The sequence below is a fragment of the Callorhinus ursinus genome, unplaced genomic scaffold (genome assembly GCF_003265705.2).
Source record: "Callorhinus ursinus isolate GAN/ISIS: 27379988/994484 unplaced genomic scaffold, GSC_fseal_2.0 scaffold2, whole genome shotgun sequence".
Taxonomy (NCBI): Eukaryota; Metazoa; Chordata; class Mammalia; order Carnivora; family Otariidae; genus Callorhinus; species Callorhinus ursinus.
This window is the reverse complement of record NW_027397064.1, coordinates 77,855,247-77,927,335: the sequence shown is the minus strand read 5'-3', so window position 1 is coordinate 77,927,335 and position 72,089 is coordinate 77,855,247. Positions and strand designations below refer to the sequence as shown.

The window sequence follows — 72,089 nt, the reverse complement described above, 5'->3', positions numbered from 1 at the left end:
AACAAATTGAGGGTTGCTGGAGGGGAGTGGATGGAGGAATGGGGTAACTGGGTGCTAGATATTAAGGAGGGCATGTGATGTAATGAGCAGCGGGTGTTATATAAGACTGATGAATCACTGAACTCTACCTCTGAAACCAATAATACATTATATGTTAATTAATTGAATTTAAATAAAAACAAAATTTTAAAAAACTACTAGGGCAAGGTTTGGGGGGAGATAGTAGTGATTTTTAATTACTGATTCTATTTGTTAAATGGTTATAAGTCTATTAAGTTTTTCTATTTATTATTGAGTTAGCAATATTAAGTTACAGTTTTCCAGGTAGTTTTGTATTTTTTCTGAATTTTCTAATTTTTTAGCAGAAAATTTTTCATAGCCTTCCCTTTGTGATTTGAAAAATCTTTATCTGTTATTATCCTCCCTCTTTTATTCCAAACACTGATGTCTCTTTTATCTTTTATTCTTAATTAATCTTGCCAAAGGATTTATCTATTTTATTATTCTTGGATATGGCAACCCCCAAAGAACCTATTCGTATGATTAAGAACCTTCTTAGATATGATGAGCTGAGACTTGACTTTAACCTCCAAAAGAGTCATAACCTCTTTGCCTATTCACATTTTTAGGAAGTTCACAAACCTAGAGCCCCTGGAATGAAGAAGTGAGATAGTGTAAACATCATAAGGAGTGTGGCAGATCTCCCAACCCAAATTCTCTTTCACAATGTGACCTCCCCCATCAAGGGAATGCTCCTTCATGAGGAAAGGGAATTTATTTCTTGAGTCCCTTGAAGCCGGGTGAGCTCTGTGACTGCTTTGACCAATAGAATATGGTAGAAATGTCCCTGTACCAGTTCCAGGTATAGCTCTTAACTGGCTTACAAGGTTGTTCTTTGCCTCTTTGAAGCTAGCCACCATGTAAGAAATGTGACTATCCTGAGACTGCTATGATATAAAAACCAAGCAACATGAAGAGAGAGAGAAAGGCCAACAAGCACACAGGTGCCAGGTCTGTGAATGGGAAAGCCATGTGGATGGCCAACCAAGTCAAGCTTTTAGATGCTTCTGATTCTAGTCCTATCTAATTATAATGCATGGGAGACTCTGAGTAAGAGCTACCCATTGAAGCCCATTCAAACTACAGAAGTACCTACCATTTGCATTGACATGGATGAAACTAGAGGGTATTATGCTAGGTGAAATAAGCCAAACAGATAAAGACAATTATCATGTGGTTTCACTCATATGTGGAATATTAGGAATAACGCAGAGAACCATAGGGGAAAGGAGGGAAAACTGAATGGGAAGAAATCAGAGACGAAGACAAACCATGGGAGACTCTGGACTCCAGGAAACAAACTAAGGGTTACAGAATGAAAGGGAGTGGGGGGATGGGGTAATTGGGTAATATGTGTTGTGATGAGCACTGTGTGTTATATACAACTAATGAATCGTTGAACTACATCAAAAACTAATGATGTACTATATGTTGGCTAATTGAACATTAAAATAATAAAAAAACTACAAAAATTTGATCCATAATAATAATTTGTTCTTTTAAGCTCCTAAATTTAGAGTTGTTCGATATGCAGCTATAGATACCTAGAACAAGTAGCTATTGTGAAAAATCCTCCCCCTCAGCCTTCTTCCAATGAAAAATGTCTTTAACAGGATAAATATATGTAAGATGAACAGATGCCCAAATCATTAAGAGATGATTGGATGCCAGCTCTGAAGTGACACTACTCCCCAAAATACCCAGAATGCCACTGTGATACCCCACTCAAAATGGGGTCATATGGACATTGGGTGATAAATGGAGGGCTGACTCAAGTCCACATAACAGTGGGCCCAGTGAGTCTGAAATTACTGCACAGATATTTTCTGAGTTTCTTTTGTATCAGAGGTCAATGGTGTATTATTTAAAGCTGATAAATCAAATAGTAGATGTAAATATATAATTCTATAAAAATGTATTACTTAAAGGTATGAAGAATATAATATATATATAATAATATAACCAAGATCAAAGAGAAAAGAGGACAGTTACCAAGAAATAGAAAGATAAGAATCTTTTCATCATTTGCAGTAGTAAGTAACTGTTTATTAGAGAACTATATTAAGCTAGTTATATGTTGTTAGATTAAAATTAGAAGCTAATACTCATGTAGTACTTACCTGGCTCTGCTATAAGTGGTTTAATCTTCACAACGATCCTTTGATGTAGGTATTATTACTTACCTTATTTATTAGATGAAGAAACTGAGTCAGAGAAAGGTCAAATATAACTAGCCCAAAGTCACACAGCAAGGATACAAATAGTTATAATGGTACCTGTTACAAGAATCCAAAAACAGACAACAAATCTGGTTGGCAGTCATGGTCTGCAGAGTTATTCTTCCTTTCCTGATAATTTGGAGTTGACATCCCAGGCACACTGCACAGATTCTTGTTCATTTCTTACAGGAGGGCATGTTTCTGTGTTCATTTTCAGACTGCCCTGTGTTGTGGGTGGGGACTGACTTTGGACTGAGGGGTGGGAGTCCTGATATCCATTTTGGGAGAGAAGACAGAAGTAGCAGCTCCTTTGATGTGTGAGTCAGAAAAACAAAGCCATGGTGACATTGAATAATGTTGAGTTTGTGGCTACACCTTCATTGCTGTTCTGTCTACAGAGGGGGATTTTTCCCTTTCCTCTCAGAGCTTGAAAAAGCTTTATAGTCACAGTGAAGTAAACTCTTTGCTCCATACCCCTGACATTAAAATAGGAAATAATAATATACTCAGGTGCTAATCCTAGGGTTGATCTTTTAAATGTCTCTCTAATTGAAGTAAGAAGGATATTAATCCTGGGGAACATGTCATGGGTAACAAAACATTCTTGGCTTTGCAGATCACAGGATGAGTTGGTACCAGTTATAGCTTTTTTTTTCCTAATAGCATTCAGTGTAACAGAAGCCAAGGAATCTACTAACTCAATATGCTATTTCAACACATTCAGTCAGCCAGTAGACTTAATTTCAAGTTCATTTTTGCATGGATCATTTACAGTGTTAATTTGTGAGTTTGCATGGTGACTGCTTTTTTTTGTCTCTTTTGCATTGCAGTTATTGGTCACAGAGCGAGTTAATTAATTTTGTCACTTAATTGTTGCTCTACTTCTCTCTCTCTCTTTTTTCCCCTAAAGCAATGTCTGTTTTTTGTCATCACTTGCTGGACTAGATCAGGTCCTTCTCTTTGATTTTTTAAAGATCTTTGTGCATATAGCTGCTTTGGCAAGTCAGGAATCAAACTGACAGCCCTTTGGAAAGGCATACACTGTCACAAGTCTAAAGAGGCACAGAGTGGCAGTTCCCAAGCTCAAGTGCAAAGGCTTGACTCTCAGGTCTTCTTCGGCTGACTAGGTTCTTGGCTGTTGTAGGGTACTGATACCAGATAGTAGAGGGCCTGAAGTAACAAAAACAAGGCTCAGTGAGGTAATTTGGGACTAAAAGAATGTTTGCCTATTCCACAGACTTCTTTGCCAAATTTAATATAGCCTGTGAGAACCTGGGCACAGACACATTTTGCCTTTTCCTAGTTGATTTCTCAAACTTTCATCATTATTATTTTTTTTGCTATAGGCTTCTCGGGATTAGTGATCTGAAGAGTGGCATGAAAGTCATTTTTTTTTCTCTTGTGTTATAACTCATCATGGCTCATCAAAGCAGGAAACACAGCTAGAAATCCAAACTCAGTGAGAGCTGAAGAAGTGAGAGTACCATTGGGTAACTTATTGGGTATCTTTCTGGGTATCACAAACACAGCTGCTGACCTTCAGAATGGTGAGGGGAGATATGGCATCAGCCTGGCAATTAGATATCTATGCAGAAAGGTAGCTGTATAGACTTGTCCTTGCCTTTCTTTACTTCTTCCTTGTAAAGAAGGAACTCCAAAAGTTCATTTGGTTTAGCAGTCTGATAGTCATGGCCAACAGGACAGTCTGAGCCCCATCCAAATCCCAGGGACTGACTCTTGTTAAGTCTATTTCTGTCATGATGAGTCTGTGCACCTTGACAGTGATTAGTTTAGGAGTGGGATATGTGATATAATTGTGGCCAATTGGTATACTTCCGTTGGAAGGGGCTGGGGAGAAAGATGTTTTGGTCTTTAGAAAAGATGCGGGAGAAAGTTCAGTTGCTTTTCTGTCTCTGGTTAAATCTGGGTGAGGAGGTGATGCTGGATCCCCTGCATCTGTCCTATAATTACAAGAGGAGCTAGTTAAAGGACTAGGTGGCATGTTGAAGATAGCAGAGTAGACAAACAGAAAGAAGCTGATACCTTGAGGATGTCACCAAAGAGCCAAAATAAACATCCCCATAACCGTTCTTCTTCCCAGCTTCTTGAGACATCAGATTATAAATTCCCTGATTTTTAAAAACTGACTTTTAATTGGAGTCTTTTTATCTCTTAGTCAAAAATGATGCAGTACCATTGTAGATAAATTATTTATTCCATTCTTAGAATCAAATCAGAAACTTACATATGGAATCACTGGTCTGTTTTCTTGCTGTTTAACCCACTGGACAGTGGTCTAGAGATCTTCCAGTCATGGATTCCTCAATAAATGGTTGTTGAGCCTTTACTATGAGCCAAACGCTAAAGATGGCACCAGGAACCAAGATGGTTCCTCCTTTCATGTAATTTATAATCTAACGGGAAGCAGAGATCCTGAACATGTGTAGTTGGAGTAAAATACCTGTGGATTCAATAATGACTTTACCTGCAGCATCAGCCTCTGTTTTTTCAGAATGTGCTTAGCCAAGGTGCTCACAGCCACAGCTGGAGGCCATGAGAATCTGGTCTCACTGTGATCAGATTGCTGTGGTTGCTGGGCTTTGTGGAAAGGATAATAAGAGGAGACTGGCCCACAGGCACTCAGGGCTCTACATTTTCTCCTGGCCATTTTAATAAGTTACAGTACTTCCCCTCATGTTCTGCTCTTGCCTTTTGGATTTGTTCATTGGTAGTAAGAAAATTAAAATTAGAAGATATTAATAAAAACATATAAATGCAGTTCCTAGCAAACAGTATATAAATATAGGAATATTTACCTCTAGTTATTCATAGTTAACATTTAGGAAAGACTGTGAGTCAGATTTTAAGGAGGTAGTGTCTTTCATTAGTCAAGCTTTTCTTTCTGAAATTTTCTCACTAATGGCCTCTTTTCTTCCACTCAGCAAATATTTATTGAGTCTTTGCTGTGCCCTGGGGATGCAATGAATAAACCAGGGTGCAATCATAAGGGTCTCCATTTCATTCTTGAAGAGCTTTATTATAAGTGAAGAGTCCCAGTTTGGGGGGCAGACAGCAGGTCTTGAATTTTGGCTCTGTCACTTATTAATTGTGAGACCTTGAGTAAGTTGAGAGATCTGTTTGACTTCAGACTCTGTAAACAAAATTGTCAATAATTATAGTACTCATGACATAAGCATTTATGAGATAATGCAAGTAAAGCATTTAGCTAAGTGTCTGGCACATGGCATTGCTCAATAAATGGTAACCACACTCAGAGATCAGGCATGTGCATTAGCAGCTACAACACAAGCTAGCAAGCAGTAAGCCCAGAAGGGCTAGAGGAAGAATGCTGCCTGAATTTATTTTTTTATTTTTATTTATTTATTTATTTATTTATTTATTTATTTATTTATTTGACAGAGAGAGAGAGAGAGAGACAGCAAGAGAGGGAACACAAGCAGGGGCAGTGGGAGAGGGAGAAGCAGGCTTCCCACGGAGCAGGGAGCCCAATGCAGGGCTCGATCCCAGGACCCTGGGATCATGACCTGAGCCAAAGGCAGATGCTTAACGACTGAGCCACCCAGGCACCCCAGAATGCTGCCTGAATTTAGAGGAAGGAGTCTCTGGGAAGATGATTGGGAGACACTTAAAGGGGGAGGTGCCATTTGACCCTGGTTTTCTCAGCTTTGACTTAAAATTTGGCTTCTTTTTCTGTTTTAGTTAACTGTCAGTTAGAGCCAGTACTCTCACTTTTCAGAGGTAGATTCCATGTTGATGAGGGCCAGTAGCTCTCCTTTATCCCCTGAAAGCACCACTGACTCCAACCAGTCAACTCCTTGAAAGCAGGCTTGATCACTGAGCAGAGATGGAATGAGATAGGGCATCTATCCCCACTACTAGAAATATATCCCATGTTTTTAACTTAGATTGCTGTGCTGATAGTAGGAGATCAAAAATCCTATGATTTAGAAGAGACTTGTGACATTGAAAACAGATATTTTTCTTTCCCAGACATTAATTCACTGATATTTAAAAAGAGACAGTTGGGTTATGCAATATATAGGAGATCATATGGCAAGGGCTAAATGGGATATGGGACATACATACTCAACACAGTGCTTCTAACAGAGGGGACACTCAAAAGCATCATTTAAATATTTATAATCACAGATCCTGTAATTTTTATTATATTAGTTTGCTATTGTTTCCATAAAAATTACCGCAAATGTGGCACCTTAAACAATACGAATTTATTATTTTCTTATGTTTTTGTGGTTAGAGGTCCAACACAGTTTTCACCAGAATAAAATCACAGTGTTGACAGGCTACTGTGTTCCTTTTTGGAGATACTAGAGGATGATCTGTTCTTTGCTTATTTGAGTTATCAGCAGAATTCAGTCCCTTCTGGTTTTAGGAGTGAAATCTCCTTTTCCTTTGGGTTTCCAGTTGAGGGCCATTCCCAGCTTCTAGAAGCTACTCCACATTCTTTGGCTCTTGACTTGCTTCCTCCATCTTTACAGCCAGCAGTTTTGGGTCAACTCCTTCTCTTGCTTGGAATCGCTCTTCCTAATGTCTGTCTCTCTAACATAGCCTACATAAATCCTCTGCTTTGGAGGGCTGATAGGATTGGATTGGGTCCACCCAGGTAATCCCGGATTATCTCCCTACTTCAAGGTCTGTACCCTTAATGACATGCACAATGCCCCTTTGCCACATATTAATGGGTTCTGAGTATTTAGGGAGTGGATATCTTTGGGGGGCATTATTCTGCCTTTAGCACTTACCTTTTCACATTAAGGAAAGCATGTTATGAACAGATCTTTTAATTTTTTATCTTGGAGTTCCCATTCTCTACTGGATTTTCCATCCGCAGCACACCCAACATTTCAATGGATCTTTGTTTCCATGCAACAATCTTTATAGCATTCTCTCGCTTCATGCATGAATACTTTTCCTTCTCTATTTCAATTTTTTCTCTCCTCTCCCTTCAAACCCATAATTTTTAGACTTACCCAATCTGTTATTACAGCTATCATTCTCAAATCTGTTATATTTAGCTTTTGTTCCTACTTTTCTATGAATTTTCTCTATTTTTATCAGTGTATAGCTTCTGCATTCTGCATTCTTAGAATTGTTATTTTAAGACTTTAGAGAAGTGGGTTAAGAGAAAGAAGAGAATGCAATAATTTGAGAAATCTGCTTTCTAGCAATATATTTTATTTTATTTTATTTTTTTATTTTAATTTTTTATGTTAATCACCATATTCATTATAATTTTTATTAGATTTTTAATTACAAAATTAATGCATACCAATTCTAACAACTGATGCAATATTAAATGAATAGTAAATAATAACTACTCCTTAACCCCAGCTAATCTCACACCTGGTTAATGAAATTCACAATTTATGTATCTTGTGTATCTTTCTATTCCTTTCTCTATGCTCATATAATGGTATGCAAATACACAGAGCCTTTTCATTCTCATTTGTTATAATGGGTTGAATGGTATCCCTTCAAAATTCTTATGTTGAAGTCCTAACCCCCAGTAACTCAGAATCTGACCTTATTTGGAAATAGAGTCATTGCAGATGTAATTAGTTAAGAGGAGATCACTAGAGTTAAGAGGAGATCACTACTGGACACTAGAGGTGTCCAGTATGACTGGTGTCTTTATAAAAAGCAGAAATTTGGGCACAGAGACATGAGCACAGGGAGAATACTATATGAAGGGGAAGGCAGAGATTAGGGTGATGCTTCTATAAGCCAAGAAATACCAAAGATGGCAGCAAACAACCAGAAGCTAGGCAAGAGTCATGGAACAGTTTCTCTCACAGCACTCAGAAGGAATCAAACGTGCCAACGCCTTGGTCTTGGACTTCCAGTATCCAGAATTAGGAGACAATAAATTTCTGTTGTTTAAGTCACTCAGTTTGTGCTACTTTGTTACAGCAGCCCTAGCAAACTAATACATCTGCTTCACAAATGTGGGATTATATTGTACAAATTATTTTATGACATGCTTTGTTTACTTAACATGTCCAGAACATCTCTTTAGGTAGTGTATTTTAAATAAGAGTGTTTTCATGCTGTGGACAGCATGTGGAATATAAGACTGCAGCTGCTCAAGGCCCCTTTCTTCTGGTCAGGATTGGGTCTGGGAAACAGTAGAAGTCATGTAATAGCTCCAGTTACAAGGAATGGACAACGTGGCTGCTGGCGTGGCAGGCAGGAACTCAGAGTAGTCCCTTAGAGTTTTATTCATGCAGTCCCTTGATGCACCAGTGCAGAATTTGACTTAATGAGGGAAAAAAAAAAAAAACCCTTTACACAACATGTGCATGTGTTATACCACAACGTAAGCACTGGCTGAACTGGTAGGTCCCTATTATATTTTTAAGGAAAAACAAAATCAAACAAATAACCAAACACATGTGAAGACTTTAGTAGCTTTGATATTCTAGGAATTCCCCTGACTTTTGACCACTTCAATTAAACCCAGCCCACCACGGTGAGAATGCGATGCACCAGAAGGAGAAGGTGCAATAAATAGTCTCTTCAGCAGAGGGATTTTTGACTTGGGGGTGCTAAAACTTGATCCAAGTGGCTGAGGCATTTATACTCGTGAATATTTTCAGGATAGGTGTGGGTGTGCAGGGATTAGAGGTGGGGGGATATGGTGTACTCCCAGGGGAAATGATAATATCTGTGATTGGTAACTTCCATGGTGTCTAAATAATGGTCAAATTTTGAATGAATTCTAGGCCACAACACATAGAACACTGCTCTCAGGGCATTTATATGCATTCTAGGTCCAGCCTTCCAGAAGTTTTAAGAGTTCATACAACAAGTTTACATGCCAGGAATTCTCTACATATCCATGCCATTCTTGGAGTGATTTATCCATGAAACGAAGCAGCAATGGAAAACTCGGCAGATACTGCTTCCTTTTAAGGTCACTGGTGCAAAGCAGAGTACACTGTGTGTTAAGATTGAAATAGGAAGGTTTATTTAGGGAGGAAACATTATGGTTATTTTGCTAGTCTATCAGGTAATATTTTGTTTTGCCCAAAAATGGTAGGAATTTGGTTCTATTGAATTATCAGCAAAATAGGAGTATATCTAAGAATATTTGCAGTATGAGTTATATTCTTAAGTTGACTGTTCAATTATTTTGACATTTATGCCAACTCTATGTCCTTTTCAGCTTTAAGTTTATTTTATCTTTTAGATTTTTCTGAGTATAGCTTTAGACCACAATAATCACTTCATGAACAGAATGGGCCCATTACTAGTCAATATTCTGTTTAAAATATTTAAGGATATCTTCTAAATAGTGGTATATAACTCCTGTGATGATATATACTTGGCCACATGACAGAATAAAATGAAATTAGGTGATTGTATTTAATTAAATCAAGCTATATGTTCGAAATAAAACAAAACAAAAGGTGATACTTTTATTTCTTTTTTTATTTCTTCAGGGTATTGTGTGTAGGAGATAATTTATTATATGTGCCTTCAGACTGATGCTTGTGGCTTCTGAACTATATATAGATCTGGTTTTCTGTAGGGAAAGGGAGAAGGGTGATTGCCTTAATAGGAGAATAGTGCCAAGAGGTTAAAGGAACATGGGTGTGTCTATGCCTGAGCCAAACTCTATCTTTTTCTGATCTAAAGGTTTTCAAAACCTAGGTTTATATTAGTTTTCTTTCTTTTCTTTCTTTCATCATCAACTTATAACAATGGGAAAACAGAAGATAAGTAATAATTTGCTCAATGTTAGAGTAATCCTTATTTTGTTTCCAAAATTATCTAACTGTATAATTTTTATTTCTTAGCTCACTTAACCCATGGAGATATTATTTCATGAACAGCTTTAAGGAAATTTAAGGAAGGTTTTAGAGTGAGTATAATTTCAAGGAACCATTTTAAGCATTTTGCATAGTGTGTAGGGTTTGAGAATGGCACATGAACCACAAATTCAGACTTTGGACTTACTAAATATTTGCTGTGACATAGGACAAACCCTGAAAGAAAATTCTTTCTATAATTAAATATAGATAAAGGCACTATGAAAGCAAGTGTATGAGTGCAATTGTGTGAAAGAAACTGAAGGACTCCTGTTTTGCCTTAGAAGGTAATGAGAGAACCCACTGATATAAATCTGTAGTCAGAAAATTTAAGACTGCCTCATTATTCAAAAAAAAAACTGCCACATTATTCAACCTTCCATTTTCCTAGAATATTTTATTCCCTTTACCTGATCTGTAAATGTGGAATGAAGATGGAGTAGGGGCAAGTGCCAAGGAGGAGAGGTACTTGGGTTTCATTATTTCTAAGATTAATGATATTCTCTACTTTTGCTCTATACTAAATATATTACATCCTTTTTTAAAAAAAGAATATTTGGGGGAATGTAACATCCTAGTAAATAAGAGCTTTCTCTTCCTACATCCATGTGTACTAGTTAATATAGGCTAATGTCTATAACAAACAGCCCTGATGTTTGGATGATTTAATATAATAGAGGCTCGTCTTTCTTTTGTTTCACAGTCCAGTGTAGATCAATGTAGGGCTTTGCACTTGGGGACACTCGGGGACCCAGGCTCATTCCCTTATGTGGTTTTACCATCTTGTTCTTCTCTTCTTTCAGTTGCACATATGGGAAAGTTAGAGAACGTGGAGAAGGCATATCTCTACCTTTAACTACGTTGTCCCAGAGGTGATGCATATCACTTCTATTTATATTTCATTGGCTGGAACTCAGTTCATTGATTCTGTCTAACCACAGGGTGGCTAGAAACTTTAGTCTGGTGGTGAGGCCAGAAGAAGAAATCTCTGTGCCACAATGTGCAATAATTTTCAAATAAATGTGAAGAAATAAAATGGGTTTAATGCTAAAAACAATATAAAATATATTTAATATTTGGATTCTTACAGTGCTTATTGTTATGAACACCAAGTCTGTCCATACCATAGATTCATTCATTTATTTATTCAACAAATATTTATGGAGTGCCCACTATGTGCCATTTTGCTAGACACTGGTATACAGTGGTGAGCCAGATAATCATAGTCCCTGCATTCATCAAGTTAACAGTTCAGTGGTAAAATTAATGATGATATACTAGTAGATGATTGTCATTCCCTAAGGGCATGGGGTGTTGTTTTTATTCAGAGTTGGGTTTCAGCAAAGTCCATCATTTTATACCCTTTGATATATTTTTAAAATGAAGATGCTTTTATTCCATTCCTTTTATACTCCTACCAGGAAGATAGAAAAAAATGTTCTTATTTTGCAATTTGGGTCTCTCCTCCCACAAAACTACCTCCATGGTGAGTAGCTCAAACTGTTGGGGCAGCCTAATAGAGGTTCTGGCAGAGAAGTGGTGAGAACAAAGCCTGTTTGGGAATGGACAGGTTGGCCTCTCACCTGGATAGGCTCTCAGAAACCTCATGTGGCCGGATCTGCCCTGGATACACGCAGCCACAAATTCTTTGGTGAGATCTTCTCAGCGAATGCCCCAGCATGAGAAAGGATTCAAGGGCATTTTTTTCCCCATAGCCTGTGACTGTGGTATATGATTTCACTGTCAGCACATGAAAGGCTATATATCAGGCCAGTTAAATACACAAGTTTGGAAGTATCCTAGTGATTCAAGTTATCTGGTGCTTTTTCTTTTTGGAGGCACACAGATATGAGAAGGCATCCTCATGGAATTAGTCATAAGGAAAAGATTGCCATTTCTCATAGACTCTGGCTCCCTGGAGCTGAGGAGATTGAGGGTGAAGGTGGGGACACCTGTCATCTTGAGTTCAAAATTAATCCAAGAGCTATAGCTCTCATTTGCTGCTACTTGATCTCTCTAGAGGTCTTAGCAGCCTTGGGGGCAAAATTGAAATCTGTGGAGATTGCTAGAGGATATTCTCCCCAGGACCAAATGAGAATCTAAATTTATAGTAATCCTTTAAAATAAAAAATAATCCCAAGGGACTTTGATCTCTCTCTCTCTCTCTCTCTCTCTCTCTCTCTCTCTCTCCCTCTCTCCCTCTCTCCCTCCCTCCCTCCCTGTACAATTGTAGCCACCTTGAAATTTAAAAATCTTGAATATTTCTTGAATATTAAGAATTCAATAACCCCAAATTTAGCTGATGTTCACAGCTAACACTGAGTTCAAGCAAAATAACCAAACCTTAGGGGGAAAAAAACGCCTCTGCACAAATGACCTCAGAATGGTTGCTGATTCCCCTTTTTTCTAGAAGAGAAGCCAGAAGTGATTGAAACTGTCGTCAAACTATTAACATTTCATCATGAGCTTTGTCTTCCCTGACATGGGAAATATCATTTATGAAAAGAAGCCAGTCTCTAAGGAATGGGATAGACTGTCTGTGAAATATTAAAGATGATAAGACTATGTCTGATATTAATTGAAACATTTTTGAGATACATCTCATCTCAAGAGAAATAATTTCTTTGTCACTTCTAGAGTTGCAGCTCACTTTTATTACACTTATGGATACACAGACACACACACACACACACACACCCCATATTTATTTAAGTGGTGGAAATGGAAAACTCAGTACCTGGGGTATTTGAAAGATGTTTCCAGTGAAAAATTTAAATGTCTTAGATATTTCTTAGGTATTTTAGGGAAAATTAATCATGTGATAAAGTGTTTCATACTGTAATAATATAATGGTTGTCAACTTGAAACTACTTCTGTCAGAAATTAAATGATAAAACTTTTCCACTGGAATTTTTCTTTTGCCACAAGGGATTCCCCATTTTATATTTGTGAAGAGCAGCTCTTTTTTTAAAAATATATTTTATTTTATTATGTTATGTTAGTCACCATACATTACATCATTAGTTTTTGATGTAGTGTTCCATGGTTCATTGTTTGCGTATAACACCCAGTGCTCCATCCAGTACGTGTAGAGCAGCTTTTTTTTGAAATTTAAAGTCAAATTCAGAATAAAGCCCTTCTGAGAGTGAACAGACTAAATGTTATTTGGGATAAATATAGTTGCTGTTCTTGTTCAAACATAAAATATTAAAATGTATGTTTTCCCAATATTTCTGGGCTCCTGAAGTTGTGAGTCTTACTCAGATGATATAGACCATCATCATCATCATCAATTGGGCAATAAAAGAAAAAAAATAGAGGAGGGCAGTGAGAGGGCTTGTTATTTTTTGTGTTCTTAACTTTTTCTTTAGCAAAATTGACTCCTCTTTGGCTTCTTGAATGGTGTCTCATTTTTGGAGGCGCTCATTTTATTATTTTAAGCTCATTTACAAAATTTTGTTACTTAGATAGCTTTTAGGGAGTTGTTTGTTATAATTATTCTTATTAGATAAGTATTTTTTGTGCCTCTTTAGAACATAATTCATAGAGAAAGAATTCTGATATGTTCTGTGGTGTATGTATATATGTACGTAGTGTGTGTGTGTATTCATGATATCATGTGTGGGTAATTTCCATGGGTTAAAATCTAGAAGTGGAAAATTTAACTTTATTTATTGATGTTTAATATCTGCCAGGTGGATAACTAAATCTTCTGAATTTTAACTTTTCTATGTAAGTTAAAAGTATTTATCAAAGATGATAGAACTTTTTCTCAAATGTTCCAATATGCAAGCTTTCTGCTTAGCTGGTTAGTCATCTGAAAATATACTCAGGCATCTATAATAAACCCTGCTGGTAGGCCTGAATATGAAAGTTGTCCTTCCATGTGGCACCCTTGTGCCCTCAGATTCAGATAGGATTATCCATTTCCCTCTTGAAGGAGGCAATGCAGTGGGGCCTGGAAATAATGGTGAAGACTTGGTTTTGAGAATTGCATCAATAATTTTAGAAAATTCATTTATTATCTTGATTTTTGGTCATTTAATCTATTTTTAGTCTTCTCATAAACCATGGTTAATGATAACCCACTTTTCTCAGGAAAAAATGAAAATAAAGGTGGTAAAACTACTTTCTTATAAAGTTCTCAAGAGATGCTAGGTGTTATTTTTTGTTTTGGAATTTAAAATCACATGTTCCATTTGCCCTGTTCTTCAGTTCCTATTTATTCACTCAGCAGAGATATATTGATACAAGTGTCGGATCCTGAGCAGGTACTGGGGTATGGTGGTGACTTCCTACTTAGAGATAATAGTCCAGTGGGAAATCTGACTTTAAAGAGAATACTAATAAGTATATAATCATGCCTGGTCATAAACGCTGGAGTAGAAGAGTACTTGTTTTTAAGAGAGGGTATAGTGGAGATTTAATTTGGATTGTAGGCCGGGGAATGCCTGTTTGAAGAATTGATAACCCATTTGATATTAGATTATAAGGAAAATCTGGGCAGGTAAAGAGCAGGTTAATAGGTCTTCGAGAAGAGGGAATAGCATGTGCTGTTACTGTAGGTAGAAAGAAGTCTAGCATCCTGAAGGAATTGAGTGATGGCCAGTATGGCTGTAGGGTAGTGAATTGGGGGTGGGGTGGGGCTGAATGATGGAGGATAAGGCTGGAAGGGCAGGCATGGACTAGACCACAATAATGTTTTGGGATTTATTTTAAATTTGGATGGTAGGCCATGAAATTGTCTGGAGTCAGTGAGTGGCATGAGCTGATTTGATTAAAGAGTGTAAACCCAAAATAATAAGCCATCTCATTAGCCACGCATGTAATACCTTTATCCAATAATTCTTATAATAATGTAGGTAGTCATCTTCATAAACATTGAAACAATTTATAAAAATACACAAAGGAAGGCAAAATTCATCGTGGATCCCATCATTCAGAGAAGATCACTCTTAACATTTAGACAAACTTTCTTTCACACCATATGCACACATGTTTACAGTTTTTTGTTCAGATAAACTATATTGTTTTTTTCTCCATTGATTTTAATAAACACTCAATATATTGTGGTCATTTTTCTATACCAGCAGTAATGTGCATCAATATGCTTGATGGATGCTTAGTTGTCCATTCTGGTGAATTATACTAATTGGCTTAATCAATTCCCTATTGATGAGTTTTAACTGTTTCTGATTTTTTTGCTAACATACTGATGTGGTAGAGCAATCCTTATTCATCTTCATATGTAGATATATTTCTTGTATGTGATTATCTCATTAAATTAAATGTTGTAAAGGGAAAATGCTAGGTTAAAGAATTTGTACATTTTATGTTTTTGTGTATATTGCCAGTCATCTGCAGTTTACCTTAGAGAATCATGTAAGAAGAATCAGAATTTTTTTCCCTAAATCAATAGCCAGTTGTCTTATTCACTGAAAAAATAGGATGGGCAACACGAACACCAGTTTTACTCTTTGCAAACTTAAGATTGGTTTTTCTCACTCTATCTATGTAACTGTCCATTTCTCTTAATGGACTATAAACTCCTTTTAATGGTAGTAATGTCTGCTTTGGGCCATGCCAACTTCCTGTCCCAGTTTGCCTATTTACTAGCTTCAAGACCAAAGGCAATAAACAGTTACAGTGGCTGTAATTTGTCTGTAAAATACTTTAGGAAGGACAATAAATGTGTGAGTGTAAATTAGTTTTAATCCATGCCTAGTTAACATTGAAGTATCCTAATCCAGATTACATACCTGGAGGGTGCTTCGTTAGCATTTGAAAGACTCTAATCAGGACTTCACTTTCTGAAGGCTGTGGGTACAAACCTTCAGCTACTGCCATCTCAATCTTTATTTGAGGGTTTTCAATGAACATAACTGCTGGAAATTATATTTCATTGGTGAAATGTGCAATGTACCAGATATGCAATTTATTTGTACCAAACAGTACACACTTGCTTTCTTTGTATCATACAGTAACCTAGAATGAGATCATGGGGGAGAAGTCCCACAGTCGTTCAGATATTTACTAGGGAGAATCTGCCAGTTGTACAAGCCAGTTCCTACTAGGAATGCTTTGTAGGTCACATTTTTTCACTCTTTTTGTTCAGCCAGGGGACTTCTAGTGGCTTATAACTACTGGGCCCCTTTGGGCAGCCTCTGGGCTGCATTGAGGTTAGTCACAAAACTTTGACCATGCCCCTACTCTTCTCAAAATACTAAACTCACACCAAAAATAATAGCAGGTAGTGAAAATATTACTACGGTTTTTCGTGGGGAGATGCAGAGATTGCCAGATCACAAAGCTTAAGAAACTTAACTTTATACTTCTTTGTTCTCTCTCCCCATTCTCATCCTATCACCCCTCAAGTTTTCCATTTACTATTTCTTTTCTTTCAATTTTCCCACTTTTATAAGGCTTTTAAAGTCCCATTTATTTATAGCCCACACCCTTGCAGCACAACAAAATTATTGCTCATATATGCCCCTTGGCACTATAGAGCTTTTCTTGTTATAGAGGGGGAGATTGGATCCATTCCATTTATAAACTCTGAGGATGGTGCATTCCTCACCCAGCGCGTGTTTTCCCTAGAATTCTGCTTCGTGACTGCTTGGCCCACCACAATGCTCACTTATGTTGCCTCCACATATCTCTGAGCAACTAAAAAGCCTTTTAGCAGTGTTGAAACAGAGTAAGGCTTTTTACCCCTGTACTGCAGGGGTGAGTCCCAGGGATAGGAAGTATTTCCCAGAGCATATCTGAGTCCGCATTTCATTTCCTTTAGAGTGGTGTCGGCAAATAATACCAAGTGTGAAAAAGACATTCTGGATCATGTTTACAGGGCCCTTGGATGTACTTACTGTTTTAGAAGTCTAAGCTTAACTATTGTTAAAATCTTTTGATTAGCACGCAGAGGCCATGCCATGTTAGGCCTGCCCTAGTGCTGGTCTATAAAGAGCTGACCGAGAGCTCCGAATGTTCCCTCTGTGACTCCTGTTGTATGCTTTAACACTTCAGCTTCCACGTTTCACATGCATACTGTTCACAGTAAGTTTTCAGTGCTTCTCATACAGTGCCTTATGGTTTGCATTTTAATTATGATCACTACATTTTTTGACCACTTCGGTTATTTTTGATCCTCTTAATCCTTCAAGGTGAATAGTACATAACATGAAGAGGCAGTATTGTCTAGTGGTAAGGCTATAGGGAGAGATAACTGATTTGATCACTAGCCAACTCTGTACCTTTTGGTAATTACAGACCCCTTCTAGATCTTAGTTGCCTCACTTGCAAAATGAGTACAACAACAATACTTATAGGATGGCTGTGAAATACAGATGAGAGAATATATATGAATGTCTGGTAAGTAATTTAATAAATATTAGTTATCCTTCTCATCGTCCAAGATTATAGAGTTTGAAAGCGGAGAACCTGGGATTCAAAACTAGACTTAACTTTAAAGTTTATGAATGATTATGTTTTTTTCTTTAATTTTTTTATTGTTATGTTAATCACCATACATTACATCATTAGTTTTTGATGTAGTGTTCCATGAGTCATTGTGCATAACACCCAGTGCTCCATGCAGAACATGCCCTCTTTAATACCCATCACCAGGCTCACCCATCCCCCCAACCCCTCCCCTCTAGAACCCTCAGTTTGTTTTTCAGAGTCCATCCTCTCTCATGGTTCATCTCCCCCCCGATTTACTCCCCTTCATTCTTCCCCTCCTGCTATCTTCTTTTTTTTTCTTAACATATATTGCATTATTTGTTTCAGAGGTACAGATCTGTGATTCAACAGTCTTGCACAGTTCATAGCGTTCACCCTAGCACATACCCTCCCCAATGTCTATCACCCAGACACCCCCTCCCTCCTACCCCCCACCACTCCAGCAACCCTCAGTTTGTTTCCTGAGATTAAGAATTCCTCGTATCAGTGAGGTCATATGATACATGTCTTTCTCTGATTGACTTATTTCACTCAGCATAACACCCTCCAGTTCCATCCACGTCATTGCAAATGGCAAGATCTCATTCCTTTTGATGGCTACGTAATATTCCATTGTGTATATATACCACATCTTCTTTATCCATTCATCTGTCGATGGACATCTTGGCTCTTTCCACAGTTTGGCTATTTTGGACATTGCTGCTATAAACATTGGGGTGCACATACCTCTTCGGATCCCTACATTTGTATCCACTATCACCACTGCTATTCAACATAGTATTAGAAGTCCTAGCCACAGCAGTCAGACAACAAAAAGACATCAAAGGCATCCAGATCGGCAAAGAGGAAGTCAAACTCTCACTCTTTGCAGATGATATGATACTGTATGTGGAAAACCCAAAAGACTCCACCCCAAAACTGCTAGAACTCATACAGGAATTCAGTAAAGTGGCAGGATATAAAATCAGTGCACAGAAATCAGTGGCATTCCTATATACCAACAACAAGACAGAAGAGAGAGAAATTAAGGAGTCAATCCCATTTACAATTGCACCCAAAACCATAAGATACCTAGGAATAAATCTAACCAAAGAGACGAAGGATCTGTACTGAGAATGATTATGTTTTTTAAAAAGGGTAACAGGTAATCAGGGCTCACATTTATACTGAGTTCTAAAAATACTTGTTCAGTACTGTTCTAAGTACTTATACATATTAACTGCCTTTTTTTTTTTCCTTGTACAAGTCATCCTTTATTGGGTGTTAATTCTCAGTTAGGATATGAAAGGATTCAAGGGTGCCAGGGAAAGGTCATGGTCAGGAACACAGAATGTGCCTCCAAAGTGGACCCACTTCAGTGGTACTTGTGTAGCCCTCATGTTTGAGTTCCTTGTAACTACAACAGTAGCTGCCAGCACCATAGAAATCCCAGCAATGTCCCCTTTCTTCACATTGACATGCTTGTTGTAATACAAGTAGTAACCTCTTTGAAACAGTCCAGCAGTGCCTTTAGGGGCAAAATTCTGCATTAGTATCCATCTTGGCAGATGTCCTAGTTGGACATTCAGGAGCTTCTTTGCCTTCCCTGGTATGGATGATGCCATCTTGGAGCCCTGGGTGTCCCATATTAACTTCTTTTATAGTCATGTCAACCCTACCTGTGATACTATTACCATTATCCACATTTGAAGATAGAGAAACTGAGGGCCAGAGAGGTTAAGATGCCTGGTGACAATAGTGAACCCACCATCTGCAGGTTCTTAGCCTTTATGCAGTGCTATCAATTACTGTGTACCCCTTCTCTGAACGTTCTTCCCATTCTGTGCCCTGACACTTGATTGTTCAGAAGTTTCTCCTAAGTATTTATGGCTACAATCCAGTGTAGTGAAGGTTCCAGTGTGAGAGTCTAAGCCAAATAAGCAAAGCTGGTGGGGAGAGTGTGCCAGGATCCTCTCGGCAAATAGAAAGAAAAGACCTCGAATGGCCAGAGGAATGTTGAAATGTTGAAAAAGAAAAATAAAGCTGGCAGCACCCCCATGTTTATAGCAGCAATGTCCACAATAGCCAAACTGTGGAAAGAGCCAAGATGTTCATCAACAGATGAATGGATAAAGAAGATGTGGTATATATGGAAAACTATGCAGCCATCAAAAGGAATGAGATCTTGCCATTTGCAACGACATGGATGGAACTGGAGTGTTATGCTGAGCAAAATAAGTCAATTAGAGAAAGACATGTATCATATGACCTCACTGATACGAGGAATTCTTAATCTCAGGAAACAAACTGAGGGTTGCTGGAGTGATGGGGGATGGGAGGGATGGGGTGTCTGGGTGATAGACATTGGGGAGGGTATGTGCTAGGGTGAGTGCTGTGAATTGTGCAAGACTGTTGAATCACAGATCTGTACCTCTGAAACAATTAATACATTATATGTTAAAAAAAAAAAAAGATAGCAGGAGGGGAAGAATGAAGGGGGGGAATCGGAGGGGGAGATGAACCATGAGAGACGATGGACTCTGAAAAACAAGCTGAGGGTTCTGGGGGGGGTGGGAGGATGGGTTAGCCTGGTGATGGGTATTAAAGAGGGCACATTCTGCATGGAGCACTGAGTGTTATAGGCAAACAATGACTCATGGAACACTACATCAAAAACTAATGATGTAATGTATGGTGATTAAAATAACATAATAATAATAATAAAAAAAAGAATTCATCCTCCTGTTGAAAGGAATGATGAGGAATTCATGGGACATGTGTTTGCTCCAAAGCTGATTACCTTCAGGGAATGACAATTTTGAGTACAGTTATGGGTCAGATAACCAGATTACTCTCTGACTTAGCTTCAGAGCTAATGCCTAACTGGGAAGTAGGAGCCATAAAAAACAGTAATAATTCTCATTTATTATGGCTCCATATGAATTATTTATGACAATTATTTTAAGTAGGTATTATGTTTATACCCACTTTTCAGATGAGAAATCTGAAGAACAGAGAAAATATGTGCTTGTTATCATCACAAAGCTGGTAATAATGGAGTGAGGGTGTAAATCCCGCCACAGAGACTCTAGGGCTCACTTTGCTTCTGTGGATGTGATCTTGGTCCAGTGAAGCTACACAGACCATGGCAGGAGGCACTGAAGCAGCCACACCTCAAGGGATGCTGCTTTTCTAAGCAACACCCCAGGGAATTTTCTGAAAGAGCCAGGATTTGACATGGAAGTGGGGAAGTTTTGCACACTCTTGACGTTTTATCAGTAAGAGAAGTAACTAGATAGATAAAGTGATGTCACTGCTCCTCTTCTGTCCCAAGAGAGTGTGGCATGAGGAAACACTCACTGGAGAAGAAATGATGGAGTCAGAATCTCCAAGTGGAAGATCACACATTTGTTTCTCTGTATGGCCGAGAAAGCCATGGCATCAATAAATGAAGTGCTTTGAGGAATGCATGTTCTTGTAATTGGTTCTAATTTGAGTGAGAATAATTTTCTGAGAGTAGAAAAGCCGTAACAGAATTTCTGCTACCCTCTGTAAATGGGAAATGGTAATAATTCAGTCATGTGGCTGGAGGATCATGTTCTTTTCTCAGGACTCTATTCTGACTTAAGTGAGGGTACTGCTTAATTATTAAGATAATGTCAGACCAGGGGCACCTGGGTGGTTCAGTCGTTAAGCATCTGCCTTCGGCTCTGGTCATGATCCTAATATCATGAGATCGAGCCCCGCGTCGGGCTCCCTGCTCAGCAGGAAGCCTGCTTCTCCCTCTCCCACTCCCCCCTGCTTATGTTCGTGCTCTCACTGTCACTCTCTCTGTCAAATAAAAAAAAAAAAAGAAAATGTCAGACCAAGAAATCAGCCAGCCCTAGCATGGCCATTAATAATTCTATCAGAAAAACTTGAAATCATTTGCTCCTTGTGATTTCACATCAAATAAACCTTTGCCCACCAGGTGTTTTAAATAGTATAGTTTAGCTCCAGGACTTACATACAATGTTTTCTTTATGCTAAATTAGTTTGCTTAAGAAAGGTCTCCAAGATAGGTAAAGTGAAAAGCATTTCTCCTAAGAATCAAACCAACCCAAACATTTAAAACCCAATAAAACTGTATTTGGCTAAGAGAGTGAATGGGATCTCATTATTCTAGTGAAAGTTTAGTTTGCATTTTATTTCATTTAGCTTCGTCTTTCTGTGAGTCATAAATAAGAAATGCCAGGTAATAAATACACTGTACAAAATGCATTTTAATAATCCTAAAGGGTTTCATTACTCTGGCTATAATCTGGAAATGTAAATTATAGCTGATACAATAGCCTTTATTTATTGACTTCAGAGGTTTAAGTTTTGCTGCTATAAATGCTATAGGATTATGCTATTTACAGAATAAATTAATTTGGTGTGGTTGAATGGAATTTCCTTGCTTTTGAATATCTAGAAAATAGTATCAGAATCTTCAAGGGATATATCATGATATATAATATTGTATGGTTTTTAATTTTTTTGAAAATGAAAACAATCCATACTTCAAGGTAATCGGAAAGTTACCCAAGAGAAACCAAACAGCTGTTTTCCATAATGCAGGTAAATTCCAGTCATGGGAAAATCTTTGTGACTGCCTGAGCTGTTGGAAAAGTCTTGTGCATGGAACAGGCCTGGGACTAGCAGAAAAATCCATTATGTAATCTGTGCCCAATCCATTTTTCTTTTTTTGTTTTGTTTTCTGTTATCCGTATTTCCCTTCCATTCCAGTGAATCTAGAATTTCAGATAGTTAGTGCTCCCTGCAGGAATAAACTATACCCCCGTGTATTTTTACTAATACCTTACTGTCGATTTGGAATGTTCTTTCTAAAACTCCACGTAGCCACACCCTCCTTCAAGTCCTAGACCAGAGGCCACATTTTCCATGCAGCACTTTAGCTCAATGATTGGCCCCTTCTCTGAAAAGTCTTCCTAAATGGTTTATTTACATTCACACGTAACAGACATTATGTAAATCTTTTACTCATACCTCACATAATTCTTATCTCTCAGAGTGTAATTTCTGTGAGGACAAGGATCTTGTCTTAAACTTGTGTTTCCCAAATTGCTCAGTACAGTGCTTTATATGCATTTGGGATTCAATGAATATTTGAATAATTGAACACTGAATAAAATGAGTGGGTTTCTAACAAACTGGTTTAATCTAGCAGATCATTTGTTCACAGCTGAGCAGCTTCTGGATTTGCTACTGTAAATGCCCTAGGATTATGCCAGCTATTAATGGACTAAATTAACATTGGAAATAGGTTGCTGTGCTTTTGAAAGTGTATCATATAGTATTCTTGGAATTGCTTACTAATGGCTGTGCCTTATATTTGTAGGATATGTTTCATTCCTTTTCTAAAAAGATAATATATGTGTGTGGGTGGATGGCTCTTTTTCCCCCAGGGCAGATTAGTAACTTTTATTATTCCTTATCTCATTCCACAGTACTCTGCTTCAACCCAAGAGGACTAGAGTCTAGTTTTGCCTCTCCATTGGAAAAGGGCAGAGATTGTTACAAATACAGAGCTATATCCATGCATCATGGTGGTCAGTGCTTTTTCCAGTGATGCTATTCTTTTCTCTTAGAATGCTGTTCACAATCCACATTGATCCAAGTCTACCATTTTATTTATGAACCAGCTTAAAAGTTACCTCTGCCTAAATGCATTGCCTGACCAATTCCAATTCAGTCTGATTACCTATATACACAAAGCTCCTTCAGGATTTATGTATATCATGTATTCTATATTATTTCAACATTCATAAGTCTACTTATCCATTCAGCAAATATTTACTACATTTAAGTCCTCTGCTAGGTAATGTGAAATTGTAAAGATGCCTCAGACACATCATGTCCTCAAGAAATGTGCAACTTAGGAGAGATTACAAACACCTAGTAGTAGTTTGTAATGGATACCACAGGTAGTAATAACAAGTGCCACAAAAGAGGTACAGATGAAACAATACAGGTGCCTAGAGGATAGAGAACCCACTTTAAATTGAAGTTTCTGGAATTAGGTTGTAATTTGAATGGAGCCTTAATAGGCCAACAGAATGCAAACACCTGCTAACTTATTGCTTGTGATATTTCCATTATAAGCTAGATACCAGGTCCACATAAGTAGCATTAGCTTTCTTTCTTGATCAAGTCTTCTGTGAGGAATTAGCAAGTCTTTGCAATTTCCGCAAGAAAATCCACTCCACAGAGAATGTCTGAGAAATGAAGATTATAACCAATAGTGACATAGGAAAGAAGAAGGTGGGTTTTACATTTTGCATTCAAACAACGTCTTTTAACCCCTCCATCCCACCCCTTCCATTTGTCTATTTCCCCTTTCTCCTCAGTCTGGGAGCAGGAGATTTCCTTCTCAGGAAGCATTCCCCTTTGATGATGTGAGACCCTTGCCTTGCTGGCTCTGGCTTCCCGCCCTTGCATCTGTGGGTGCTTTCCCCTGCTGCTTTCCCCTGTCTTCCCTTCTCATGAAGCACCACTGATACCCTTTGAATGGGGATCCCACCCACTGCCTAATACGAAATTTGTTAAAGAGTCAGGGTTTTACTGAACTCAACTATTACTAACATCCATCCTCCTTCAAATTCAATGAGAGATTTATAAATAATGGAATTTTTGGTCATCATAATTATTTTATGTGTGCACGTTCCATCTCTCATTTGCATTCTGACTCCTTCAGGGGGTGAACCACACTTTCTGATTCTTTGGTTGCTCCATTTTCTTCTTTCCTGGCACCGGGCATGGTGCACTCCACAGAGTAGGCTGGAAGGAGAAGCAAAGCTTCTGACTTTACCACGCAGGGCCACGGTGCTCGGCACCACTCTGCCAGGTTAAGGAGCAGCTGCAACTAAGTGGTATTTCTGCCATTGACTTAATAACTGGGGTCTAGTTTCCCAGGAATAGGGTTTGCTTCTGCTGACTTAGGAGACTCTTGAAAGCAGAAGCTTCTTCTGGCATTGGAGTGTGGAACAAGGCTTGAGTGAGAAGTTGACACTTTGCATCCCTGGGAATTTTTAGGAAAGAACTGGAAACTAAGGAAGGTGAGGTAAGGACATGTTCATCTCTGTCCCTAAGATGTCATCCAATATTAGCCATGGCTAATATTTATTAAGACAATTTGACCCTTCCAGATCCAAAAAGAAAGCATTGTGACAAATCCTATTCATTAATTCTAGTGGTGCACGCTGACATGTGACACGCAAGTAGTCCCACCATCACTGTCAGAATTTATTTCCATATGTTATATTTTATGGACATAATAAATGTACATATGGCTTGTTTCTCTCTTTACGGTCTAATTGCTATAAATAGCCTACAGCTCTTTTAACTCTATTGAACCGTCATGTATTACAAGATTGTTTATTCTTGTCTTCTGAAGAAACACATGGCATTAAAAAAAATTCTGGAAATGAGAGTCCAGCATTCAGTGAAAAGAATATTGTAAATATATCCTATGCATAACATTAGCAACATATAAAAAACATGTAGTTTGGTGTCTGGCTACATAGGGAAAAGAAAATGCTTACTAGTTGATATTTATTCCTAGATTAAAACATATTTGAATGTTAAAGGCAAAATTAAAACCACTGAAACTAGGTCTGCTACTCATAATCAGAAGAAACTATAGGAAATACTCTTTAAAGACTGTTTATTTTTACACTTGTTAGGTTGCAAATATGGGAGGGCTGAGGGCAGCTCTAGGGCTTTAGCTCCCAGAAACAGACAAGCAAACAAAAATTGAAAAAAATTTTTTAAAAGAACAAGTAAACAAGGGGACAGTGGCTTAAGGGTAGAATTATTTAAGAGGCTAATTAAAAAAACAAATAGAAACATGACCCAGTTAGTTAAAAGTCTCTGAGCTGTGTGTCAGGCATATTTTGGATGTATAACGATACAATGTAGAGCCAAAGGGTTCTTAGTGGTCATCAAGTACAAGTACCAATGTCCAGAGTTACGATATAAAAGCTAATTATTGACAAAGCTGAGTCTAATATTTATCCATTCTTACTACTAACCCAGTGTTCTGTTGGTCCTCGCTCTCCAACACCCATTTTAGCAGCTCTAAAGGGAGACATTTTTGGAACAGTGATTTTTGGTTTTGCCTTGTTGCTAGTAAATTTTTCCTGCCTATAAGAACTCAAAATTCTCTTTCTGCCTGTTAAATCATTATAGTCTGTTTTCTCCCTCTTTTACACAACTGGCACTCATATGTTTGTGTGAAAAGTCATGTCAGGGTTGAAGTATCACTACCTAGATTTTGGCTTGAGGACTCAGGAGTACTCAAATCCAGCCCTGGACCAGTCAGTTCTCCTGCCTGTGGAATTTCTGAGGAGATGTACAGGAAATGAGAACACAGAACAACTTTGTTCTAAGCTTGGCTTCTTCCCAAAACACCATTGAAAAGCCCAAATAATTTGGTCCAAAGGCATAAGGAGAACCTTACTCTCTCCCATGCCCCAAATCCAAATCTTACTAGTGAACAAGAGTTGGAGGAGATAAGAGTGCCAGAGCATGAGCAAGGAAGAATTGGAGTGGGGCATTTTTGGGCATCAGGATGGCCTTGTTTGTTTTTTCCACTCATGCTGCTGGAAGACCATCATAGAAAACAAAGAAAGGAGTCCAGGTTGGTGTTCTTGCATCTGCTCCTGGGCAATTGACTGCATTGATGTCTTGGAGGCATGAAGAGAAAAGAGCCACATATAAGTAGTAACCTTTAAAACCACAGTGTTACTGCTTTCTAGCAACTATTCCTCAGTCAGGGTTGTATCATCTTACTAGTCAGTCTAGTATTGCCTTTTATGAGGACAGAGAGACATGTGGTAGAGGAATGGAGAATAACCTCTGCTTCATTTTGAAGGTGGCCATTATTGTCTTTCCTATGTTTTGCTTTCCTGGCTTAGATGCCTGCGGTTACCTGATGTGATCTCCACATCTTTCCTCATCCTGGCCATCCTCTCTGCAACGTGCTTCCTTTGTCAGTGTCCCCAGAACAGTGTGAGAATAAAAAGACCGGTGCACATGAAATGAAACTATTCCTTACCTTATTCTAGACCTGGTGGAAAAAGAATTATTAGAATTTCTATTTCTATTTATTTTATTCTTTATATTTTTATCTCACATTTCTAATTTCTAATTTTTATATTCTTACTATGATCCATAAATATATCAGCTTAGTTGTTCATATGTACATTTATAAGTGAAGAAATGTACATATTTAGGGATATGTTAAAAATATTCTACTGATGGCATGAATGATTAGACAAATGTTAGATACTACTCATCTAAATTCTATTTTTTTATAAACAGTGCACTGTCAAGGGTGGTATTGGATGTATTAGCAACTCATTATTTATTGGAAGCCTGGAATTAAACCTGATCCTTTCCTACCCATGATCAACATTCTCTAGGCATAGAAGTTCTTTTGATACTCATTTATGTGCTCTCTTCTCAGTCTTTATTCCCATGGTGTTAGTTTAGGCCTCTATCTTAGCCTTTCTAGACTTTTGCCAGAGTCTCCCAAATGCTATTTCCAGTTTGCCCCCTTTAAATATATCCTCCACGAGCCATTGCTTTGCTCAAAGTCCATCATTAACTTTCCAGCGCTTAACAAGAAGAGTTCAGATTCTTTAATAAGCTCCTGACTATATTTTCTGCCTCCCCGTCATTTCTACCTCAGAAATTTCATGCTTTGGAAATACTGTGTTTCTAGCAGTATGTCTAAGTCGTGTCATGCCTCTGTCCTTGCCCATTCTACTCCCTCTGCCTGGAATGCACTCCTAATCTTTCTTTACCTGCCCAACATGGGCATGTCCTTTAAGACCAAATTCAGGTATCCTCTTCATCAGGAATTCTCCCTTTAACCATTAGATTGAAATAACTGTTCTTCCTTCATCTCCAGTATTAGCTGTACTAAAAGTCCAGAAGTTTCTACATTATATAAAATTTGTCTACTATTGTATTTGTAAATAGACTGCAAGTTTCTTGAACGTAGAGACCACATCTAATTTATCTGTGTCTGTCTAGCATAGTATTTAGCAGCCAGGTTGGATCTAACTGGTAAGTGAGGTAATAAGCAATGAAAATACTTGACTTTGCAAGTTTTCATACCTTTTTCACATACCACTGTTAAGTTGGTTCCCATAAATTTATGGACTCTAAATGTAAGATATTTATATTTACTCTACTTTTTTTAATCATTCAGGTTCTTAAAAATAATTCTGTCATTATTCCTCCAGTTATGACATAAGCAAATTGAAAAAGCATACCGTGACTTCATACAAACTGTTTTTGTGGAAATAAGTACAGTGTCAGGAGTGGATAGAGGCCAATTATTTGCTGTTGGAGACCTCTCCTCATATTAGTGTGGATTCATTGATGAACAAACACCCTTTGGGTCCACCTAACTGTACTATCTCCTCATTCACATTTACAGTTTTATTTATAAGGATTTCATTCATTCTTTTATTCATTCAATAACCATTTATTAAGCATCTACAGCTAATGTGCCAGACACTATTCTAGGCCGTATAGCTATAGCAAGGAACAAAATCAAGTCACTGCTTTCGTGGTTTATATTCTACAAGCAAAAACAAATTAATGTGTTTTATTAAATGAGAAAAATTAAGCAAGGAGAGGTGAGTGAGTGCTCTTTTATATAGGGCAGTCAGGGAAAACTTTTTTATTTATTTATTTTTTAAGATTTTATTATTTGAGGGAGAGAAAATGAACGGGGCGAGGGGGGCAGAGGGAGAGGAAGAAACAGACCCCCCTGAGCAGGGAGCCTGATGCTGGGCTCGATCCCAGGACCCTGAGATCATGACCTGAACCAAAGGCAGACACTTAACTGACTGAGCCACCCAGGCACCCCAGGGAAACCTTCTTTTAAGTAAAGATGTGAATGAGATGAGGAACCAGCCATCTGAATTGCTCCTGGAAGCATTTTCTGTGTGAAGACCCTGGGAAGATAGACTCACCAAAAGGCTTTGAGACTTTGACAGAATAAGACTTTCTCATAAGTAAGGACAATATATTGATGTCCATTTAATTTTACATTTAGTATATAAATCTTATAGTGAATGCTCTCTTATTAACATCACAGTGATCTTTCTCCTTCTCAACTTGTATGTTTCCTTAAACAAGGTGTACCCTTCTGTTGCAACTAATGTGAAAACTTCATTCCTCTGAATCTATGGGGAAGGAATTTCCATTTGATTCTTGACATCATGCTCTACCCCTATTTAAAAAGCAACAACAACAACACAATATTTGTGTTAACATATACATTCCCTTTTTTTAATGCCTCGCAGTGTGCACATAGATTTCTGAGTATTGGATGTCGTGTGCATTATTCTGGGTTCTTTTTCCTGTTGTTTCCTCCAGAGAATCATTAGCTTCCTTCTCCATGATCAGTTTTTCTTTCTCTGACCAACCTTCTTTTCTTACACAGTGCTTAGTTTTACCATTTTTGTCTGGACTTTTTCTTCCCTCTTCTCTTGAAATTTCACTGGAAAGCTTTCTTGAACGGGTCCATTGAAATATTTTATTTACATGCTTGCTTTTTTTGTTACTCAAATGTCAGCATCTTAAGGAAAGAAAGACAACTTAAATGAATGTTTTAAAGTATATGTATGAAGAGAAGACTATAGACTCGTTTCATTGTTTCAGTCCTGATTAGAGTGAGAATATTGAAGGAGGTCTAAATCAGCATAAAAACATTCTTACCAATGTGTAAGTAGAAGTGTGCCCATTAAAAAAGGAAATAGCAGAAGAGGAAATGACCCATAATTTGCCACACCCTGAGATGTTTATAACAGTTATATTCATAATTTCTCAAACTCAGGAGCAACAGGATATCCTTCAGCAAGTGAATGGATAAATAAACTGTGGTACATCCAGATCACGGAATGAGCCATCAAGCCACAGAAAGAGACTGAGGAAACTTAATGCATGTTGTTAAGTGAGAAGGCAATCTGAAAAGGCTACATTCTATATGATTCCAACTATATGACATTCTGGAAAAGGCAAAACTGTGGAGACAATAAAAGATCAGTGGTTGCCAGTGGTTGAGGAGAGTGGAGATGAAAAGTCAGAGAACATTTTTAGGGCAGTGACAATATTTGTATGATATTGCAATGATCGATATATGTCTTTATGTTTGTCCAGACCCATAGAATGTACAACACCAAACATGAACCCTAAGGCAAACTTTGGACTTTGGGTGATAATGATGTATCAGTATAGGTCCATCCTTTGTAACAAATGTGCCATTCTCATAAGTGATGTTGATAATGAGGGAGGCCATGCATGTATGGAGGCAAGGAGTCTGTGGGAAATCTCTGTATCTTACTCTCAATTTTGTTGTGAACCTAAACTGCTCTTAAAAAAAGTCTCTTAAAAAAAGGACATTTGTAAGGTCTGCATGTATGTACTGAGAGTAATATTTTTCATTGGAATTGTGTGGCTATCCATGTTTGCCTGTGGAAATGGTTTACAGCTGGATGGGTGCAGGGTTATTGTCTAAGAGTCTGGACTTCATGGCCAGGCTGCTTGGGTTTAAGTCTCCGTTCTCTCACTTATTATTATTAGGATGTGACCTTGGAAATAAATAACCTAAATTATTTTACCTCTCCATGTCTCAGTTTCCTCATCAATAAGATAGACTTAATAATAACAGTAACAGGCTTCTGATCATTCAATGAGTTATATGCAAAAGTGGTTAGAGTAGTGTCTGGCAAGGGGAAGCATTATAATTATCATTACTTTTTGTATTTGTATTGCTATATAAGTATGTAATAATAGGCAATAGGCTAGTCTTTCAAAGTAAGGTTATCTGTGACTTGGTGAGGAACATGCAGGGTAGAATTTTAATGGATGATGATTCAGTTTAGGAAAAACCAAGAAACTCAAGAAACAAAGCCAGCAGGTGATATACATGGAACTCCAGAATAAAAATGATACTTACTGTTTCTTTAAAGAGTTTAGTAACTGAGCTTGTTCTCCACTGCTAAATAATGAATTCTCAAATTTTGTAACTGGCTGCCTGCCCTAATCAAGGATTTGGAAAATTAGGGAAAGGACAGCTGGTTGGTTGCTGAATAAAACTATTTGCAAATACTTTATTTTTCTTTTACATACACACATATGTGCTTATTACCTGGCAGAAGCTCTGAGGTTGTCCCCCTTCTTTTAATTCAATGTAGAAACCAATCTAAAATGTAAGTATAGCAGAGAGAGAGAGAGAGAGAGAGAGAGAGAATGTCAGTTACCCAATGATGCCGAAACATAAGGAGTAATAAGGCTACAGAATTCAAAGAATCTGAAGCATTTAGCCATTTTAGGAGGACCTGGTAAGAGGCTGATTTACAATTTCCTTGCAAAGGGTCCTTGTTCAGTAGGACTTGTTTCATTGGCTGGGTTCATATTCATCTGAAACCAGGTTTTAGGGCAGCCTGGAAACATGCACAGCCAGGCTGTTAAGGGTATTTCCATAGCATGGAAGGGACTCACAGATTGCTCTGTGTTGTTCTTGGAAAGTTTTGTGACTCCAGGCTGTTGTCTGGGTTAGGCAACTTGTCCATGGGCCTGTAGATAGGATAGGCCCATACTCTGTTCTCCTGAAAGCCAAGAAAATTCTGAAAACAGGAGGTTTTTCCATAACTCATTTGGGAGTAGAACCTGATCGTACTCACATAAGGTTATTCATTATCTTTACTTGGTGTGTGTATTAGTTTGATAGGGCTGCCATAACAAAGAACCACGGGCTTTAACAACAGAAATTGTTTGCCTTACAATTCTGGAGGCAGGAGGTCTGAGATCAAAGTGTCAGAAAGGTTAGTTTCTTTGGAGGCCTCTCTTCTTGGCTTGTAGATGGTCTTCTCTTCCTTGTCTTTACGTGGTCTTCTCTTTGTGCCTGTGTCCTAATTTCCTCTTCTTACAAGGGCACCATTCATATTGGATTAGGCCCACACTAATGGCCTCATTTTAACTCAGTTACCTCTTTAAAGACCCTGTCTCCAACTACAATTATATTCTGAGTTACTGGGTGTTAGGACTTCAACATTTGAATGGGAGTGTAGAGACACAATTCAGTCCACTACAGTGTGAATATCAGTGTGTTTCTTGGAGAAATATTACTGTGTTTGATTGTGAACTGCTACCTTAGACTCCACTGAGGGGGTGATATTTTATGTCACCTTTCTAACACGCCCTGAATTCTGAACCTCAAAACACATCTTCCCATAAGGGTTTCAGAAAAGACATTGTAGACCTCTAATAGTTGGAGGTAAGATTCCAGTCAAGGCAAGGCCTCTCCCTGCTCTTGCCCACAGTGCTAGACCATAAAATGAGAGAATGAGAATTTCCAAAGGTCCATACACCCTTAAAATCTCACTGACTTTATGACAATGAGCAGAGATGATTTTTAAATAAATCTTACATCCTCAAAATTACTAACATACTTTGATTCTTCTAATTGTGCCTGTCTCATGGGGAGACTCTCAAGACAGGGCTGTGTCATATGGCCACAAAAACAGGTTTGGGCTATTTAGGCAGGGAATTCGGGAATCCTAAGTGCCTGGGACATCTTCTAGAAGTGTGGAGTTGGTGTGAGTGGGTCCTGACACCTCTCTTGCTCTGTGAGGAGGGGTGGGGCTGGAGGAGGTCCAGAATGGGGCCTTCTGGAGCATAGGTCAAAGGTACCATTGTATGACAGCTAGGAAGGGCTTCATTTTAGGGGTTGAATGAGGAAGACAACATAAGAAATCCCACTGGGTAAGAAATAGGTTCACTTGTAAAGCCTGTGAGGCATGAAGTGCTGTTTCCCTGTTTTCCATCTTTGCTGAGGGAGAGTTCCCTGCCCTTGAGAAACAGTCCTTAGGAGATACGAGAAGGGCAAAAATGCTCTGCTGTTTCCAAGTCAACAGAGAGTTCTAAATAGTACCTTCAAAGCTCTTGAGATTTATTTTAGTAAACTTTGAAGAGCTGGGTAATGCGATGTGAGCCCGAAGCTTTTAGGTCTTTGAGGGGAAAAACTGCCTCTTAAAATTGCCGATATGTGGTGTAACACTTCATAAGTATGTTTTGATACCAAATGTTTCATTAAAAATAAAATCTAAGAAGGAATACCTAGGAGAATGGTGCTTACTTGTGTTTGATGGGTTTTTGTTTGTTTGTTTGTTTTTAGCAAACTGAGATAAAAGAAATGTTTCACCCAGTTCTTAAAAGATTTCTGGGTTCTGGTGGTTTCATTATGTTGGGAATTTTTAGGTACTCTCCAAACCACATGGTCAGGTGGCTTACAGGAGGGTCACATGTGAAAGACTTTGAACCACATGGTCAGGTGGCTTACAGGAGGGTCACATGTGAAAGACTTTGAGTCTTCAGATAAAGTATGGTGCTATCCAGACTGATGTCTTATCTTCTCTAGGCTTGAGTTTTTGGTTATCAGGCAGCACTTAGCAATTGAAGATAATACCACCAAATTTCCAAGGTCAAGGCTGAAGGTCTTGGAGGGTCAGAACAAATGAACTTTTCTGGTCTCAAGAGTGGGCACATCCCTTTTAGGTGGGTGAAGACCATGAGTCATTTCATAGATTGTAGTAGATGATGACCAGGACTTGATTGAGGTTACTTTTGCTTCTCTTTACTGTGGAATGAGCACACGGGCAGTATGTGTGTGAATAAGGACATGAGTAGACAATCCCTTTAGTTGCTCATGAAGAGTTACTCAGGATTCAGCGGTCAGTGCAGAGGAATCTTGCACAGGAGAAAAGCCCAGAACCAAGGGTTAGCTGCAGTTTATACATTAGTTCTCAAGAATCTACCCAGTTTCTAGGAAGGAAATTTGCTGGGCCACACTTCTGTATTCTGTTTCTCACAGAGTCATCAGTCCAGCAACGGGTTTGGTCATGACACACCTTCCTTTTTGTCATGGCATCACCATGATAGTGAGGGTGAGACAAACAAAGTAGACATTTAGCAAGTGTGGATTTTATTCAAAGATGACCCCGAGTGTCCTCGGGTCTCTATATCTGACTTCATAGAGGCCTCCAGCAAACACCTGTCCTTCTAAGTCTCTATATCTCTATAGGTCTCTATATCTGACTCAGGTCTCTATATCTGATTTCATGGAGGCCTCCAGCAAACACCTGTCCTTCTAAGTCCTACTGTGTTCAGAGCTGACTTTGATTTGTTCATCTAGGGCAAACTAATTCAAACACTGACAAAAGAGCCGTGCTCTTCTGCTGTCTTTTTTTGCATCACACTGGATTGGAAGTTGGATTGGTTCATCCATGAACCAAAAAGGGCACTTAGTAGACTGTGGGCATTTATATAAGTGTGTCTTTGAACCCAAAAGGGTTTCAGTTCTCAGTAACTTTAAATGTAGCATCTCTGGGGGTGGAGCCAAAGTCTATGATACTGAACAACCATAGTGCAATTCAGCAGTCAAGATATATATATATATAAACTGACATTATGGTGCCGAACAAATATGGGACATGTGAATGGCATACAATAGATGATATGAAGGGTTTAGAGGGGAAAAGAAGGCTGGGAACTGGAGTTGTTGAGTTTGGAACTACTGAAGTCTGAGTAAGTATTGCAGTGAGGGGGGTGATGAGGGGTAGGGGGAGAGGACAAGGGAAGGGGAAGAGCCCTTGAACAAAATAGCATGGACCAAGGTGGGAGGTTGAACTGAATAGTGTTTATTGGGGACCAATGATTGACCAATCAGACTGTAGAAGTCTTTATCATTAGAACTCTGTGATATAGTCAACTCCCCTTCAGACACAGTGAGATACTGTTGATTTATTTTTTTTGAAGTATTTTCAAGCAGTTTTCCTTCTCTAAAGTTTTTATAACTAGAAACGTGCCATCAGTGGGTTCTGGGTCATAACTACCTCCCCTGACGCTAGGATCAGTCAACATTCATGCCTGCAGAGCAGAAGAATGGATCCCACTGGCTCTTGTGTTGTTTACCCAATTTCTGCTATAGCCTCTGATCCATGCCATGCCCTGAGGGCTACCTTTGGAAGGCAGCCATCCCCTTGCCCCCTGAGAGAGAGCGCTGCCAGCAGCCAGTCCCATATTCCATATAGTGAGAAGGGAAGAAGGAGAGAGGGGAGGGAGGGAGGGAGGCAGAGAGAGAGACTTGTTCTAATTTCATTCTTTCATATAGCATTCTTTACATGAAACAACTTTTTCTCTGAAATAGGTTATTTGCCCTAAAAAGCACATTTCTTTGGTTATCTAAGTGGGTAATTGGATTTATATGAAGGCTTTGTAGTTCAGAGTGATAAGTATAGTAACACTTTATCTGATCCCTAATGTCTAATTGTGTGGGGGCAGCAATGTCTCCTTGTGAAGAATAACTTTGTAGTTTCCCTTGGGAAGAAATGCATCCCTAAATGAGTTAATTCAGCCCAGCTACATTATCTTTTTAATGTTAGAGTAAACAGCTTTGGCTTCTGTGTCCTAAAAAGCTTCTTTCAAGTGTACCATACATCTAAATAGCCTCCTGGATTTATTGTTTATTCAGCTGAAAATCAAAATGTTATTGGCAACTGAATGAACTCAAATCTAATGAAACAAGACACTTCTTTATTGGTGGAAGCTTTATCTAATTGGAGTATGTGCTGTGGCCCTCCTACTTAAAGGAATATTGTATAAAATGCTATAGAGCACATGTAGAGAGAGAGCATGGGAAGTTTCCTGAAGGGTCAAAACTCCTGTTCATGTTGTATATCTAGATTCTTCACAAAGACTTACTGACTACTGTTTTCTTCTGTTCCCAGTGACTATGGAGCTTCGCCTCTTAAGTGACCACAGTTATTTTCTATGCCTGAGCTGTCTTGGTGAGGCAAAGATCAGTGTTTAGTGTGGAAGTTTCTGACAGAACAACTTAGTAGCCGTTGAGGTATATCCTCCTGAGCTGTATAGGAGGATGGGGCAGTGTTCCTTGGATTAATTTGGATACCAAGGGCTGATCTACCTCAAAAGGAATGAGAAATTTTCCCATGTCCGTAACCCATATTTCTAAGAAGGATGAAGTGCAGAGACTTGACCTTATGTACACCCACCTCTCCCATTACCATTCAGAACATGATCTGGGCCTTGCTGATCTTCCTATCCAGAGTAGACCTCAGTGCTAAAAATCTCAGTAACACTCTTGCCTTCACTATTGATCTCCCTGACCTCCAGACCTTCTGCTATTCTCACCAGCTACAAAGGATACTGGCAAACAGCCGCACACACAGCTAATCATTCTACCTTGTCTCTTTGTGGGCTTTTTTTTTTTTTCCCTTTTTGTTCAAGGGCTGCTGGCAATCCACAGAGTAAGTCACAAAACTAATCCCAGGGCTTTAAATGAAATGTATTTAGCTACCGCAGTGGGGCCTTCCATGCTGCTTGGCAGTGCTTTTGCTTTCTCTTTTTAGTTCCCTCTCACATTCTGCTGAGTCCTGATTCTAAACTGCCTTGCCTTCTGTAGGCTCTCTGAGCCTGGTCATCATCCTCATCATCCTCCGACTCTAGAGTTATCTGGGGCCTACTTTCCTGTTGTGAGTGAGAAAACCTTCTCTTCCAGGATTCTCAGTGTTTTCAACCATTTTCCACTCTTGTCCTCTAATCCCAGGGAAAGAGGCATCCTTCTGCTTCATCACTGGTCTCAATCTCACTGCCTTCTGCTTCTGCTGGGATCTGGCTCTGCTGGTTATCCCCTTTGAATTTTAGTCCAATATGTTCTCTAGAGTTACTGAACATTCCCCTCTGTTTGACAAACACGCTCAAGTTGCCATCAACTAAAAACAGACACACAAACTGAAGAAACAAGTAGTCAAAAAGGAAACTCCCCTGGATCCCTTGACTCTGATACCATCTCTTCATTTTGCTTTGGCTAACAAACATCTTAGTTTGCACCTGCCATCTTCACCTCTTTGACACTCATAAACTCCCTGGGATCCAGCTTCCAACCTCAGTATTCTGATCAGACTGGTCTCTTTGTGATCACTGACATCTTATAGTCTGTAACTCAAATCATTTCTTCTGAGTCCTTAACGTCTGTACTCTCTTTGCACTGTGAGATGCCTTGGCCATCCATATTGATGTAAACTAAATGTTTGTGTCCCCCCACAAATTCAAATGTTGAAGCCCTTCTAATCCCCAGTGTGATGGTATTTGGGAGAGAGGCCTTTGAGAGGTAATTAGAACATAAGGGTGGAACCCTCATGAATAGGATAGTGCCTTGAAGAGAAGAGATACCAGAGAGGAGATTGCTCCTTCTCCCTATGAGAATATAGCAAGAAGGCAGCCATCTGCTAACCAGGAAGAGTTCTCACCAAGAACCCAAACATACTGCACCTTGATCTTTTGACTTCAAGGCTCTAGATCTATGAGAAATAAATGTTTGTTTTTATGGCATTGGGTTATAGCAGCCCAAACAGACTAAGATATACCTCTTAAAATTTCAGTTGAACTTTGTGATGCTGCATGTTCCTATGCTCCTTTGGCTCTCCTTTACTGCTATTAAGAACTACCCTTTGGTCCTCTTCCTTCTTCCTGAATGAGGTTGCTCCTTCTTGATCCTTCTTGTTTCTCTCTGTAGCTATCTGTAGTCTTTCTAAGAATGAAACTTCTTAAAAAATGCCTCCAAACTTTCTGTCATGGCAATGATCTTTCTCAGGCCTACATCTCCAGTTGTTTGCTACATATTTTCTCCTACAGCATGACCCATTGACTCAAACCCAATGCGATGAAAACTAAACTCCATTTTTTTTTCTCCCTATTACTACTTTAGTTCATTCTTTTATCACTGGTTATCAAGAATATAATACCTTCCTAACTGGTTGCCTTACTCCCAGATCCCCTGGTCATAATTCATGCATATGTGAATACATTTTTTAATGAGATTATTTTTGAACTTTGGCCCTGTTTAAAAACTTTCAGTAGCAGCTATTGCTTACTGAAGTAAACCCAGTGAGAACCTTGCTTTAAAGACACTCTATGATGTGGATATACCATATCTTTTCAGGCTTTTTCTTCTAAAACCCTCTACAAATTCCCTATGCTGCAGATAAAACTGACAACACAAGTTTCCATGAATATGCTTTGTGCATTCTTATCTCCATTTCAACAAACTGACATACAAAAATGATAAATAATAGTTTATTTTTAAAATGGGTACCAGTGGATTCACCCTTATGATTTGAAATCATGAACTCGGAGATGCTATCTATCCCTAAACTGTCTCTCAAAATAGTTAAGAAAAAAGGTGGAGTGGAGAGGTATATCTCTGATGTTGTAAGTTGTTTGCCTTTGATCATAACCAGATTTTTTTTCTATGTCTTTCACCCCCCCCCCAAAGAAGACTATAAGCTCTTTGGGGACAGTATATGACTTACTCTTCCTTATATCTTCCAAAATATGAAGCACACACAATACATATTCCACATGTATTTGCTGAAAGGATATGTGGATGGTTAAAGAATAGATACTGTACATACCATCCTTTGAAACAATATATCTATTATTTATCATGCAAGCCTGGTTTCCCATTCCCAAATGAAAACTCTGTGGTAAATATTGGAAAGCCTAGACAAATGGCAATTAAGCTGCTCCCAAATATATCTGGTGATTACAAGGCACTTTGCGATGCTGTTCCCATTTTATCTTCCAGCTTAATTTTCATCTGGAAAGCAATATCCCGCGATTGGCCCTAGCAAGTGACAGATGCCAGCTGGGGGAATTTTGCCATTTATAGCATGAGCCATTAAGCTTTTTCACAAAATTTCCAGGTTTTTTTGAGGCTGGTGATAACTACAAGGATAATGCACATTCTGTATACCAAAAAATGTGAATTAATGAGGTAAAGGAAACGTTTATCTCTTGCAAATGACCAGAGAAATTTTGCCAAATCTCTTCAAGTTGTCTCTTCTCTCTTGGCATTTTCTTGGAAAGATTATGTTCTGGTAATGAGAATTGTACATGATTAGAGAGATATTTATGAACTGATGCAGGCCCTACATGGCCTCAATTAGGGGTTTGGGGGATACTGAAAGTTGACATAGTCTTTGAGACACATCTAGAATATATATTTAAATGCGATCAGTGAAAAATGTCCAACCTCTAAAGTACATCTACACATCCAATGCAAAGTCATGTGCTGTATATATTTGTGTGTGTAGCCAGTCACCTGGAAATGATAACCCTGTATGATATCACTGTATGATATCATAACCCTCTGCTTTTCATTCACTAGACCACTGGGTAGCGTGTGTGTGTGTGTGTGTGTGTGCGCGTGTGTATGTGAAAGGGCAATTGGAGTGCTGAAAATAAGGAAACATTCTAGAGAAAAGCCTATCCTGGTAAAACTGACAAAAGCTGATATATTTAAAGTAAAAATCCTGGATGATTGAGGATATAGACAGCCACTCTGGGTGATTCTTACTCTTAGAGTAAGAAAGGAGAGAGTTTCAGGGGTTCGTGCTCTATACTCTGAATGGTTTGTATCCACATAACTACATAATAGACTCTGTACTTGGAGTCCACATACAGTTTTCCTTATGCTCATAGTCTTCAACTTTTAACACATTCATGACAAAGTGAAAATACTTTTTGCTCTGATTTCCTAGGCCAAATAGTCCCTTATCCAGGTCAACAAATTGACCTCCACCCTAAAGGGCATGGGGCAAGTGGAACTCTTTAGGTAGTTTTGTTTTGTGGTCTGTTGGATACCATCACTCCCAGATAGCTAGAATACACTCTTTCCCTTTAGGACTTGATTTTGCTTTTATCTGCCTTTTTTCTTTCTCTCTCTGTCAGATTTTCCCTCATCTCACCCTTTACCTTTCCTGCTCTTTCTTCTGTTCCCTTTGTTTTCAGCTGTATAATTCTAGATGCTTGGAAGTTAATGTGGCTTGTTAAATATTCTCTGCACAGAGCCTGGAGAAAAGTGTGCTATATATGTCATGCAAATAATGATAAGGAATCAAATTCCGCTCTGTGCTTTTGCCACTTACTGGTAATAAGTTATGTAATAATGTACTAAATGATCAATTGGTAGCCTGGTGAGGTGAAAGCACTTCTCTAAGTGCCTTGTGAACACCCTGGGAGTGACTTACGTATGGGGAAGAATAAAAACCAATAATACATGTCAGCTCTGATCCACTTGAGAATTCACATCCTGAGAAATTTCAGTGGAAAAATGTAATTTCTCATCCAAAATGACATTTGATTTGCATTCAAAGAGGGATACTTTTCTGGTCTGGTTGCTCTAGGAGGGAGTTCAAAACTCACGAAACCTTTTATATCCTTAAGTTTTGTTCATTTCCCATTGTCAGTGAATGCTTACTAAGTTCATGGCACTGCCTAAAAGGAGAACTGAATTAAGAGCAAAACTGGTCTGGCTGGTGCCTCTGAAAGCTTCTATAGCCCAGTCTCACCAAAAGTGTCTCTTACCTGGAACCCAGCTAAGAGTTCCTTCAAATTGTTAATATCCCGATCTTACAACCTGCATGTACAAAAAAGAAAAGCCTGTTATCTGTCATGCATCGATAATCCCAAATCCAATATAACTCCTGCCCACAACTTTGTTGAAAAATACGTATGCACATTTAAGAACAATGTCAGTCTATAAGAAGCTTAAGGGAATGCATACAGAAAGACTAGGGAAAGTAAGATCTGCTACAACTATTAGAGGGAAACTCAGGGGAATGGTATGACCTGAGATTGGCCTTGAAACAAGAAGAGCTCTGGCTATGCTGGCCAGTGTGGTGTAATGAGAAGAGAAGGGATTTTGGGGACAATTTGTCCTGACTGAATTCTGCATGGCTACTTATAGGCTGTGTGACCTCAAGCTAGTTGTTAAACCACTCTGCATCTCAGTTTTCTTCTGAGAAAACTGTGCTGAGATGCATAATAGGTGCTCTTTAAGTCATAGGTTGAACTGGGTGGAAGAGTGTGGAGAGAAGGCACTTTAGGCACCTGGAAGAGCTAAGCAGGTGTGGACCACAAGGGAGCAGGATTGATAGGGTGGAAGAGAGGCTACTGATTGGCTAGTGCAAAAGGTGATCTGGACAGGAGTTAAAATCAGCTTAGATTATGGGAGAAAGTAGAAAGCGTGCAAGTCAAATGTTTTTGAGTTCAGTTAACCAGAATTCGGTTAACCAGAGCACTCAATTCTCTCCTATGAAGCGATCTATTGTATGAATTGACACTCTCCTAATAATGCTTCGGGTCTCAGTTTTCATGTCACCTCCTGGAAAAGCCTTACCTGATCCCATTGCATTTCAAGTGTGCTGCCTTTCACTCAAGATGAGTGTGTTGCTTGAAGACAGGTCAAATGGTGCCTATTATTTATTTATATGTGATTTATTAAACACAGAGTATGTGCTTAATAAATATTGACGGCTGGGAAAAAGGGAGGCAAAGGAAAGAAAAGGGGAAGCGTGAGAGGGTGAGGGAGAAGGAAGAGGTAACTAATGCAGAAGTTGGAGTGAGGTGATTCCAGTGTGATGAGGACAAGTGCTTTGAAAGCTGGGTGGTCAGCAGGGAGCAAGAGCTGACCTTCGGCAAATCTCTGACTTTGGCTTTTGTTTAAAACAGGCAAGGAATTTAACTTTCCAATGCCTAAGTGATTCAGAGACACTCTACAACTACCCAACAGAAGTGCATTTTCCTTAAAAGCCCTGCTCCTCTCTTTTCTGCAGCTATTTTCAACTGCTTAAGTGCAGCTGCAGAGAGAAGGGAAGTCAACAATTCCCGCAGTCATTTCTTGAAAAGAGCAAGCAACCAGAGAGGACCACTTTCAGAAGTAACTATTTTGCTAAACCTCCACCCCTCAATTATACATTTATCACTGATTCTAAAATATGTTTTTCATATTTTAACATCTCTGCAATCAGGATGCATTTTTAATCCATGGCATATTGCAGTCATAAACAGTTGTGTTTTTTCTTTCTTGGTCATAAATAAAATAGTTATGCCTCTTTTTTAAAGATTTTATTTATTTATTTGAGAGAGAGAGTGTGGGGGGGGAGTAGGTGCAGAGGGAGAGGGAGAATCTCAAGGAGACTCCCTACTGTGCTCAGAGCTCGATGCAGGGCTTGATCCCAGGACCCTGAGATCATGATCTGAACCGAAAGCAAGAGTCAGACGCTCAACTGACTGAGCCACCCAGGCGCCCTGATAGTTCTACTTCAAGTACATCTTAGATAAGATAAAGTGAGGGTTCAGCGAATTTAGGCGTTTTCTGAAAGTAACCCTGGGATTTGGTAACAGAGCTAGGATGAGAGAACCCTGATCTTATTCCCAATGTGTCACTCTGCTCCTGATTATGCTCTCTTCTCTCTCTTAATCCATATGTCAAAAACTGCATATACTTCATGGTAAAATTGCTTTTCTTTCTCCACTACAATAAGCAAGTCCATTTTGGGATTGGGAAAAGATCACTTAGGAAACCTGAAGAATTTATGATGATCAGTGTGGGATGCAGAATCATTCAAGAAGATGCTTGCCACCAAATTAGTTCAAAGGGACTCAGTTCCACCCCTGTGAAACCAGGGGATGCAGCAGGGACACCATGGCAACATACATTTCCATCATTGTTCTGCTGCCTCTTCTCAGCCCTGAGGGCCTATATAATGAGACCTTGACTGGCCTGGACTGGATCAAATTGTAATGCATTTTGTTGTTCAGTGACTATCTGGATTTTAATGCCATCATGCCCTGGATGGCCTTGCCTGACAATCTGGAAGCCTGAGGGAAATAAGTCTCTTTATATTATGCATGATTTGAGGGTCCCACAGTCAGTCATCTCTGCTCCAAATAATGAATGGGCAAATACAAGTCTCTGTAGGGAAGGAAGATTTGGAACCCTGAGGTTTTGGTCATACTCTTCACAGTGAGTGTCTTGCTTCAGAACACTCATTCAGTTACATTTAGCTGGTTCCTGCATATATATATTATCCTCGTCTCACAAAAAAAATAGTTTCTCATGCTAGAATTTTCTACACTCAACATTGGGTCTTGTGTACTTGTCATTTTCTCTCTAGGCTACTTTGTGTAATTTATTATGTTAAATATGTGGTTGAAGAAAATTCCTAGAATTTGCCTGGACTTGGTCATTAAGTTGTTGGGGTATTTTCATGGGGCTCTTATATAACTGTTCCTATATGTTACACCGTGACAGAAATCTATGAATCTTGCTCTCTGGCTGCATCTACACCACTGAAATTCTCTAATTCTCTAGAGAATTTAGTAATTCTCCTAGGATTAGACTTTATCTTTATGATTCTACAAGAGAGTCAAATTATCCCTTAAGCAATCAACTAATTTCAGAAGGAAAAGAAGGAAATTGAATTAGAAGAGGGATTTAGAGACACTTAAATTAATTAATTAAATGTTGAGACAGAAAATAAATGAATAAAATGTTGAGACATGAGTCAAAGACATAAAAAGAACAATTTATGATCTTTCATATGGTTGTCATCACCTGCACACATTTACTAAGTTGTTACTTCTAAATAATCATATAACATTTGAGCACATCTATGTGCAAGAGATTAAGTTGTTGGCACTTTAGTCTCTGACTTAGAATTTAGAGAACCTGAGTAACTGGTTATATAGATTCCCACTGATTTTTTTTTTTTTTCTGTCTAGGTCTGATTTTTTTTTTTTCTGGGAAATCTCTCTCTCTTTCTCTCTCTCTTTTTACTTTTAAATGTCAACTTTTAATAACAAAGGTTTCATCTGTGTCTACACCATACCACCTTGAACGCACCTGATCTCCTCTGGGAAATCTCTCTTATCAAATTCTCTCCTCATTAGAATGGAAATAATCAAGATATTGCATCATCCTATGTTTCTGGTCATAGTCCAGAGGTTCACAAAAGACACAAATTGGGTCTACCAGGGACCCTTCCTTAGGAAATTGGAATTGGGCCAAAAAAATTCACTGGGTGCACCTGCAGCATGTAGACTCAGTACCTGCTAGCCACCTTGCTTTCCCTCATATAGTTATCTGAAAGAGAGATAGAAATATGGAGCTGGAGATGAATAAAGGGTATATGTAAAGGGGAGCAGAGATGAAAGTTGGGAGGTGTTTCTGATGGTATCAGAGGCCCTGTCCTAAAGCTCAGTTTATTTCCTGTCCTTGTAGCCTCCTGGTATTTTTCATTTTATTTTTCTTAATTAATCATGAGTGGGTTTCTGTTACTGGCAACCAAAAAGTCCAGAGTAACAGGGATAAATGTTTAATGTGAACCGATCTCATAGGGCTATAAGATCAAGTAACCCAGGTCCAAACTCAGTTTTGAATTCTGTCCTAATTAGTTTAGAAAAGCTTTGGGGAATAGGTGGGGTGCTCAACTAAATGAAGAAAAGATCTTCTAAATGTATTTTCTGACTATTCTACTTTCTATATTTTGGATTGTCTCCTCAACAACTTTTACCGAGCACCCACTGTATGAAAACCATTGGAAAGAACTATAAATACAAAGGTACTTCATACTCCGTACACTCCCCATACTTAAGGATCTTGTAATTTAGTTGAGAGAGAAAATGCATCGAGGAAAAATTCTTAAGTATACTACCAAAGCACCAACTGTATAAATACAAATTCAACAGAACAAACTCATTGCATAAATGCCAAGGGGTGACAGAGTAATGAGCAGGTTCAGGGGAATGATCTCTAAGGTCTGCTTCAGCTGCAAAATGCCAGAAGGTTGCATATGGCTGATAATTGGATAAGGCAGCATTTAGCAGGAACCCTCAGCCTTAGGGAGCTTGAACAAATCAGGCCAAAGACAAGCCTTTGCTTGTCTTTGGATAAAGCTTGAACATTGGGAATGCATGTTGTTCTGGGTTGCAACAGATGCTTTCTTCTCTGATGGCAGCAAGGGGACTCCTGATGGGGATTTGGAATCCATCTGAGAGAGGGAGGCAAGAGAGGACAGACCCCGTGTCCTCTTCCAGGAGGCTTTGGCCAGGAGAGAAAGGGGATGGCTGCTCTTATCACACTATCTTTGCTGGCCTTCTGTATTATTTCAGTTTGAGTTCCAAGTCAGCATATGTACATATTTTAATTTTCTTATTTCCTGTCATTCATTTAGAATATTTCTTTTGAAGATCCTTGTTTTAAATGAATACTATAGAGGGGAGAGTCTTTGGCTTTGTGTATTAAGAGATTTTGATATGAGCTAAAGCAGCCTAAACAACTTCATTTCTGGAATTATCAGGCTCTATATTAAAGCGATGCTTATTTATCATTTTCCCTCCCTAAACTGTTAGTTCCTTGACCACAAGGAATATAGCTGTTGGAAAAGAAAAATGTTTTCCCTTGTTCTTAGCACAATAGCTGACACCTAATGAGCACTAAATAGAGGTGGAATAGCTGAATAGTTAAAGAGTATAGACTATGAAGTCAGAGATTTGGTGTCAAGTATTGACTATGCAAATTGGGTATGGACCCTTGGGCAGGTGAATGTCACTTAGTCTTCTTCTCCATAAATGGAGTAATAGTATATACCTTATGTGGTTGTTACGAAGAGTCAAAAGTGATAAGGGAAAGCACTCAGCACAGTGCCTGGTACATAGTAAGCTCCTAAGAAATGGTTGCTGTTTATTTATGTATTAATAGCTGCTTGTTGAATAAATAGATAAATAAATGAATGGTTTGATAGCATTTTATGAGAGAGAGGTTTTACGATAAATATTTTGAACTAGAAAAAGATATTGAAATAATCAGAAATTTAAAAAAGAACCTCACTATTATTAGAGGCTATAAGATTGGTTTCATTTTCTATTACATTTTCATTAGTATTATTAGAAAGGATGGGAACAGAGCTCTGTGTCTTTAATTCACTTAGATTTGTGTGTAACTGGGAACACTGACATGCCTACAGGCACATGACTTATAATGTGGAGATGAATCTTACTGCTGCTGGAAGCATCCCTGAAGCCTAGAGATATCCCCAGCTCTCCTCTGGATGTAGTGACAAGCAGATTTGCAGATGGGAGATGGTACTGGCAGAGGCTGATTTGTCAAGCAAATAATGGTAAGTCTTTTGTCATTTAAACTCTGGTTCATTTGGAGGGTGGGGGAGGGAGAATTGCCTTTTGTGCTGAGGCTGTAATACCAAGGCATTGTAGGAGCCAGAGTCTGTGGATCTTATCACTAAACTTCCTTAGGTCCTACAACATGAAGTGAGGATCTCTTTTAATAGTGGAATTCTTTTTACAGCTTAATTTGCAGCAGCAATGGAATTAAGATTAAATTCCATCTCTGAGGCCAAGAGAAGATAATTTACTAAAAGTAAAAATCAGAACAGCCATTCAGCTCCTACTAGTCAAACTCACAAAATAATAATGGGGAGCAAAAAAGGAAACTGAAAAGAATTTTGGTTAATGTATTAGTTTCCTAAGGCTGCTGTAACAAAGTAACACAAACTGGGTGACTTAAAACAACAGAAACTTAATTGTTTCATAGTTCTGGAGGCTGGAAGCCTGAAATCAAGGTGTCCCAGGGCCATGCTCCCTCTGAAACATGTAGCAGAATCCTTCCTTGCTTCTTCTTAGCCTCTGGTGGTTTGCCAGCAATCTTTGGCATTCGTTGGCTTGTGGATACCCCACTCCAGTCCTCTCTGTGTGTCTTTGTATGGCCCTCCCTGGGTGTCTTCACACCATCTTTCCTCCGTGTTTGTCTCTGTGTCCAAATTTCTTCTTTTTAAGAGGACCCCAACCATATTGGATCAAGACCCACCCTAATCACCTAGTATTAACTTGGTTACCTCCATAGAGAGCCTCTTTCTAAATAAAGTCACATTCTGAAGTACTGGGGTTTAGGACTTCAACATATTGGTTTTGTTTTGTTTTGTTTTGTTTTGTTTTGTTTTGTTTTTGTTTTTGGTGGGGGGGAGACAGTTCAGCCCACAGCAGCTTTGTTAATAAAACAAAGCTCTAAGTCTTTACCTATTTCTAAGGGGCATGCTTACATTAAGCACACTTTATTGAAGCTGAGGAATTTTTCTCTCTAATTAAGTGTTGTGGAATGACCAACTGTAAAAGAAGTCAGCTTGAACTCTGGGATACTAGCTATGAAGGAAAAGAAGTCCTCAGCATAGAAACACCAGTGTTTGCCTTAATAGCAGGGATCATAAGAAGGGTATTTGTAGCAAGTAAGTTAGCCTTTCTTGGGGCTTCACTGCCTGAGCAAGGGGACCATCTGGGGGCTGTCACAGCTGCTCTGACCACTCAGCCTGCCCTTTAAAAACAGGCTGGGAGGAGCTGCTGGGCATCTCTGTTGGGGCAGCCAGGCCCTCCCAGCCTCTGCCCCAGGACCACCCACTACTTCATATTTTAGTCTTTTCCATGTTGCAGATGGTGGATGCTGAGGATGTTCTGGGGGTGGTTCTCAGGATCATTCTGTATGCAGATGGACAAATCTCATTGGTATTGCATGTAAAGCCATTAGTACAGCATCTAGCAGATGGGCTCAAAAATAATTTGAGGTGAATTTTAAAGTATAATCAGCAATGAAAATAACCGAACTAGATTAAATTTTAAAAATCAAAGGATTTTTTTTTTTTTTTTCTCAGCACTTAGGAAAAATGATAATCATGGTGTTTAAGGATAACTGTTTGGGGTAGGCTAAGTGGTCTTATATCCCAAGTAGATTCCAATCTTTAAAAATTAGAAATCAAGGCGCCCGGATGGCTCAGTTGGTTAAGTGGCTGCCTTTGGCTTGGGTCATGATCCCAGAGTCCTGGGACTGAGCTTCTGGCTTGGCGGGGAGCCTGCTTCTCCCTCTGACCCTCTCCCCTCTCATGCTGTTTCTCTCTTTCTCTCTCTAATAAATAAATAAATAAAATCTAAAAAAAAATAAAAAGAAAATAAAAAGAAAAATTAGAAATCACTGCACAACTTATTACTTATTACCTGTGTTGTAAGTATGAAAACTTTCAAATGAATGTAGGACAGTGATTTAACAAAGCAGATATTGATTGATATACATTGAATTTTAAAACTGAAAGTGACTATTATTCATTTCATTAACTATAATAAATTTAATGAGGAGGAAAATAATGCTTCCCATTTTATAAAAAAAGTGTGTAAAGTGGAAGTTTCTCAGAAAGAAGTGTTAAAATCAGAATGATTTATTCTTAGGTATAACATTAAAATTTATGTCATGATAGGCTGTCTGTATTTTGGTTAATTACAGCTTTATGGATTAAGGGTTTTTTTGTTTTGTTTCAGATGGAAAGTGTTGAATCTTTGTCACTATTTGAAGATAAATATAACTTTTAAATATTTAAACTAATATGTATATAAATATAAATATGTATATATATTTATGTGTGTATATATATATATATATATAACTTATCTCCATATATATTGTTAGAAAATGTCAGTAAGATAGAGGAAATGAGAAATGAAGACTGAAAAATGGGATTGAGAAAGATAAATATAGGGAGTGGGCTCAGGGAGATTCTCTCATTTTAAACTTCCTGGATAAATGCTCTACAATTTCCTGGCCCTGGGGAATGTGCTTTTATCTCTGCAGTTCTGTGTTTTCTATAATTTGACTTATCATTTGTTCAACAGATCATAAAGCTTTGTTTCCTTTGGTCTATAGTGCTGGGGTTGTTACCTTCCCCCCACCTGAGGAATTCTGCTCATAAATCACTGTGTCCAGTCACTTTTTGAGATGGAGGCTACCTTCATGTCTGTAGTTTCCTGACCTTTTATCGGAGGATGGAAACTTTCCGGTAACATTTCCTCCTGCTCTCCGAAGAACCAAGTTGAGATAAAATTTTAAGGTCTCAGGCCATAACTAAAGGAAGTGTTCTTTTCTCTCTCTAGCTAATTTCAGTGCTGCTTATCAACAAAGGTGTGCATGGAAATGGCAGGGCGGAGATGTGGATTATGCACTAAAGGGTGTTGGAAGGCAACAGAAGAGTGGGGACCATGGTAGTAGAAGGCTTTAAAGCTAGCTGTAACATCCCTTGTCTTTGCTTCTTCTCCTGGAATCCCTGTCCTAACCCCACTGCCCATAATTCTTCCTTCTGTCACACCTTAATTTGCAGTCAACACAGTGCACATAGTAATCCCTCTTCCATGCCTTGGCTTACAGTGTTGACCATCAAAATGAAAATTCAGAATCCAGCTCTTGGAGTCCCCACACGATGCATCTTTCCCATTTCATGTGTCTCTCCTAATGGGCTTCTTAAACCTAAAGCTATATTGTGTCAGCTTTGGATTTTAATGTGCACCTGAAGCTTGGAGAATAGCCCAGGACTAGTGTCTCAGTGAGAGGAGAGATGCCTGCAAGGACTTGGGGCAGCAGAGCAAAGGGCTGTGCTGGGGTGTAACTGAGGTTACTGAACCAGGTACACCATGGTATTTCTGCCTCCTGTTGACTCAAATTTTTTCTTCCTGAAACAGCCCTGCCCACGAGTGAAAACTTAGGTAGTCCTTTGACTTTTCTGGTCACTCTTAGTGACCAGACATAAAACGCATACTCAGATAAGTAAGTGTAATGTCCAGTCTCATATAATTATCAAAGCTCCCAACTTGATTTTAAGTTGAGGCATTTCTTCTATCTCCAGTTTGGGATTGTTGGACATTGCAGGTGGAAAGTCCCTGATTGGGGAACGGTGTTCAGCTGCTTTTCTAAACTAGTGGTTCTGATCTTCCCCCTCCATATTCCTATGGAGTCTGGAATGTGGGGCATGGTGAGGAGGAGGAGGGAGCATTGCTTTTAGTAGAGCATACTTCCATGAAGGTTGTCAGTGTGCCATGGACTTGGCAGGTGTTTAAAGTGGACTCTGGCTTGTAAGGGTCCCCTGAAGGCCCTTTAGACTGCCCCCCTCCCACCCCCACCAGCCACTGAACATCTCTTGCCTGCAATTCTCTGAAGAAGGGTAAGATTAAATGTACTGCTCCTTAGGCTGGACTCTTGTTCCTTCTTAGGCATTTAGTGGTAGCTCCAAATTTTTTCTGTTACACTTTTCCATTACATTCTTTCATATCTTTCTTCCTCTTATTTACATATTATAAAGTATAATTAGAAAAAAATTTCTCAACATGAACTATAGGGAAATAAGTCAAATCTTGGGCATAGTCCAGAAATTTTCTTAGTACATTTATTTCTCTTGTATTTCATAGAAACAGATGGTGTCGTTGTCCGGAAGACTCTAGACTCAAGTATGTGGAGAGTAAGCACTGCGTCAAAAGTGACTCTTCAGTACTTTTGATTCTATTGCAAGTTAATGTGGATTAAAGCATAGTCAGCTCAATGAGTTGTGCCACTTAAGGCAATTGAAAACTTTATAATAAAAAGAAGACATAAACCAGTGTTCACACGAACATAGTCTTTTGTAACTCTTAGTGATAATCAGTCTGTGAATGAGGTGTCATCAATTCCACTTGACGATGAAATCAGGTTCAGAGAGGCTAATGACTTGGGTGAGATCACTGAGCAATATAGTGGGACAAAACCAGAATTCACATTCAGAACTTTCTGACTCCAAATTTTGTAGTATTTATACTACACCCTGTAGTATTCTGGAATATACCAAAATGGTTGAAACTTAAGTTAGGGAAATCTGGTCAATAATTTCAAATATTCAGGAAAAGATGCAGAGGGAGGGGGGCTAAGAAAATGCCTTTGGGTGGGAGGACCATATGAGGGTCACTAGTTCATTCCATTTGGCTGAGTAGGCAGGTGGCAGCTTCTTCCCTTCACTTTCTGATTTTCCTGGGTAGAGGAGCATTCTTTGGTCAAAGGGCTGGGATCCCCGTTCAAGTCTCTAATTAAGCTCTCACTAACATTTTGTAGGGGAATGTAGAGAAGAGTGTATATAATGTGGTGCTGTCACTAGGACTCTTTAAGAGCAGTTTCAATAGTATGTTGGGTGGAGAAGGAAACAAAGTAGCATCCTTTTAAAGACTGTTCAAAATAAAATAAAAAGGGAAAGAAGTTCAAAGAGGGCTTGGTCTCAAATATTTTTTTTTTATTTTAGGTTTTTCAAGACCTAGATATATTTATAAGCAGGGAAAGAAGACACGCAAGGAGAGGGACAGAGATTAATTTTGCAAGGAAGGAAGACCATGACATAACTGTGTCATAGCCTAGAGGATATTACAGACAGACAACAGGACTGCTCATGAAAATAAACAAGTTTTCTGAGTCAGAGGTAGAAAGGAGAAAAACTGAGAGAAATAGGGTAAGACGGAGGAGTTGAAAGTCTTCTGTATAATTAAGGGTGATCATAAAATTTATCACCTAAACTACATCCCTTTGAGATTGAAAGGGGCTCCTTCTGGAAGAGATGCTGAGATAACAAACATAAGCTCTAGCTAAAGGTGATGCCTTCCATCTTCTTTCTAAAATTAAAGCCACCCCCCTTTCTTTTTGTTCCCCAAACGTTCCTTACTCTACAAAGTTTACTTCATACCTTTGTGGTAATTAGTCATTAAAAAAATATTTTCCAAGTACTTTTTATGTGCCACTACATGCTGATATATGGTGCAGCAGCCAGCAAAATGTTTCTGATAATGTACCCTATTAGACTTTTTGAACATGAATCCTCAATAAAAATAAACTTATTTATTCATAAATTACATCTGCTACAGAATTAATATATCATGTCCATTTTACTGTAAAAGAGAGTTTGAAGGTGAGATGAAGTTGCAACATGTAATATTTAATAACTGTATTCATTAATGACAGAATCATTTTGTTTCACATGAAGTACTAAACTAATTTTTAGTACCGAATTTTACTAGTACTAAACCTATCACAAATATTTTATTATTTTTGAAATTATTTATTTAAAATTTGAAACACAGTGATTCAGAATCAGCTTCTAAGTAGATATACTTATGCACGACTGGGCAAAACACCCCCCAAAGCACAGGATATGCAAATATGTAACATATACTAAGACAATATTTACAATGTTGGATATCAACTCATACCTTCAATAGGCTTCATAATTTTTTTTGGCTTGACTTTGAGTCAAAATCTCATATGTCATCATTGTGTTTATCTGGTTGATGGCTGACAAAGAGCTCATGACTGTGCCATTCACATGTGCTTATATCACTGGTATTCTCACCAATCTCCCACTTCTTTGGAGGAATATTTTGAAGCCATCAGTCTATCTCTGAGGTTTATTAGTTTAAAAGCAGGTAATATAAGTGACTTATCTAGGTCCCATACTCTATAGCATCATTATATACTAAAGCTAACAACTAAGTGAGGAGACCACTGTCATCCCCTCTGTTAACCCCTTCTTCCTTCAGGATACTCTGTGAACCATATGTGGTATGTCGTTACCTGATCTGGACTAAAACAGTCCTACTGACAAGCATAAAGAAATAGAAGTGGGAATTTTGAAGTCTTCTTTCTGCACCTTGGCAGGTTGACTTGGGGATGCAGGCATGGATTTTGATGTAATACAGACTTTGATTCAAAATTTGCTCCAACATTTAGAAGCTATGTGATCCTGGACAAGTTACTTCATTTCTCTGAAATTCAGCTAGCTATTTGTTGTAAAATAGTGATAATAATACGTGACTCAGGCTTTCTTTCTATTTCTCTCTCTCTTTTTTTAAATTGAGAATTAGCTACAACAATAGCCATGAAAGAAATCCAACCAAGCCTAATGCATAATACATGGCAGGTGCTCATTGACCCATAGGCTGCCTCTCTCCCTCTCTGCTTTTCTTCTCCCATCTTCCTTCCTGGCCTAGCATGATCACTCCACCTTTCATGCTTTGTTCCTGTGTTTGAAAAGTGATGGAGAAAGAGAAACTTGGTATATTTCACCAGCTACTCTGAGACCTCAGATTTATGTTCCTAGAATAGTGGTTTGCAAACCTCTCTTCTCTAACAGAAAATGGGCAAGGGAACCTCTCCCCATATTCATATATGCCACACATTTCTCCCATGACTCATCAACCAGAACAACATATGAGGTCACATTAATAGTAGTAGCTCAAAGTCCACTAGTGTTGCTGGCTCTCCCTACTTAATTGGCAAAAGACTTAAAGCAACCCTGCCAGCCCACCCACTGGTATTTCTGGAACTCTCTAAGGGGTGCCTTAAATGTGCTCACAAGCAGTTTCAGCCTATACACAACCAACAACACTGGGAAGTTTGGCCCTTCCTTTGCTCTTCTGTGCATGATGTCTCCCTGACACAGCTCTATATACTCTCTCTTGCTCCTTTACTGGACATTTCAGTCCCTCCTGTGGCTCTACTCAGCATAGTTAGCACCTGGACTGACTCACCAAAGAAGACCTGAGCTCCATCCTGCCAAATCTGCCTAGGGTCTGTGTCAGGGGAGTGAGAAGGAGTAGGAGGTGAGGGAGGAGGTAGATTCTCCTCCCTGTGCCTAATCTTCTGGCAGGATAGGGTCACAACAGATATAGTATACAATGTAAAAGAAATAATTATTTTAATTAATAATTATAGCTCCATTTCCCTCTCTTGGGCTTCTACATGTGTCCAGGAGGCCAGGACAGGGATAGTTCTGGAAAGATGTACCCAGGATCCCTACTCCATTTTGCTAACTAAACCTTTGTCACGGGCTCAGATCATCATTTTTATTTTTTCCCTTCGCTTAAGTTCCTTATGAATAGACTTTCAGCCTCCATCCAAAAGACCTTTGGGCCATCAAGTTATCTAGCTATATACCCAGATATGCCTAAGCCCCAGAAGGAAGTGTGCTTGAGTTCTGGTTCCAAGGGACTGGCATCAATCTGAGAAACTGGTGAGTACCATCTCTCCAGTTCACTGGAAAGCAACAGCATCAACCTTATCCTCATTCTGATCTTCATCCTTGGCATAATTATAATAATCATCATCATCACTGTAACAGCTACCATTTAGGTGCTTCTTATCAACTGGATGCACTTCATTAAATAGTGCATGAAGTAATTTCTTACATAAGACTTGCTCAGGCATGACCAAGTCCAAGATGAATTTCTACTACGTCAGGGTCTTTTTGTCACCCCTGACATTACTGAACCCTGCCATACTAGTGAGAGGAGATGCACAGTCAGGAACTGGAGGTGAAGACTGTAGAGATACAGACTGGAGAAACCATAGCATAACTTGTATAGATCTGAGCTACCAAAAGCATGTAAGAAGCTGAAAATGTTCTTTTGGCTCCAAATGATGAAGTTCCACTATAATTTTCATAAGTTTGTTCTACATAATTCATTTAAAGGGCAAAAGTAACTTATATTTTCTGCATTGTGCATTTTAATGAAATGCCCTGGAAGCATCAGCATCTCCTTATCTTTCCCTCCTTTGGAAAGAGCAATGTATAATGAACATGCTGACATTGAAATGAGTTATTAATATGCAGCTTGTTTAGTCAGTATGAATCAGCGTTTTTATGATGTTTTGCAAGGATAGGATTATAATTGGCAGGATTTCTGCCTTAAGGTTGATAATTCTGGATTCTAGAAGAAACAAATGTATGAAATATTACTGTTAATTTGTCTTATAAAGCACATAGCCTTACAAGGGATGAGTAAAACTTACAGAGGAGACAAATTAATAAAAACTAATTAAATATGTACTGGCTTTTAAATATTCAGGTCACTGAAATTTTGAGACAACTCTCGAATTATTCAGAACAATAATTTTAAAATTATTATTTTATTTTAAATGTAGGAATTTTCATCCATGATATGTTATCTATAAGATTAATAGATTCTTCCGGGTTTACCAGCTTTCCTCTCATTGACCTCAAAATAGTTATAATTCAAAGTGTTTGTTGACTTTTCCAGTTACCTGATTTGCTAGAACATCTATAGTATTCTTTTTTTTTTTTTCCCCGTCTATAGTATTCTTAGAGAAAGCTCACTCAACCAAACCTAGTTTAGAATCCGTGTTTCTTCCATGAATGCAGATTGTTCTCTCCCTTGGCAAATCAGTTCAGCCTCTGAGCCATTGCATAGGCCTCCCTCTTCCTTCTCCATCAAGTTATTTCCCTCTCTCTTTAGAAACCCCACTCCAGCTTTCACAACATTCTTCTGATTCATCCTCTGTGACCCTCATCTCTACTAGGAAGGACTTAGCAAGTATGTTTTTTGGGAGCACAGCTCTTCTGTGATGCTTTGGGTAAAAGAGTTTCATAAATAAAGAATGGAGGGGAATGTTGCTTTTATTATATCCCTCTGAGAGACTAACAGCATGTCTTAAAAGTTTTGCTGTAAGAAGCTTATCTTGATTAACTTATTTGATCACACATTTATATCCCTAGGAACCATTTTGTGGAATGTGCTCTAGGAACCAACTACCACAGCTGTGATATTTGGATTCAGTTTGCTGCTATCATTTTCAGAGTTTTTAGTCATTCTTTCCCCATTTGATATAAAGTTCTTCAGTTTTGTTGTCCCATCTTGCCAAACATCCACATGCACTCTGCTCCAAGCTGGCTTTTATTCACATCTCCCAAATGAAAAATGGAAGGTTACTGTGGCAGACCTAAAAGTTGCCATTCCTATCTAGATTTGAAAAGATTCCTCCTATTTTTATAAATGGGACCTAGCAAGTCTGTCTTCTGTGACCTTGTTTGTCCCTTCTTTAAATTCTCTAGTCATCACCTTAGTCACAAATGCTGCTAAACAAATTCAACTTCAAAGCCTTGTCATGGGCCTTGTATTTTAGTTCCTATTGCTGAAGTCTGGCCCTTCTCGGGTGTGCAAGCCACAGCTGGTAATGATGGGGACCAGATGATGGCCCAGCAGCACATTAAAGGTTTTTACCAGGATGTGGTTTGATGGTTTTGCTTGGGTATTTTGTTGTTGTTATTTTTTCCTTTGGAATGTGAGTTGTGGCCAAGAATTATTTCCCTGATTGCATTTTTGCTATCCCTCTGCATTTGGAGAGTTGGAAAATGTACAGAGACATAAGGAACATTCTTGTAAACTACTTCTAAAGCTCACTAATAAGCTTTTGTACAGTGATTTTTAGCTGTGATCTTTTGTTTATTCAATAAATATGCTTCTGTTATGTCCAAAGTACCATGCCGACATCTTGGTCTTATCACTTTTACCAAGGCTTCATTATACTAAGTTTTTAAAAAACTCAAATATTTATAGGCATCATTCTTTGAATATTGTAGGACAAATGTCTAACCTTACACTGTATGTTCACATCTTAATGTGGTGGAATGTGCATAGGTATAGGATCACTGGTTGAAGTGCACTGTGCACAACATATAGGCTATTACTATTTAAAATATTTATTGCATTTTTCTCATTATAGAATCATCACATGTTCATTGTAAAGAATTTGAACAATATGGAAAAGGGCAAGAAAGAAATTTAAAATGATCTATTATTTTACCACCATATACATCTTACTCTTTATTTCATGGTTGGCGGAAAAAACAATGAGATAAGTAAAATTGACACTCCAGCCACTAATTTCAGCATTATGGTTGGACAGTTTGCCTATTAGTAATATTTGCCAGACACAGAACCTGTTACTGATTTCATATTCAGAGGTTTTTAATGTGGGAGCTCCCCAATTCTGAGATGCCTTTCTTCCTTCCCTGCCCCTCACCATACTGATCTCTCTTTAGGATATCTTTACCAGTCCCCAGACTTCAAACTACATATCTCTCCCAAAGGTATATCTCTAACCCTGGCGACTCCCTGGAATCTTAACTCATATACCCAACTGCCATCTTAACATCTCCATTTATATGTCCAAGAGGCCTCTCAAATTGAAAACCAAAGTCAACCCCTGATATTCCTTTCTTCAGACTTTTTCACGTCTTAATGTGGAGCATCACATCCATCCAGAGGCTAGATCAAAACCTGAGAAGTTATTCCTGGTTGCTCTTTTTCCTTCACCTCTTGCCCTCATCTAGCATCTGTGAGTCTGGAGAGAGAAAGATTTGGGGTAATGCCAGATTTGCCTGGGCCAAGTCATTATTAAAGAATGTAATTTATAGGGGTCAGTTCTCCCCCTGCTAGAAGCAAATGGTCCTGTCAACTCCTGTGCTGGGGGTAGGCATGGCTTTGGCAGAACAAATGTTTTCCATATTGGAAAAAAGGAAGAACCTTTACAGATGACCCAGCAATATGTAGCATACTTCAACAATTGCTGTTTTTGGCAGCAAAAATGAACCCCAAGGACTGAAATGTTCAAGCAGTGGTCTTCTGAGTAGCTGCCAATAAAGAGTGTTCACCAGGTTGGACAAAGAACAGACTTCCATCAAACCAAGAAATTAGGGGAACTTGGATCAGAGATATCAGAACCAAGAACAGTAGGTTATCTTTTGGGATAATATGTTAATCCATTTCCCCTCTTCTTCCACAAGGCACTTGCTGGAGTGAGCTGTTGGAAGGGGGCTTGGGGGAGAGAATTGGGAAAGGAGTGGAAAGAAAGGAAGGTAAGAATACTCTGGTACAGTGCTTCTCCATGGGAGCTGTTGGCCTCTGGAAGAATGGTTTGTGTTGGTACAAACTTCACTGCACACTGGAAGATATTTAGCATGTCTGATCCTGAATGCCAGAAGTAAATGCTAGTAAATGCCAGAAGGGCCCATCAGCCATTGGGATAAACAAAAATGTCTACATTTCTACGAATATGAAACAGCCCCAACTTCCTTGGGGTCTCTTGGAATCTATTAGGAAGGAAAGAACATTTAAGAGAGATATGAAGGAATGATGTATGTGTGTATGTGCTTGTGTGAGAGAGAGACTGGTGGGTGAGAAATGTTCTTTTACCACCAGGGGCGGTCAGACTCAGGAGGATGTGGAGACTTACTGGATCAAGAGCAACACCTACTTCAGGATCCTCAAGGATTCCTAACACAGGACAGAGTGTCCATTGCCAGGGTCCTATGGGAGAACTCCTTCATCCTCAGCTGACAGGGATTTCTGAGGCCCAGCCAAGATTAGATTTATTTTGTCATATGCATCTAAAATTCTGTTTGAGTAGGATTCTCTCACAAACCCTTAAATAACTAGAGTGTGTGACACATATGAACATCTGTGATGTCATTTTCTTTGTGGTAACATTCCACTGGCCTGAGTAATACTACCTAAAGACATATGCTCTAGCTTCCTACAGTCTGTGCTTGGGGGCAGGAATCACTTTGCTGATCACATTTATATAGAAAGATATGTTGAGGAGAATCTTAGCTTAGACTCAAACCTGCCAAGAATATTTAATCTTATAAATACACCAACATACAGCATACCCTTGGGCTGGTTATTTTACTTCTCTAAACCTCAGTTTTCCTATCTGTTAACCAGCGCTGTGGACAGTTACTTTGCAATGTTGTAGCAAAGAATGGATAAAATTATTATGAAAGTATCTGATACACATTTCGTGACTTAATAAACATTAATTCCCTAATTGGCCAAATAGTCCAGATAATACCTGGGGTAAGGAGACTCCTTTGGAGTGAAGGCCTTATAGAGTTTTATAGAAGTCTGTGTTCTTCAGGTACTTTCCAGCCTTCCTCTTGACCGTCTCATGATTTTGCACAGCCAGCACTAGACAACTTAGAAAAATGAATCTTACCCTCATATGTTTGATTACACATCATGCTACATTTTAAGCTGGAGCATCAAACATACGGGGCTATAAGCAGGAGAAAAGTTTCCATAATATTTATAGAGCCAAAGGAAGGGTACGGTATACATTTCAATCTGGATGTCAGATGCCAATTTTGTTCTAACAATTTGGTGGAAACAAAGAGGAAGAGAAAAAATTCCACTGAACTGATTTGTGCTTCAGGCAGCCCCAGCATTTATACTCCTCGCTGCATGACTGAGCATTTGTTTGCTGTCACATAAGGCAACATTGTCAAAGACTTCTGAATTATCTGTGAAAAACTCAAACAATTAGGTTTCTTAAGAGGCATGCAGAAGTTACACAAGTCAGGAATGCCGGTAACCACATAAACATTAAGATGATAAAAATGAAGTCGGGATCCATGTAGTCAAACATGAAAATGGAACGGGATGTTCAAGGTGCTTTGACTGTTGCTCTTTCTTGCACACAGCCTTTATTATTCACGAAGCTCCACCTTCTTTCCCCTAACCCCCATCTCTGGTTTCTTTCTCATCTCGTCACAGCACAGCCCATCTTGTCGCAACACAGCCCCTATACTCTCCTCACTTGGATGTCCCTGAGATATCCGACCAATATCCCCGTACCACAGAATGGATATTAAAACATGTCTTTATAAGTTTACATAGAACATGAACCTAAAAAAATAATTACAAGAATTGCTGAAGCAAAAAATGTAGCGAAGTCCCAATGCTCTCACTTACTAATTAACCCAGACAAAGGCACACTTTCCAAAACCGCTTTCATTTCAGGTAAGAGTGCCAAAATTAATGAACTATTTAACTAATTTACCTCAGCCAGAGTCTCAAAAATGTGGCACCTAGTTCTTAGGAGAAACACTTTTATTTTTTTAATAGAAGCAGAAAAACTGGGAAATGAGCCAATGGCTTCTGCTTCTCTTGCAGTATCTTCTCTCTTGGCCTGGAGGTTAAATATACTCATCACAGACACAGGCACAGACATAGGTGACCTCATAGGGGCTGAAAAAGGATTTAGAAATAGCAAGAGAGGCAAAAATAACACTGGATCGTTGCTGAGATTTGTATCATACTTGTGCAAAGTAATCATAGCTGAGCATGAACTGGGTACTTACTATATCTGTGTTGAGCCCCCTGCTGAGTGCTTTACAGGTGTTATTTATCTGTTCCTCCCACAGCTCTAAAAGGTAGGTATGCAATGATGATAATAGCAAATATCCATGTAGCATTTATTATGTGTTAGGGAGAGGTCTCAGTACTTTGTAAATGTCAACTCATTCAATCTTTGTAACAATCATGTGAGACGAGTACTATTAGTAATCCTATTTTACATATAAGGAGATTGAGGCAGAGGGAATTTCAGCAGTTTGGCAAAGATCATAGTTAATAAGTGGTGGACCTAGAATTTGAACCCAGAGAGAGTTGGTACCAAATAGTGTTAGCCTAAATTTCTCCTGGGTTAAAAGGATCATTAGCATTTTATATCCAAAGTTTTTGCAGACTTTATACCAAAAGTTAATGTCTTCTAGGTTGCCAAGATTAATATTGCTGAGAAGGGAGACTAGAGTGACCCCAGTTAGGGAGGGAATGAAGAGTGATATGTGGAGAAGATGGGTAAGGATGTGCCCTGTGAAGGCAAAAAAAAAAAAAAAACATGGAAGGTGAGGGAAAACCAGTAAACAGGCACCTAACTGGAGGTGAACTCTGGTGGATTTTAGGTGGGAAAGCACTTCATGTCTTTACAGTGTCTTCAGCCTTAATTCCTGAGGGATGCATTCCCAAGTTGCTTAGTGGCAGCAACTGTGTGCAAATAGCCATCATCTTTTATCTAGACTGGATTCCTAACTGCCATTCATGTTCTTCTATCATCCTTTCACCACCTAACAGCCAAGAGAAGGAGCATTTAAAAGTATAAATCAGATTATGAGGCTCCTCTGTTGGGAATCACCCAAAGCCTTCCATCTTATTTGGAATAAAATGCAGACTCCCCATCCTGCTGTTCAGAGTGCTGCGTGACCTGCCCTTTGCCTAACCAGGTGGAACATTTTAGTCTTGAGAAGGATATTACCCAATGGGTATACATTACTTAGCTGAAAATGTCTTCCTTAATATAATATTCTGCATTACCACACATGGTGGGGAAATTTACATTTACCTGCTCAATAGTTTTTGGATATTTAATTGAAAAATCACTCAGGTTTTTTTTTTCCTCAGATAATTATTTAATTCTAATGTTTGCCCCTGTGCACTGCCCCACAGCTGTAAAGCTCATAGTTGTAAAATCACAGCTTGGTTTTAGGGTACTAAGCCAAAAATACATAGCAAATCCTTTCTTGAAAAGCAGTAATGCACACACTGTATTTGAAATATCTTTTAGAATAACCCCTGAACAAATTATATGTTGAGTGGGAAGGAGATCAGAATATGCTACCCTAAAATATGCCACTTTGGCAGAAGGGTCTTGAGCTGAAGGCAGTTGAGAATCAACAGATGCAGGAAGAGTTCTTGCCTTCCTCTGCCTAAAAACAAGGCCTAAATTTCCCTTTAAGAAAGGAACTCCCCTCCGTTTCCCCACCCCCATATCAAGAGAGAATAACAATACTTATCTTTGAAGATGGGGAGTCCATACCAAGATGAGTTTGTGTAAACAGACCTTACTAAAATAGACCCTTTCTTCCTAGTTCCCCCATATATTGCCTAGTAACTTCCCCACAATGTATCATCCCTTGAAGCCAAAACCTTCGTTCCTTTGTTAAAAGGGTATATAAACCCCTGAATCTAACTGCTTCTTTGAGTTTCACTTTTTTCTGTGAACTCGTCTGCATATGAATACTAATAAAAATTATATACCTTTTTTCCTGTTAATCTGTCTTTTGTTCGTTTAATTTGTAGGCCTCCGACCTTAACCTATGTGGGTAGAGGAAAAGTTTTTCCTCCCTGACAAATACATTTATACTTGTAATGGGGTTTTTAAATGGAACCAAGGGACATTAAATACCATACTCCAAAGGAGGTGCTAGACTATAGTTAGAATTAACAAAGTAGGTCACAAAAACTTAACCTTTCACCCACATCAAGGGCATAACTGCTGGCATTTTCAGAGAGGTAGAGGTGTTAGTGAGCTTTGAGTCTTTTCCCTTCACTAAAAGAGGAGAAGGACTGGGGATATACATGAGTCCTTCTTTCTTTAACTTCATCCAAGAGAGATTAAAAGGTGTCAAAAGCAAATTCACACTTAAATAAGGAGAGACTTCATTTAGAAACTTGCAGGAGAGAGAATGTTCTGACCACAGGATCTGCAGGGATCTGAAAATTAAATAGAAAGAAGGTTTTCATTTATAGGGAGGAGTGAACAGGACTAACAGGAACTCTGTGGGGAGCAGGGCAGGTGATGGGGGGTGTAGACAGCATGATCAGGGAAATTTAACAGGGAATGTTTCTTTAGGGGATCAGCTGATTCTTAGAATGAACCATGAAGGGGGATGTTTTGCACTTGAGTGCTTTAGTGCTTGCTCAGACTTGGGGACAAGCCCAAGTTTAGGGATCTATAGGGAGGAGAGAAGCCTGACTAAAGTTTGGTCAAACTGGTTTACTGGGTAATGAGCAATTGTAAGCCCTTGGTCAAAGGGAATTATCAAAAGAGCTTAATGCCTTTTTGAAGAGACACAGTGGACTGGGGTCTGCTTTCTTTGTGGGAAATACATAAATTGAGAGGCTGGCCTACAGTGGCTAGTGGCAGCAAAAAAATAAAATAAAATAAAATAATAAAATAAAATGGAGGGGGCTACTATTTAAAGAAAATAATTGCACTTAGAGTTAGTTGAGGTAGAGAATGTGGGAGTTTTCCCTGGCCTTCTTGTGAAAGAGGACCGTCTGGAAGAACGAACAGATTTTGGCAGAGAAGTTGATGGTGCTACTAGGTTCTCAGAGGCTGAGTCAGAAGGATAAAGATATGTTTCTCTTTAGCAAAGGAAGAGCAGGCAATAGATCCTCAGAGATTGAGGTCTACAAAGAACTCATAAATGAACTTCATAAGAGAATGAATTAGTTTTCAAATCTTACCAGGCTCAAAAAGCACTGGTGCTAGGTTGACACAACAGTATCAGTCACACATGAACTTTCCTGTGCCTCTTTGCTTTTATTGTACTCCCCTGCTCCTTCCTAGATGCCATAAATTGGTTAACAAAATGTATAAGAAAGAGAAACTGTGGCTGTTGAAACCTGGCTACTGCAAAGTTTTAAATTAAAAGCAATAATGATTCCAAATAACCAAACAAGGAAGGGAACAGCTTGGAGCAAGAAAGGCATGTATGCCTAACTTTGGAAATATTCAAGCCACAAAGTAAAATTACCTAATCTTGTAAATTATTTATCTAAAAGTGCCATCAAAATAAAGGATAAAGTTTCAACATGTAGGTTGCATTTTTATTTATTACAGGTCATTGTCAAAAATATTAAGGGTTCTTTAATCACTGGTAAGGCCTTGCCACTTACTCATTCCTCCATACCACAATGGAAACAATGATTTTCCTTTTGTTTGGAGAATATTTTTGTTAACATTTGGTTAATAAATACCTCAGACTGTTTGGAAAACTATAGAGAAGTGTGGAAACCAAAGTAGTCAAACGGCTGAGTCATCCATTAAGATCCTCAAACCTTTTTGAATACCTTTGGCTGAGTTCCAATTAACAGAGTATGATGACTAATCGCATCAATTCTCTTTCTGCCACAACATTACCCCTAGGATTGCATCTCACAGAAGCTTCCCATAGATCTCTTCTACAATATTTTGAAGTCTCAATATTGATTTCGTTCAGAGGGGCTCCCTTGAGACATTGTGCTAACCTCATCCAATGCTGACACCCAGCTCACTTAAGGACAATCGATCTATTCTGGACCTGATCAAATTGCTTGGTGTTTCTGTGATTATGCAGCCTCCCGGACTGAGAGCAATCAGGCAGAGAATTATCAGGACATTGACAGATTAGCCTCATCAGTTACCTGCTGTGACCACCAGCTTTCCGTATATTAATAAGAAAAAAAATAGCCTGCTGATTGTCATTTAAATTACATGAGGATATATTTGTCTTTTGGAACTCCAAGGCATTTAAATGTGATGTAAGATCAAAATTCATTAAAGAAGGCCAAAAGATGTTCCAGCAAACATTTCCCAAGAGGCTGAAGTATAACACTTGCACAGTAGAGAAGATAAGTACATTTTGTGCTTAATCATTTTTAATATGAAACACAATTTAATCCAAAAAATGTTTATGTAGCACTTGACTATAGGCAAAGTACTTTGCTGGGCCCTGTGAATAAAAGGATGTCTTGTGGGCATGTACCTTCCAGTGTACACTGGTCATTTCTCACTGCAACTCTCCTGAGAGCTTTCTTTGGCCGTGGGACATGCTCAGTGAGCATGCAGAGCAGGTTGGAAGAACCAGGGAGTTGATGCCCTTAGGAACAGCCCAGTCAGTGACAAATAGGGGCTTTCTTGCCCCTCAGGTGGGCCAATTCTTGGGTGTATGCTACACCATCTCTTAAAGATACCCTGTAGGACTGCCCTCCGTAATACAGAGTGCTTGATGCTCATTAACTTACCCTACATTGGCTTTCCTCCCTTGCCCACCTCACTCCTCCACTCTCCCTGTGGGTGCTTCCTGGGATCACTTTCCAAATTAACCACTTGCACCCAAATCCTTGTAACAAATTGTGCTTCTGAGGAATTCACCTCAAGACAGCGGACAAGCAGAAGTGAAATAACCAGCAAACCGTCCATCTTGTTTAAAGTAAGAAGTGAGTGTATAAGGGAAATAATAGTGGAAGCAATAAAGTTTTTGGCTTTTTACTCTTGTGCCAGGAATTATGTAAAGCACTTTTACACATTCTATTGCATTTAAAAATCAGAAAACACCTATAAGTTAGGTACTCTTATAACTCAGAGGTACAGAGAGGTTAAGATGCTCAAGATCACACATCTGTCCAGTGGGGAAAGCAGAATTCAACTGCAGTTCTTTGAGATGCAGAAATTATTTTGAAATTCAGTGCTCTTTTGCATCCCTGATGTTGTGTGGTTATTAAATGCCAATTTGCAGAGTTTCTACCTACCTGGAGGGGCACTGAGTAGCCTTAGAAGTTCCTGAAACAACTGAGGAACAACAGAGGGGATGCCTCAGGTTGGTTGGTATTCTAACAAGAAAGAGGAATGTTAACACTATGAGCAAATCTGCGGTCTGGAAACATCAGAGGAACTCCAGCCATCCAGGGCCCTACCCAGACACCCCCAGTGCATCTGTAGTCCACGTGTGGCCACTGTTTGGGGGGTAAAAATTGAAATTTAGGTTCTGATTCCATAGACAGACAAACCTCAGTCAGAGTTTTTGAGATTTTGAATGAAGTGGGTTACCTCCATTCTTTGAATCTCAGGCTTATTATTTGTAACAATACAAGTTATTTCATGAGGTTGTTGTGTGACTAATCCATTTAAAGAACTTTGTCTTTTGTTTGGCACATTCAATGTACGTTAGCTGTTATTTATGTGAACTTATGCACGTGCGCTGACCCTTTTCACATCTCACAAAATTTAGCCTCTTCACAAAATTCAAGTACACAAAGCATGGCATTGCTTTACTGAAGATTTGTGGAACTAATATACAGAATGAATAAAGAGACAAATTCTTGGCAAGTTGTTCTCATAAGACCTGTTTCTCTGATCCTTTCTTACTTAGCTGTCAGAGTCTTGTAAGACTGCCAGGTGGGAAGCACAGAGACAGCGGGTCCTGCTGGGAATGTACCCTGGCATGTGTGTGATAAGGCCCACTTTTCAACTGCCCTGGAAAAAGCTCTAGTGGGAATACTTCTGAAGGCCAAGTTCATGGGTGCTGCTGCTGCATTTTGGCATGTATGGGAGTATACAGAAGTCAGAAAAGACATGTTTAGCCACTAAAAGGCAAACTGGTAGAATTATACACAAGTTTGGTGCTGACTCCAGATGGCTTGGATTTTAACCTATTGTAAAACATTCTTCTATAATACCCTTTATGTTCAGATAATACCACTTTTTTTTTGTCTTAAGTGGAATTTGGAACATGTGTTTCCACAAATTATCGTCCATATACCTGGGGATATTTTTCATTGCAGTGCAATTTGATTAGGTGTGAAGGGTGTTTTGCAACTTAATCCCAGCCTTGTGCTTGATCTTATGAAGAATCCAGAGAAATGCAAGCCACATTTCCTTCCCTAAGAAGCCTGTAATTTCACAAGGGGGAGGAAAAGAAGGAACTAGCACATGTTCAATGCAGAGAAAGAAGGAAATGGCGGAGTGGGAATGTTCTTAGGAAAAGGGAAATGCAACATTAGCTTGGGTATTTAAGATGGTTACGATTTAGGTGAGAGCTTAAGGTGAAATTCATGAAGCAAGGAGTAATGTGGACAAAGGTGGGAGAAAGAATAGGAAAGCTTTGTGTAGGTGACAGTGAGCATATTGGCCTGGCAGGGGTGGGAATCACTGAAGGTAGATTTGGGAAAGGGAAGTGGAACTCTTACTGGGGGGGGGTGCTTTTTTGCTAAAGGGAGGCAATATCCTCCAAACATTGTTCCAAGCTACCATCTTTTCCCTTTTATTGATGCCACAGGATCCCATCTGGTCTCCTGGAATCCAATCTGTACTGCTTATGTCCAGTGAAATATTTAAAATAAATACCGAACTAACCTTGTCACCTCCCTGCTGAAGCCCTTTCCTAGTTTCCCTTTGCTCTTGGGAGAAAGACAAGACCTTTAAGAAGGCCCTACAAACCTCTTGTTTCTGCCGACCTCCCAGCTTCATCCCACCTCCTTCACACTGTCTTCAGCTCTCCCCCTTTCATACTCTCCCCTCAGGCTCTTTGTTCAGCCACACTAGCCTGGATTCAGTTCCCCAGTGAACCCTTCCGCCCCACTGGAAGCTTTGCCTGTGCTTCTTCCTCTGCCCAGAAGGCTCTCCCCCTCCACTTACCTGTTTGACCTCTATCTTACATACCGAAGCTCACATAAAACTTTCTAGGGGATGCTTTCCCTAACTCCTCAGACTATGTCCCGTGTTGTATGCTCATAAAAAACCCTGTGCCTCTGTCTCATTAGACAATCTCAATTTGTGCTTACTGGTTTATTTATTTCCCTGTTTTAATGCCACCCTCTTCTACTGGACAGTGACACCAAGAGGAAAGAAAACACAGCAGTTTGCTCTCCTTTGTTTTTCTTGCATGTAGCACAGTGCCTGGCAAAGAGTTAACAAAGATCTCCTAGATTAATGGATGGTTGAATGAATGGATTGGTGAATGAATCATAAATTGACTCACAAGAGTTTGGATCGAATTTGATATCTACTTTCTCATTACTGTCAAGTTTATTTGAAGAATATTAGTTGCTTGTTTTGTTTAAGAGCTTCCTATGCTTTCTTCAGCCAGTTAGCTATCTCTAGAACTGCTGTTTATAAGTTGTGAAACCAATGCTACACCCACCCTTATCTTTCTTTCCTCTGAGTCTTGCTTGTTTTAAAAATGAAGAGAGGAAAGTAAGCACTCCAATTTTGTGGTTCAGTTCATGTCTCACTTTCTCTCATTCTGAACATCTAAATGGTTTGAAAAACCAAACTTTTGCATTTATATTGCTGTTTTCATTGACAAATTTCTAAGAGCTTTAAAAACATGTATTGATACTAAAAAAAGAAGTATTGATACTTACAATAGCATTCCAAACTACAAAAATATATATACATTAAAGCTCCTTTGAGATATAGATGCTATTAACGGATTCCCGATACAGCAGGAACAGTTTCAAATACAGATGATGGTTTTGAGTAAACCCACTAAATTGACTAATGATGAATTCCTCCAAGAGGCACCTGTCATTCTAAACCCAACAACAATAATGTCTGTTTAAAGAATACATGGATTTAGGGAGTTCTGGTTTAAAAACTAAAGGATTTGAAACATTTGCAAAGAGAAAAGGGTAGGATAACATTATTCTATTGCTGACTTCTTGAGAATTATAATTGGATCTTCAGCTCTACATTTTTTCCTAATGTATACATATAAAGCTATCCATTTTCCTTCAAGCACAATTTTTTTTCTGTACCCTGTGAATTTTGTTATGCCATATTTTAGTTATTTTCACTTCAACACATTTTCTAATTTCTATTGGAATTTCTTTATTTGGCCATGTGTTCTTTACAAACGTATTCCTTAGTTTTCAAGCATGTGACCACTTTCTATTTACCTTTTTAAAAAATTTACTATTGATTTCAGCTTTAATTCCACTGTGGTAAGAGAACATTCTCTATATGATTTCAGTCCTTTGCAATTTATTAAGACTAGCTACATGGTCTATATGCAAAAATTTACAATTTTTGTAAGCGTTCTGTGGGCGTTTAAATACATATTCTTAAATGTGTGTAGTATTACACATATGTCAACTAGATCAAGTTTGTTGTGTTATTCAAATCTTTTATACCCTTCCTGTTTATTTTAGTCTGTGTTATCAATTACTGAGAAGTGCTTGCTAAAATCTCCAACTATACTTGTGGATTTGCCAACTTCTATTTATTCTGCCAGTTTTTACGTGCTATATTTTGTTGTTATGCTATTAGTGCATACATATTAAGAATTATTATATCTTCTGAGAAGGTTGGCACTTTCATCACAGAATGTCTCTCTTTATCACCTTTTTTTAACCTCTTTTTTTGGTGATTTCAACATAGCTATATTAGGATTTCTTATTTGGTGGGAAGGTCATTTTACATGGGTTTTCTATTTCTATTCTTTCACTTTCAACTTATCTCCTTATATTAAATATGTGATTTCTAAATAGCATATAGGTTTTTTTTTGTATCTGTTCTTACAGTCTTTGTCTTTTAATTAGAATATTTGGTTTGCTTACCTTTAATGTATTTGTTAATGTATTTGATTTTTCTCTTTGTCCCACCTGATATTCATTCCTAGTTTCTCTCTTCTGGTCATCTTTTGGGTCAATGTATTTTATTTTCCCATTTCTTTCTACTGGCTTGTTAACACATATTCTTTCATTTCATATTCATTCATTTCATGATTATTCTATTCATTTAGTGGTCACACTAGAGGTAATAATATGCATCCTTAACTTTGTTAGTGTCATCTGTAATTTAGTACTTTTAAACTTCCTGACAGTGGAAGGATGTTAAAACACTTGAACTCCATTTAAGTTCTTCCATCTTTTTATGCTATTCTGGATGTGCATTTCAATTCTATCTATATTTTAAATCTAACATGTCATTTTCATTGTATTATAAAGTCAATAGCAACTTAGATTTTCCTTGCATATTTTACCCCTTTCAGTATTCTTTGTTTCCTGAAATTCCATAGCTCCAATGAAATAAGTTTTCTTCTACTTGAAGGACTTTCCCTAGTATTTCTTTTAGTGTAGGTCTTCTGGTAGTAATTTTTTTAAAGATAATATATTATATTGCCTTTTCTTTTTCTGTGCATTTAAAAAGCTTTTTATTTTGCCATAATTATAAATCCAAAGAAGTTGCAAAACTAGTATAGAGAGTTCCCATGTAACCTTTATCCAGATTCCTCTAGTTGTTGCATTTTGCATAATTGTGATAGAATTTTAAAGCTGTCTCCCCAAGATTCCCATCCCTTAATTATCCAAACACTAATCTAGATACTGCTGTGAAAGAACAATGCGGATGTCATAAAATTTATGGATCTTAAAATAGGGACATTATCCTAGATTGTCCAGGTGGATATAATCTAATTACTTGAATCCTTGAAAGCAGAGACATTTCTCCAGCTGCAGTCAGAGAAACAAAGGAGGAATGAAGCAAAAGGAGAGATCAGAAGATTCAGAGTGAGAAGGACTTTACCTGCCACTGCTTCTGTGAGGATGAAGAAAGGAGTCCATTAGTCAGGAAATACAGGCAACCTCTGGAAGCTAACGATGGCTGCAGCCAATAGCTAACATGGAAACAGAGAACTCCATCATACAACAACGTGGAACTGAATTCTGCCAATAACCTGAAGGAGCTTGAAAGTGGATTTAACCCCAAACTTCTAGAAAGGAGTTCAACCCTGTCAAAACCTTGATTTTGGCTCCATGAAACCAGGAGCAGAGAATCAGCTGAGTCATACTGTGCCCAGACTTCTGACCTACAGATGAACTGTGAGATAGTAAATTTGCATTGTTTAGGGCCACTAAATTTATGGAATTTGTTACTGAAATGAAAATGAATACAATATCCACTTTATAATATCAAATCTAGGAAATTGATATTGGACAGTGTATGTGTATAGTTCTATGACATTTATCATATGTAAATTTATGGAACCACCAATGCAATAAAGATACGATTACAAAGATCTCCCTCATGTTACCCTTTTATAGTCACACTTCCTTTCCCCCATCCATTCCTAATCCCTGGCAACTACTAATCTCTTCTTCTGCTCTCCTATACTTGTTAAAATTTTAAAAATGTTATATAAACAGAATCACAGGGTGTGTGACTGAGGATGGGTTGTTTTTTTTTTTTTTCACTCAGCATTATGCCCTTGAGATCCATCTAAGTTGCTGCATGTGTCAGTAGTTTTTTTTCTTTTCTTTTCCTTTTTTTTCCCCATGATATAAAACACACAACATAAACTCAAACATAACCATCATAACTATTTTTAAGTATGGGGTTCAGTAGTGTTAAGCATATTCTCATTCTTGTGAAACAGATCTATTAAACTTTTCATCTAGATTTGAAACTCTATACCCATTAAGCAACAGTTCCCTTTTCCCCTCTCCACAGCCCCTAGTAACTACCATTCTACTTTCTGTTTCCCTGAATTCGACTACGTTGGGTACCTCATATAAGTGGAATCATGCAGTATTTGCCTTTTTGTGACTGGCTTATCTCAGCATGATGTCCTCAAGGTCCCTCCATGTTGTAAGTAGTTTTCTTTTTATCCCTGAGTAGTACTCCATGGTATAGATGTACCACAGTTTATTTAGCCATTCACCTATCAAAGGACATTTTGGATGTTTCCAGGTTTTAGCTACAAATATTTGTGTGCAGGTTTTTGTGTGGACGTAAGTTTTTATTTCTTTGGGATAAATGTCCAACAATGCAATGCTAGGTCAGATGGTTAATGAATAAATGTTTAGTTTTAAAGAAACAAACTGTTTTCCAGTGCAGTTTACATTTTACATTCCCACCAACAATATGTGAGAGATCCAGTGTCTCCACAAAATTTAGTATTGTCACTTAAAAAAACTTTCAGCTGCTTTCATAGATGTGTAGTGATAGTTCACTGTGGTCTTATTTGCATTTCCCTAATGGCTAGTGATACTGAACATTTTTTCATGTGTTTATTTGCCATCTCTACATCTTTGGTGAAATGCTTCATCATATCTTTTGCCCATTTTCTAATTTGATTATTTGCTTTTTTGTTGTTGTTGTTTTCCATCAAGTTTTTAATAGTTCTTTAAATGTTCTAGATACAGTTCTTTGTGAGATATGTGGTTTGCATATATTTTTTCCTAGTCTTTAGTTTACCATTTCACACTCTTAACAGGATCTTTCCACAGTAAATTTTTTAGTTTTGCCCGTCTAATTTATCAATTTTTTCTTTATGAGTTGTGCTTTTGATTTCATGTCCAAGAAATCCTCACAAAAGGTCCTGAAGATTTTCTCCTACACTGTGTTCTAAAAGTTTTATAGTTTTACATTTTCCATTTAAATCCATAACCCATTTTAAGTTAATTTTTGTGTAAGGTCATGGTTTGATTGAGGTTCATGATTTTGCCAATGTATATCCATTATTCAAATATTTTTTAGTCATACTCTTTTTCTCCTCTACTCCTAGGATTGATACAATACATATATTTGATATTTTGCTTCTATAGGTTTCTGAAGCTCTGATCACTTATTATTTTAGTTTATTTCTTTCTGTTGTTCAGATGGGTAATTTCTATTGTTTTATTTTCAAGTTCACTTTTTTTTTTTTTTCCCTCGGTCCTTTCTATTCTGCTGTTGAGGTATTCATCCAATGAGGTTTTTTTGTTGTTGTTTAGTTATTGATTCTTCTTTATGTCTTCTGTTTCTTTGCAGAGACTTTCTCTTTGCCAAGATGTTGTATTTCTTCATTTGTTTCAAGCACATTTATAATTTCATACTAAAGCATTTTTATGATACTTGCTTTAAAATTCTGCTCAGATAATTCCAGCATCTGTGTCATATTGGTGTTAGTGTCTGTTGATTGCCATTTCTTATTCAAATTGAGATTTTTCTGATTCTTGTTATTCCAAGTGATTTTTAAGTATACCTGTGGATTTTGGGTATTATGTTGTGAGACTCTGGATCTTAGTCAAATCTTGTGTTTTAGCTGACCTCCTTTTAAGCTGGGCTGGTGGGGAGAGTTGGGTGCCACCTCATTACTGCTAGGTAGGGGTAGAAGTCCAGTTCTGCATTCAACCTCTTTTGACACTCCAGCAGGGGAGGGATTCCTCATTATTGCTAGGCAGAGATGGAAATTCTGGAAGTTCTGGCTTTCCATGAGTCTTTTGCAGTACCATGCTGGCTGGGAAGGGCAGAGGTGCTTTGGTACTGCTTACCATTGGCTTCCACCAACGCTGACACTGTGGTAGGGGGAATCAGGGCCAGAGGGAGGGTTGGCCTCATTACACCTTGGAGGTGGTAGAATTCCTGATTCTCCAGTAAGCCTCCTCTGACACTTCCCCAGTGGGGAGGATACCTCATTACTGATTGGTGGGGGTAGAATTACAGGATTTTCCCTTCCCCCATGATTTCTACTGACACCACAACTGGAAGGAGGCTTGTTACCAGTTAGTGGGAATGAAAGTCACGTTTACCACTTGG

At 38.5% G+C, this 72,089-nt stretch overlaps 1 long non-coding RNA gene across 1 annotated transcript; it reads right to left on the bottom strand.

Annotated features, from left to right (window-relative positions):
• Positions 1-28,899: 28,899 nt before the first annotated feature.
• Positions 28,900-57,557, bottom strand: LOC141371069 (uncharacterized). The gene is made up of 5 exons (XR_012375690.1): positions 57,423-57,557; positions 40,079-40,130; positions 30,780-30,833; positions 30,588-30,670; positions 28,900-29,207 (listed from the first exon to the last, which is right to left on the bottom strand). It is a non-coding gene; the product is annotated as an uncharacterized lncRNA (long non-coding RNA).
• Positions 57,558-72,089: the final 14,532 nt, after the last annotated feature.